Source organism: Camellia sinensis, chromosome 3 (genome assembly GCF_055761805.1).
Source record: "Camellia sinensis isolate YWXY chromosome 3, ASM5576180v1, whole genome shotgun sequence".
In the NCBI taxonomy this organism is placed as follows: domain Eukaryota; kingdom Viridiplantae; phylum Streptophyta; class Magnoliopsida; order Ericales; family Theaceae; genus Camellia; species Camellia sinensis.
The window spans coordinates 19,823,697-19,895,785 of record NC_138963.1 but is presented as its reverse complement, the minus strand read 5'-3'; the positions used below and the strand labels follow the sequence as shown (position 1 = coordinate 19,895,785).

The window sequence follows — 72,089 nt, the reverse complement described above, 5'->3', positions numbered from 1 at the left end:
TCTGCGTCTCTTGGGAGCTGGTGGGCACTCAGTATTCACAGGAATTTTATGATCCAACGATGTCGGAGTCTTAAACCCATCATCACCATCATCAACAACAGCAGCCTCGGATTTGAGTTTCTGATCAAAAGAAGCAGTTACCTCAGATTTCTCTTCTTCTTTGCCATTTTCATGATCTGGGTTGTCAAGATTTGAGTCTGTAGATTGAGAGCCATCTGGGAATTCTGAAGTGGGTGGTGATGAAACTTTGGATTCGGTCTGTTTTTGATCATTTTTGAGGTTGAGTGTGTCTGGATTTGAATTCGATGTCGATGTCATTCCCACATAGGAAATGTGGTTGAAGTCTGTGAACATGAAGCTAAAACAGAGAAACAGAGACACAGGGAGAGAGAGAGAAGAGTGAGAAGAGATTCAGGGAAGAGAGAGAGAGGATTATAACAATCAAATCAACATCTTTTTCGATGCGTTTCGTTTGTGTTTGGATTTCTGGCTTCTTTACACACTTTAGAAGAGAGAGGGAGAGAGAGACGGGAACGGTTTTAACTCAGCTCATAAAGAGAGAGAGGGAGACAGAGAATGATGCGAGAGAGTGTGTGTTTATATGCATTGGATCCTTCGCCAAGGGCTAACTGATTTCTCTCTACTTATATTAGACATATTAATAAGCAAAAATTTATCTGAAAATTTATTTAAATTGCACTTGGATCATAAATTTAAAAAATAATTTATAAAAAAAAAAAGATAATTCAATTATGAATAAAATATAACTATTTTTACTTACGTTTTACCCATGTTTTTTTCTTTTTCTTTTTAAATTTCTACTTAAATTCATAATTCAAATACAGTCTTAAAATTGAAATTTAGGCCTCGTTTTGGAACTGACTATTTTAGTAATTTTTTAACTTTTTAGTTAAAATATGAGATAAAAAAAACTAGTATATTTGGAATGATTTTTTAATTTTTTACGAAAAGATGTGTAAAAAGTAGAGAAAAAAATGAATCTTTGACTTTTTTGTATAGACTATAAGCTTTTTGATTTTTTTAATAATTTTTTGACTTTTAAACTGAAACAAGCACTTGCCAAACGAGACCTTATGAACCAGAAAGTTTGTAGGCCCACAAAAAAATGTATAATTGAGATTTATTTTTTATATAGTGGGGTCCACACATAAAATTGAGGAGAAAAATAATAATTTTACTTTTTAGATTAAGTGATGTATTAAGAAAATGATTTATTGATAATTAGATAATATTTAATTATTAACCAATCATCTTCTTCATACATTACTGGGTCTAAAAAGTGGGTGTAACTTTTGGGCCTGAATAGCAATGTTCAATATAGGGAAAATTGTATTTCGGTGTAAGTTTCTAAAAAAATTATAAATCAGTGGAAAACTTTATCAATTTTAATAATTAAAGTTATGATTTTTTTATGAATTTATAAATATTTTATAGAAATATGACTGATTTTTAATTTTTCTAAAAATTAATCTTTCCATTGGATGTGTTTTTTGGACATTTATCTAAAATATTTTCACTGAGACTGTAGAATTGCTCTTTGCAAAGAAAATTCATTCTGATTATCATTCTCATTACATTATAGATTTCACGTTGGGGGATAGTTTTTCATTTTCTCAGGGATTTCAAATTATAATATAGATTTCACAATCCGAATAATTTTCATTTCCTCTTAGTATAACTATCATTCAAATTACACTATAGATTTCACACTGGAAATAGTTTTCATTCCCCTCAAGATTACTATCATTTAAATTGCAGTATAAATTTCATGACCAAGCTAATTTTTAGTTTTTTTTTTTTTTTTTTTTGGGTTGTATAATTTCTATCAAAATCTCATTTAACTTTTAACTACAATCATTAAACTTTTCTCTACATTCCATATAGAAATGCTTTACATATTTACAATTCCAAAAAAACTTTCTATTCTTCTTCTACATATTTAATTACAAAGCGAGTTCTTTAATTTGGATGGAGAACTATTTTCTCAACCATACTATTTATATTTTCTCTCCATGTTTAATTTTTTTATTTGAAAGGTGAAAATGTTTATCATTATTCGATATTATTATAAAAAGTGAAATATTGTGTTTGGGTATTAAATTTTTTTTTTTTTTTTTTTTTTTTTTTTGATGATCTCTACGAACTTTGATACATCTATGCACGTGGTATTGCCACGTGGGGACCATCTCTGGCACATAAACTACAAACCCCTCTCTCTTTAGATGCTTTGTTTTTCATGCAAGCAAAGCAATATTTTATTTTATTTTATTTTTTCTTCCCAATCTTTATTTATTTATTTTTAAAACATTCCCCTACTCTTTGTTCAATGTACATTTTTATCATTCTTTTATTTTTATTTGTTTTGAATGTCAATTTTTTTATAGATGATCTAATCACAAACATGGCCATTTGAAGGGATAAGTTTTAAATAAACTGAGTAGTGTTTTGAGAAATCGGTAAAAAATTGATTTTTTACATTTTTAGCAATAATGTGTATACTGAGTAAATGATATGTATTGAGGGAATTGTGATGTGGAAATAAAATTACCCTAAGTAGATACTTAATTGCATATATATATATATATATATATATTATTTAGATCTAGCTTAGAATACTTCTCTCCATTTAACTCAACATTTAGTCCAATTTTTGGTGTGAAACCACTATATTTCTCACAAAAAAATTATGTTACATATCCAATTAAACTGAAAAGTCCAAAGCAATTACTTTATTGATCCGAAATATCACATTACAGTTAATCAGTTTTTGCCAACTTGGCGCACACGACATAATTAGTTAAAGTCAAGAGTAATTACTTCATTGATCTGAAATATTATATGACAATTAATCGGTTTCAATTAGAAGTAGTTACTACATTGATCAAAAATATCACATGACAGTTAAATCGGTTTAGCCAACTATGTGAGCACACGACATAATCAGTTATTTCATTGATGTATAATATTACATGACAATTTGTTAGACCAATGAAAGGACTATGTTAAATAACGGATATAGATCTACTTGATCGGTTACTGCCAATAAAGTGGACATGCGACATAATTCTATTGTATGGATATATTGTCACGTGATATTCCAAACGCAACGTCATTACATCATTACATGGTATCTTGTCTTAACAAAAAATGCTGTTTAAAATTGCATCATTTGGATTTATGTGAGGAATAATTTGTATTTAATGTCTGTGGAGAATAACTATATCACATGGATTTGGAATTTGGATGGATTCATAAAAAAGATAAGGAAGAACTAATATGAATCATACAATTAGGAATTCTTTAGGAAACGAGTGTATATATATGTACGGGGAAGAAATAATTCTCCTCGTATAATCCTGTTGACTAAGTCCATGCTTCATCCAAGTTATTTACAATTCTTCTCAATAACTTAGTCTGTCAAATTATCTATCTTTTTTACGAAAATTAATAAAATGGTTAAAAAAATTAAATTAATAAAAAACATTTTAAAATTAATGAAAAGTGTCGTGTTCTTTACTATTTTTCTCTTTTTTCTCTCTCTTTTTTTCTTTTTTTTTTGGGGGGGTGTCTCATAGGCATTTGTTAGCAAGACCTCATTTATATATCATGAAAAAAGTCTTATTGGTTTTTCATAACAATAATAAGAGAATTTTTTTGAAAAAAAAATGTCCTAATAAATTAAATTGTATTTTTTTAATATAGTGTAAAACAATTGCATGTCATTTAAACCCCCCAAAAATATCATTAATTGCAAAATTAAATATAATATATACAAAAAGGATAAATTAAATTAAATTAAATGGGAAGTAACTTTCAAAAGTTGTACTTTTCCCTTTGCTTAAAAAGAATAAAGTATGACTTATTCGTCATTGTAAAAAATAAAAATAATACCAAATATTTTTAGCTACACAACAGTGATTATTGTGCATACCGCACAATAGTCACCCCATATTCATAAGGAAATAATTTGTTTAATTATTTAAAATTTTATTTTACTGTCATTACATCTTATTATTTTTTTCAAATTATCCTCAAAGTAAACCCAAATAATAAATAATAAACAAACTAAAAAAATTAAATTATTTCAAAAAATTTCAATACAAAAAAAAAACAAAAACAAAAAAAAAAACAAAACAAACAAACAAACTTATAAGCATATAAGTATTATAAATACAGAAAAAATTAAACTTTTACATAAGCATTATAAAACTTTTTAATACAAAAAAAAAAAACTTTTACATTATAAATTATTCACAAGAATACTCTTGAAAAAGTAAAAACCAAACTTATAAGTACATAAGCATCCGACACTAACAAGAAAGAATAGTTCTCAAATAATGCACCATTTAAATGATAAAATAAGAACAATTCCAATAATATATTATTGTTAATTTAATTACTGGGTCCTTTAATTTTTGTCATAAAAACAATATATAAAATAATTGATGGTGCTTTACAAAAATTGTGAAACCCCTTTATATGAATACTTACTTTCTTTTTGATGTGTTGTTTCAAAAAACTATTTTAATTATTATTCCCATCCATTATTTGATTTTATTCAAACTTTCTTCTAAGGTTTAAGGTTTTAAAATAATAAAAAATAATGATGTTGATGATGATGGTGAGTTTTGGTAGGATGGATTGGAGTTTTGGAGGGATGATGATGATGAAGAAATAACTTGGATCTCTTAGGAAATAAGATATAGAGATTTGAATAAGAAAATGAATAACTGATTAGGGTGTACCATGAAAAAAATATATATTTATTTTAAAATTTAATATGTGTTGTCTTTATTAATAAATATATATTAAAATATATTAGAAATTAAAATTTATAAATTTCTAAGATATATTTTAGGTACAAATAGAATCTCCCTTGGCTCGTCCCCGTATTCCATGAGTTATTTCGTGGGCACAATCTTAGACCCAGAACAATTATTAGAACAGTTGATTTTATAGGTTCAACAATAGAGATGAATTATGTAAAAAATTAGTTTTTATTAGACATTAGTAAACACATAAATAAATTACATTTTATGTTTTTAAATGGAGGATAACAATGAGTTTAAACTTAAACTGTTAAATTTATAAGATGAAATGTGATTTATTTATCTATTTATTGATATCCAATTATATTGATTTTTTTACACAAAAGCCACGTTTGATAGTCTCATCTCCCCATCTATAAAGCCAAACAAACATCACCAAAATGTCATCACTAGATGAACAACTCAACCATCATTGTGGGCCTAGAGTAGGGACCACAAAATGAAGTATAAATAAATATAAAAAATAGTGGCATAAAGTTAAGTCATTCCCCACCCCACTATACATATACATTAGTAATGAGCCTATTTTACCAATATTATGCTAGTAACTGTAGCATTTATTGTTCCCTAATTCATAAGTGTTTTATTTTATTTTAATTTTTTTGTTCAAGAGGCTAATTCATAAGGTTTTTTTGCTTGGCATGCAACATGCACCAAATAGATATTGGTTTTGTTTTATTTATTTTATTTTTTTAGTGTGTGTGTGTTTTGAATAGATAATGTGTTGGTTATATTTATAACCACACAAACCAGCTACCCCTCATCACAAATTCACCTGTTGTGTTGATTGGTTTATTTTCCCTGTTGTCATGATAAGGTATAATTAATAAATGAATACTAATAATTTTATTAAAAGTATATACGTCATCATATTATTAGATGTTTAAGTATTATTACTTTTTAACAATTAATCATATTTAGCCTATTATATTTTTAGTAAGATTTTTAATAAAATTGTTCCTATACGTAGAATTATTCTTAATAGATTGTGTGGATGATTCCTTACTTGTGTGTTCCTAACTGGAACTTTTATCAGCTGCATTTAATAAAGTTAAAAAAAAAAAAAATTATCTAGCAAAAATTGTTAGAGACCCTTGTTATATCACGTCTTACTGTTTGTTGTTTACTAGCAGTGTACACGCATAGTTTAAACAAATTTCAATTTGTTTGACGTGTATAGCAAAAATAATTTAGAATCAATTAAATTTTAATTATTTTTATTTGAGGTTTTTATTTATTTATTATGGCATTAATTGTATGTTCTAAGTTTTTAGTAAAAAAAATAAATGTCATAGTTTAATTGGTAGAAATGAAAAAAAAAAAGAAGAAGAATAAACTACAAAAATTACATTTATGATAAAATAAAAATACATTATGTTCTATAAGTTTTTCAATTTTAGTTTATCATACACAAAGATTAATTATTTACTCCCTATTAAATAATTTTTATTTAGTAAAATGGAAAATTTTATAGAAATTGATAATTCATTCTTAATAAGAGTAATTGCATTTTAATAACATAGTGAAAGATTTGCTCCTCGTAAAAATGAAAATATTTTTCCACCGTCTCATTTATTTGAGATTTAATATGTGATTGATACATTTAAGAACATAATACTTTTTTTATGATTAATTCTCATTTTGAAAAAAGAAAAATAGATTCAAACCTTTCTATTTCCTAAACTTGTCATGTTTGGTTTTAATTTTAGAATCAACTTTCAATTTTTTTATTTTTTATTTTTGGAAAAAAATAAAAGGTAGTTTGACAAAATAAATACTAAAATGAATCTTTTGAATTTTTTTTATTATTTTCACTTTAAAAAATATAAAACTATATGAAAATAATATATGTTTTTGACCTTTATTTTTAAAATTAAATTTTCATTTAAAACAAAAAAAAACAAACAAATCAAACAAAAATTCTCCCTAAAAATAAAGATTGAGTAATGTTAGAAATTTCAAAAATAGTAATGTCAGAAATTCTAAAAATTTTATTAATTTTTTTATCAAATGTTTTATATGAATGTGAGATCTATATAAGATTCACATGTCATATTCATACAATACGTTTGATAAAATATTTAGGCCAAGTTTGGCATGACCTAAATAATACAAAAAGTCAAAAAGTCAAAAAGTTACTATCCTATTTAAGTCACATCAACATATTTAAATCACATCACCTCTCTAACACATCACATCAAACCCAACCCAAATCCAATCCATATAAGCCAATAAGTCAAAAAGTGCACTTTTTTAGAACATCCCAAACCCACCCTTAATAAAATTTACGATTATGGATAAAGATTAGTTGACACTGAAACACATAACACACTCTCACGTAGGCATCATTGCAAGTCATGCACATTGCTTTCATGATTTTGCACCCCCATCGCCAACTATCATGTCCTCATGTCTCACACAATCATATTTATCCATATATTAGTTTGGAAACATTTATTTCTAAGGCCAAGTTTGGCTATAAAGAAAAAAGTGCACTTATTTCATCTTTTTATCTTTTTTGGGTCACATCAATCAACATTTCCTTTCTACTTTTTCTACACATAATACAAAAAAAGTCAAAAAGTGCACTTATTTAGTCTTTCCAAATTAGGCCTAAGTTTCGTTTGGTTTTAAGGTCAAGTTTGGCTATCCTAAATAAGTATACATTATTTATTTTTTTATCTTTTTTTCATTATATTATCTCTCTACTTTTCTTCACATCTTTTCGTAAAAAGATAAAAAGTGTACTTATTTAAATCATCCCAAACAACCCTTAAATTTTTTTTAAAAAAAGTATAAAAATATAAAATTAATTACATAAGTTAATAAAACAAAAGTTTATTTTGAAAAGTGAATTAAAAGTCACTTTCTAACTTTTAACTCACTTCCTCTCTCAAAAAAAAAAACCAAAAAACTAGAAAAAAAAAAAAAAAGTCAAAAAACCAACTTTTAACCATATTTCCAAAACACCGAAAAATGTCACATCCAAATGAAGCCCAATGCCAAGACTTGATAACTTTTTAATTTTTATAAAAAGATGTGTAAAAAAATAAAAAGAATAATGTGACAATTTATAATAACTTTTTGATTTTTTTAACAAAAATATATAGTTAACAAACTAGGCCTTAATTAGTTAAAACATGATAGACCCATGGGGGAACCATACCGGGTGTTAGATGTGGGTGTGACATTATAAGAAATTAAAATTTTTAGAAATAAAAATTTAGAGATAAAATTTGCATTAATATTTTTGTAGTTAAAAGTGTTATTATTTTATTTTTAACGGTAAAATTAGACATTTAGTGATTAACTACTAACTATTTTGGACCAAAAATTTTGTCTAAGGAAATAAATCTTTTTGGAATCAAGTTATTTTGTTTCTAAAAGCACATTTATTAACAACATTTTCAAAATTTTGTCCTTAAAAACTCAATTTTTTGACTTTGTTGGACGATTTTTTAGGGACTGTTCTAGCGACAACTGAAATTAGTCCCTAAATATTTTTTGCAATAAAATTTATACTTTTAGAGATAAAAACAAAATTGATATCTAAAACTCTTACATATTGTAGTGCGAGTTTACGATTTACCGCTACATGATTAGGTGATTCTACTGGATAGTACCATCTAAATGATCTCTGAAATCTCGACTCCTTAAAATATACCTTAGAGATCACCCTTTTATGATTAGGCTTTTCTTAAGACAAAAGCTATTTTTAAAAATAAAAATGCACAAGAATTCAAGAGAAGTTAATGGAGAATAATGAAATTTCAAAGGCATTTCTTTTGTATCAACAATTTTTCCAAATTATTTTTAACGTAATTTCAATCTTATAATATGATGAGAATTTTAAAACATAATGAGCAAACATGGTTGTGCTATTAAGATTGCATTGAAACAAGATGATACAAAATTTGAGAATAATGAATTCCGTGCATACTTTATATACATTAGAAGGATGGCATGTACTTTTCAAATAAAATGACAAAATGACTAATTATTCAGTGGAGAGTTTTAATATTGTGTAAGAGTGGATAAGAAATTATAGTTCTTCTATTTGCAGTGAAAACAATCATAGCAGTAAATACAATCCTCTTATATGGATATAAAATTTATAAAAATAGAGGATCTATCTCATGTACGAAGATTACGTTTAATTTTATGATTAATTTCTGTATTTTTAATTTATTTTTTTAAGAATTTAAGAAATCAGAAACCATCATTTTATAATTAAATTACAACTTCAACATCGGATAAATTTCAACAAAAGTTTTAAGACAATGTATATTGAATTTTATTGAAAAATTCGACAAAGAGAAAAATATAGACAACTTCAATTTTAAGGGAACTATTATAAATTATTATTATTATTATTATTATCTATACTATACATTAAGCAAAATGGAACTTTTAACCCCAAGCCTTGTAGGAGTTTCAATCTCCAAATCTAAATTTCTTGATTTTTTGATTTAAAAAAAAAAAAAACCTCAGCATTTATTAACTTCTCCAAACTCTCAAGTCTTACCCTCATAATAACACTTTAATACATTAAGAACAAGTATAAAAAAAATTCTTTAAAATCCAACAGATATGAATTCTTTGAAAAGTCTCAACACATATGATTATTATCTCTCATAATAACATTTTAATGCATTAAGAACAAACATAAAAAAAATTTCTTGAAAAGTCTAACACATATGATTATTATCAAAATATTAAACTTTAATATAATATAATAATAAAAAAAAACATTTACTTCCTTGAAAAGCCTAACACATATGATTATTATCAAAATATTAAACTTTAATATAATATAAAAAAAAAAAAAAAGGCATTTAAAATATTAAAAAAAAAACATTTAAAAATCGCAATTCACATATATAGATAATTGTAAATATAATCCGTGCATAACACGGGTGATATGCTAGTTATTATAGATACATATCCATATATTTTATGTATAGGTGTATTGGAATAGTGGTCCTCATACACTATGGTCATAGGATGAATGATTCCACTATTTTTTGTTGGGAGAAAAGGATGTGAAGAAGCTATCAACCTTTCTTAGAGTACAAGGTCATCTTCTCCACTATAATGTGTCTCTCTTGTTGTGACTTGGTATGCCAGTCACCCAACAATTTTTGTTACTCATCTTATCTCAAAAGTTTAAAATTTCTTCCAAGATTTGAAGGACCACCACGCCTTGTTTTGTTTTGATTGATTTTTTAAAAATTAAATTTTTATTTTTTGTGTTTTTAGTGATTTTTTTAATATTTTAAGTAATTTTTTTATTTTTAAATGCACATAATTTAGATATACTTAAAAATATATATTTGAAAAAAAAATTCAATAAATATACAAGAATAAGAAAATATAATGAATTTTTGTATTTTATGAATTTGTTAAAGATTTTTCCATAAATATTATACTTTTTAAGCATATATCTAAGTTAGTGCATTTAAAAAATAAAAATTAAAAATTATTAAAATATTAAAAAATTTGATTAAAAACAAAAATGTACGATTTTTTTTTTCTCTTCATATTTCTAAAACAGACTCAATTTTTTGAAACTAAACAAGATGAATAATCCCTTACTTTGAAGTTAGTATGAGATACACACAACTCAGTCATAGATTTGTCTCAATAAAATTAGAGTTGTAGTACTCTAACTTAAAAGTTAAATATATTTTTTAAATTCAGTGATGTAATAGTCTATTATTAAATTTTAAAATAAATTTTTTTTTTCATATATTCTCTAATTATCAATTAATCATCTTTTTTACGTATCATTAAGTCTAAAAAATGAATTTATATATTATTTTACATAAAATTATTATGTCGTTCTTATTCATTTTATATATTGACTTATATAATAATTTGTAAATATTTTTCTATGCACATATTTTTATTATCAAAAATGATTTGGACCCCACGAAAGGCACCCCCAAGACCCCCTCTAGCCGTTATTGGCCAATTTTCTTTTTTTCTTTTTTTGTCTATTTTCTTCTCTTCCAATCACTAGCCCCCACGTGTGTATGGGGGTGGGGGTGGGGTGGTGATTGGAGGGGTCTCAATCACTTCTCTTTTACTATTTATGGTAGGGCATGCATATATGGTTCAAGTGGCCCAGATGAAACATCTGTCAACCCGACCCAATTATGAATTAAGATTTAAGCCCAGTGCAATCATGATACTCTTAACCCTATCCCAACTCAGCAAAAAAATGACTCAATAATATGTAGTACAAATAGGGTGCGGGATTCGGACAGTTTAAAAGTAAAATTATAAATTGATTGGTGGATTAGTAGATTGACAAATTGATAAATTGTGGTTTGAACGGTTTTGGACGGATTGGCGTATTGAAGAATATTCTAACCAATTATCATTTTTTTGCATAACATATAACAATAACTTTAAAAAATGCCTAATTAGTACACAATGTGTTTGAGAGGGGAAAGATTGAGTACACATTTAACTTTTGACATAATACACAAAGTGGTAGTCCCAAGACTTGAACCCATAACCTCATGGTTATTAGGCCAAATCTTAACCATTGAACCAATTTCATATATATAACACAAACTAATTTTACATAATTTTTTTCATATATATAACTACTAATTTGTAATAAATTTCACATATTAAATTTCTCTCACACTCATTTTTACTTTGATATTTCATTATAAATTAAAAAATATATATCTATTAATTATAGCGGAGCAAAACGGTTTCGAAGATGAATTATAAATTTTAAAGTTTAAACCGCGATTTAGCAGATAGAGCCATGTAGGTTGATTCAGTACAATTTTAGTGAATTAAATGGTATTTTGCACAGCCCTAAGGACAAATGTATGACATAAATTAGTATCTTTTCCTTGGCAATCACTTTGGGATTTTATGGAGTTTATGGCCACATTTATTTGCCAGATTAGGTTGGATGAGATTATTATCGAGGAGATGGTTAGTGAAAAAATTATTAATGTGAGGATGGTTAGTGAGACGATTAAGTAAAAATGTGTTTGCTTTAATGATAGTGGGAGAGATGATTAATAATGAGATTATTTTTATATAATACAAAATAAAATTTTCTATATTAAAAAAAATTATAAAACAAATATAATTTTTTTTTTACAAATAATTAAAAAAAGAAAAAAAGAAAAGAAAAAAAAATGCATTATAATTCCTTCACTATTTTTTCAATCCCAGTCCATATGAGGACAACTTAATCATATTGGGGCGTCGGAGTAATACTCCACCTAGAGTAGCAATCTCCCTCCACAAGGAAGCCACCAAACAAGTTATAGTGGAACCCACCTCCTTACTACTCCAATCCCACCCCCTAATATGCAAAACAAACATGACCTATATGTTAATATTTAAACACTAATTTTCCCGATCTAAAATAAAATATTAATTTGGAGACAATAATTTAATGCAATTTTCAAAAACTAAAGGAATTTTTTTTAAGGTTCTTGATATTAAGATTTTATAAGATAAAGAACATACAATATTTTCATTGTAGTTAAGGTTCTTCAACTTTTTTCAGAGAAAATTCGACTCAGATAAATTTTGCCCGACTCAGATAAATTTTATCCCGACTTAGAGAAATTTCCTTGATTTCACAGAGAAATTTCGAAATTTCTCTATGATCATACTAAAGAAATTTGAGTTGGGCAAAATTTCTCTAAAATTTCTCTAAGTCAGACAAAATTTCTCTGAGTTGAATTTTCTTTGTGAAATTGTTGAGGGATCTTAGCTAATAAAAAAAAACTTGGATCTCTCTTATTACAAAAAGTTGAAGAGGAATGTTTCGCTAATTTTTTAAAAATAGAATATGTGAATTAAATTTATTTTAAATATGATCTATATCATAACAAATTTAAATTTACACTGTATGAATATATTAGAGACTAAGGAATTAGCTTGGTCTATAGAATACTTTCTTACACCACATGATGTTTGCCTTCAAAGTCTCACTATTTTTTTAATGCAACTTTCAATTTTTATAATATAAAATTCTATGATAAAATATGCATTTTTCCTAAAATTGAGGGGACAAACAAATTTTCATTTTCCTAATAACTTAATAGAAAGAAAAGTTTTTTATTTTCTTTTCCTATTTTCCCTCTCAATTAAGCAATTTGGTGTAGCTTTTTGCACAATGAAAAAAAAAAAAAAAAAAGAAGAAGAAGTAGCAGTAGCAGTAGCTAATAACGCCTATTTTTTACTTATCCAAAAAAAAAATAACGCCCATTTTCTCACTTGAGTCATGCTAGGGAGCTCGAAAGCCCCCCCGGCGGAATCCCTCGAATTCGAAAAAAGAAGAAGAAGAAGAGAAGGAAGAAGAAGATGAAGAAGGACTGGACTAGACTAGAGGGGCCAACATCAACCGGGCTGGGCAGGGGGCGGAGGCAGAGGCAGAGGCGGAGGCGGGGCGGGGACGATCGGCCGCCGATCGGACTGGACTGGAGTACTGCGACGATCGGCCTCTCTTCTCTCCCTCTCTCTTTCCCTCTTTCTCTTTCTCTCCCTCTCCCTCTCCCTCTCCCTTTCCCTTTCCCTTTCCCTCTGTCTTAAACCTACACCTGCATGAAAAAGAAGAAGAAGAAGAAGAAAAAAAAAAAAAAAAAAAGAATGCCCAAAACGACGTTGTTTTGGGCATTCAAGGGATTAGGGGGGACAAAATTCGGGAAAAAAATCATTTTCCTTTCGCACTTTTCATTAAATATTTTTTTTCCAACTTATATAAACTTTGCTAAATTTTACCAAAAAACATACATTTTGTAAGTATAAATTATATCAAACACTCTAATATAATATTTAAAATTAAAAAAAAATTATAACATAAGCTGCACCAAATAAAATCATATTCCCATAGAGAAACTTTTTTTTTTCATAATTTTTTATATTTTTCATTCTTCTTCGTGATAAATTTAAGAAAATTTTGTTAGAAAAATATGAGAAAATTACCATTAAAGTGGTAGTTTTAAAATTTTATTACAAATTCATGAAAATTTTTATGATTTTAATATGAATATTTACAAAGTTTTATCACTTACTCTCCATTTATTTGGACAAAAAATATTTTTATAAAAAAATTTTCAAAAAATATTTTTCAAAAAAACATTTTTTTTTTAAATGTTCAGTGGTGGAGGTGGTAGGGCAGGAGTGGTGATGGTGGTGTGGTGGTGGAGGTGAGAGTGACACTGATAGTGTGATGACATTGGTTACACTCGAGTCCGAAAAATAGTTTTCGCACTTCAAAAAAAAAAAAATTGTCCAAATAAGCTTATTTTCCATTGACTATAGAAAAAAAATTAATTGACATTTATTTTTTATTATACCAAATACTAAAAAAAGCAAAAAAAATATCCTCCATCCAAACAAATAAAACGCTATGTTTAATTATTTTTCAAAATTAATTTTTGCTAAAAATATTGAAGAATTTACCAAAATTGAAAATACGTGTAATTTTGGGTTCCATATGTATGGAAAAGGCAATTATTAATTAACTTAATAATAGGAAAACAAATAAGTAGTACATAAAAAAAACAAATAAAAGCAGAGGGAGAGAGACAAAACAGGTGTGATCCGCGACGCGAGAGACTCTGCCTCTGATTAGCTCAAACACACTCTCTCTCTTATTTCTATCTCTCTGTCTGTCTCGGAGGAATCGGGACTCGGTCAATTCACCCCCTTATTTCACGCCCTTTTCTCTTTTAAGTCCTCGTTTCATTTCCAGCCTCACTTTCTCAATTTGCTTCGCATCTTTTCAATTCCCACTTCTCTCTCTCTCTCTCTCATCTCTCGCAAGATCACCAAAACATAGGTGAATTCTCACTAATCTTCGTTCGATTTTCTGTAGATTTGTTCGACAATGTGTTCGCTTTGTTTTCCGATTGAAGTTTTTCACTGATTTCGATACATGTAGATATAGTTATGTATGTATATATCGTAATCTTTGTTCAATTTTCTGTAGATTTCTTCGACATTGTCTTGCTTTATTTACCGATTGAAGTTTTTGACCGATTTCGATTCATATAGTTATGTATCTATCGTATTTAAGTTTTGATTTTGACCGATCCATCCACAAAATTGTATTATATATGTGAGTGTGTGTGCAAATTGTTTGATAATCAGTTTTTGGATTGGTTATTGGCTTGCACTACGATTTTGGTGATCAGTTCCTGGATTGATTATTGGTTTGCTGTATGATTTTGACGGATCCATTGACAAAATTGTATTTTCTCCCTCTCTCTCTATATATATGTATATATACATGTGTACGTATGTACATGAATGTGAGTGTGTAAATTGTTTGGTAATTGGTTTTTGGATTGATCATTCGATTTTGATTGATCCATTGACGAAATTGTATAGATTTGTATGTATTTACGCATGTATATGTGAGTGTTTGTGTGTGTAAATTGTTTGATGATAAGTTTGTGGATTGATTATTGGCTCGGATTGTGATTTAGAAGGATCTATCGATATAATTGTTTTGATATACGCATGTAAACATATCAATGCATGGATGTAGAAACATTGAAGAAATTTTGTTGAACCAAAGATAGAACCTAAATATATTCCGAGGTGATGCATCCTGAAAAAGAAAATTGTGATTTATCTCTTTTTTCTCCATTGACATTCTTATCGTTAATCTGTATGTTCTCTGGCAGGCAGTAGAAGATGGCAGACACCGAGGATATTCAGCCTCTCGTTTGTGATAATGGAACAGGGATGGTTAAGGTATCAATTGAAAAATCCCCTCTTTTTAGATTATTCTATTTTGGGAATTAGTAAGGTCATCTCTGATCCTTTCTTTCATCAGGTTTGAGTGAAATTTTGGTTAAAAGTTTGATCTAATTAGGAGTACTCCAAAGAGATTAAACAATTCCCAGCATATGTCAAAATCTTCTTTTAACCTTTTTTTGAACAAAAGAAAATCTTCTCCTATCCTTACTCTTTTAATGATTATTGATTTCATCGGATTTGATTAAAAATATGGAATTTGAAAATTTGATGAAGGATTTGGTTCTCACCTTGATTTGATACAAGTTTGATTAAAGGATTGGTGCTCATTTTTAGTTTTTTTTTGTATGAAGTTTTAATTTGATGAAGGATTGAAATGCCCGTGTAATTGATATCTGGTGTTGGATCTGAATATTTTGAATCGTGGTAGGTTTTCTCCTTAGAAATCACTTGTTACTTAATGTTGATTGCTAAACTTGTTCTCTAATAGGCTGGGTTTGCTGGAGACGATGCTCCAAGGGCTGTGTTCCCTAGTATAGTTGGCCGCCCACGTCACACTGGCGTGATGGTTGGCATGGGGCAGAAAGATGCATATGTTGGGGATGAGGCTCAGTCTAAGAGAGGTATTTTGACTTTGAAGTACCCAATTGAGCATGGTATTGTGAGTAATTGGGATGACATGGAGAAGATCTGGCATCACACCTTCTACAATGAACTTCGTGTAGCCCCCGAAGAGCACCCCGTTCTCCTCACTGAAGCACCTCTCAACCCAAAAGCCAATCGTGAGAAGATGACCCAAATTATGTTTGAAACCTTCAATGCACCTGCTATGTATGTCGCCATACAGGCTGTTCTTTCTCTCTATGCCAGTGGTCGTACAACTGGTAAGCTCATGTTTTGTGTCTTGTTTGATAGGTTGATTTAATATATAAGATTGGATTTCTTAGCAAAATTCTTCTAGTCAATGCCAGCTACAAGATTGGTCTTATTGTTGTTGAAGCTAGTAATTGAATCTTTGGTGAATCATGCCCCTCTTGATTATTGTAATCAGTGATTATTTGTTGTTTTTTGTATTTGGATATTAATGCATACTTCTGAATAACCAAATACTTATTCCATAAATTACCATGAACTATGACTTGAATTGTGATGTTGGTGTGGTGATGATAGAATGACAATGGCTATAAACAAGTTATTTACTAAACTCAAGTTGTTTGAAAACTTATTTCTCAAACACAAATTGTTTTAACTTGGTGGTTTGTTGAAGTTGTGAACACAAATTTAGGCCTAGTGTCGTGTTACCTGGATTGGAAAATATTTTGAAAACCCCTATGAATTGAGAAATAAGATGCCAAACCACTCGGGTATAAGCCATGTCTCATTGGGTATGTACTTCTTGTGCAGGTATTGTTCTGGATTCTGGAGATGGTGTCAGCCATACAGTTCCCATCTACGAAGGTTATGCACTTCCACATGCTATCCTGCGTCTTGACCTTGCAGGCCGTGATCTCACAGATGCCCTGATGAAAATTTTGACTGAGCGTGGCTATTCATTCACCACTACTGCTGAGCGTGAAATTGTGAGGGACGTGAAGGAGAAATTGGCATACATTGCCCTTGATTATGAACAGGAACTAGAAACTGCCAAGACAAGCTCGTCTGTTGAAAAGAGCTATGAATTACCAGATGGGCAGGTGATTACCATTGGGGCTGAGCGTTTCCGATGTCCTGAAGTCCTGTTCCAGCCATCTATGATCGGTATGGAAGCTGCTGGTATTCATGAGACAACTTACAACTCTATAATGAAATGTGACGTCGATATCAGGAAGGATCTCTATGGAAACATTGTACTTAGTGGTGGGTCTACCATGTTCCCTGGTATTGCTGACAGAATGAGCAAGGAAATCACAGCGTTAGCACCTAGCAGCATGAAAATTAAGGTGGTCGCTCCTCCAGAAAGGAAATACAGTGTCTGGATTGGAGGTTCCATCTTGGCATCTCTCAGCACTTTCCAGCAGGTGGGTTTTCTTTCTTTTACACGTATTTCCTCTTCACTATCCATTTCCAAATTTACTGTTTCCAGTGTTCTTAATGTGAGGATTGGTTTTGATTTCAAATACAGATGTGGATAGCAAAGGCAGAATATGATGAGTCTGGCCCTTCAATTGTACACAGAAAATGCTTTTAAGCGAGAAAAGGATATCTGGACTGAGTACTACTCTATCGTGGAAAGAAAAAGTTGCTTGTTTTCTTGTTCTTTGGTTAATTTTCTTTTCTTTTCTTTCTTTATTCTCTCGTTATTCTAATATCTAAACAATGACCTAAACGGGATGTTTGATTCCCAGAATTTTTCCAATTCTTTGATTTTTGTTTTTTTTCTTAGCAGTTGAGAAATATTTGTCCTGAACGCTGTCAGCATCGTGTTAATCCTATCGTTGTTTTCATAATTGTGTACCTTTGTTTGGGATTGTTTGATGAATGATGAATAATTGAAATCAATAGGTGCTTCTCTTCAATGCGAAGTGATCTCTAAGTGGTTTGTTGGTAATTCTGCGTCATAAAATCATGTTAATGCTTGTTTTTGTATGAATGATTCTTGTTTCAAATACCTACTAAATTGAATCTGAACCTCTCATATTTTCTGTCATCATCCTCCATTGTTGGTTCAAAATACTACTTTCCCTTTATTTCTGTTATTTTCTTAGCTGAGAAAATGAGGGATGACCAAAATATTTTTCTTTTGCTTAGTAAGTTGACAGATACTTTCAGATAGGAAATGTAATTCATGTGATTCATAGTTTGTTTTGTGGTCGGGATTAATGAGTGAGGGAGAGAAATGATTTTTTTGTTGTGGGTTATATATCTAAATGTTATTGAGGGTTAAATTTGGAAATTTGGAAATTTGGAAATTTTTTATGGTTGACATCAGAGGACAATCCTTTTTATTTGGTAATACATCAGGACAATCCTTTAGTTGAAAGAGTAAATTATCATTTGTAAATTTTTTATGGTTGACATCAGGACAACCTTTTTTTTTTTTTTTTTTTAATACACTCGTGGAAATTTGTTTAAAATACGAATTGCTATTTATAATTTGAAAAATTACAAATATTTCCCTGTCATAACTTTTTATTTAACAGAATTAATTGAAAAAGTGAAATTTCTAACTGTTCTCCTATACAATAATAAAATTATCTAAATTTTTAATTAAAATAAAATTTTAATATCATTAAAATCTATTAATTAACTTGATAATTTATGAATAAAACATGTCTATTTGTTATGAAATTGAAAACGTTAGGGGGCATAATGTAATTTTCAGAATCATAAGGTGTAATTCCTAATTTAAGTAAACCTCAAGGGGTATGTTTTTAATTTACCCAAAGTTATTTTATTTGATTTGACCGGATATATTTTTTAAAACTTTTTTTTTATTTGTATTTTTTAAAATTTAAGGGAGTCAAATGTATTTGTTTTAAATACTTTTTTTTAGATAGGATAAAATCAAAACATTACGAATTAAACAAAACATGCATCTAACTAGACATAGGCCCTGTTTGCTTATAGCTTATAACTTTCAGTTTAAGCTGATTTTCAGTTTATTCTTAAAGCATCTCCTGCCCCACTTAAAGAATAAGCTGTTTTCTGACTTCCACAAAGCTATAAGCTATAAGCTATAAGCTAAACCAAACACATCAAAATAGCTTAAATTAAGCTGAAAGCTGAAATAAGCTGAAATTAAACTGTACCAAACAGGGCCATAACGAGACATTGAGAGCGGAACTTCTTCCATCAAAACACACAAACCAATCGTGAATGTGATCAGCCTTGCTAGATAGTGAGCAACCTCATTCTCAACTCAACAAACATTAGTAACATGTAAGAAGTAAACGTGTTAAGAACTTATCGAATCTCCATGATTATAGGTCCAAAACTTGCCAATTCAGAATCAGCCCCCAAGATAACATTGATCACTATTAGAAATCCCCTCCAAATGAATTGCATCTATGCCGAGATCCCGAGCAAACCGAACCGTCTTAAGAGCACAACAGCCTCTAAAAATTCAACATTTTTAATCAACTCAATTTGTTCGGATGATGAAGCTATAACACACCCCAAGCTATCTCCAACAACCAGCCCAAGACCGGAAACATGTTGAGTAGCACCCATAGCCCCCATAGAAATTCGTCGAGAGATTTGAGAATAAATTTGAAAAGAGAAATAGAAAAAGTATATAAAATTAAGTAAAAATGTAAGTATATTTGGTTCAAATTTTACTTACTTTTTTAATTTTCTTTTTCAAATTCTTCTTAAATCTCACAACTAAATATAACGTTAAGGAGGTGTATTTGCAATTTAAAACAAAAATGTTTAGGTGCCGTTTGGTAATACTTACGTTTTTAGTTTTCTGTTTATATTTACAAAAAATTTAAAAATTCAAATAAAAACTTGTTTGGTAAAATTTTTGATTTATAAATCAGTGGTCTCAGTTTATAAATTTGGCCAAAAAATGAAAATACAAAAAATGTGTTTCCGTTTTGAGTTTTGAGTTTTTTTTTTTTTTTTAACCACCCAACGCTAGTCACCACCCGCCACCATTTTCCACCACCGCCTTCTGCCACCACCACCCACCCACCCCCCCACCACCACCTGTCACCACCACCCACCTGTCACCACCACCCGCCGCCACCACCCACCCCTCGCCACCACCACCACCCACCCGCCATCCACCCGCCACCACCCGCCACTACCATCCACCGCCCACCGCCACCACCTGCCACCTACTTGCCACCACCACTTACCACCCACCTGCCACCACCATCCACCACCTGTCACCCATCCACCCGCCACCACCACCCACCACCACCACCCACTCGCTACCACCTACCATCTGCCACCGTCACCCACCCCCCCACCCACCACCACCACCACCACCACCACCACCACTTGCCACCACCCACCATCCGCTATCCACCTACCACCACCACCTACCACCCGCTACCACTACCACTACTACTACCACTACCACCCACTCGCTACCACCCACCGCCCGCCACCATCACCCACCCACCCACCGTCTCCCACCGTCACCACCCGTCTGCCACCACCACCCGCCATCCGCCACCCACCTGCCACCACCACCCACTCACTACCACCCACCACCCGCCACCTACCCGTCACTACCACCCACCCACCACTACCCACCACCACCCGCCACCTACCCGTCACTACCACCCACCCGCCACTACCCGCCACCACCCGCCATCCGCCACCCACCTGCCACCACCACCTGCCACCGCCGCTACCACCACCCACCTGCCACCACCACCCGCCACCACCACCACCGCCGCCACCACCACCCATTCGCTACCACCCACCACCCACCCATCACCGCCACCACCACCCATCCACCACCACCCACCACCACCACCAGCTTCCCACCATCCATCGTCACCACTTTCTACCACCGTCTTCTGCCACCACTTGTCATTTCTCACACTTTTTTATATTTTTAAATATTTTGTCAATTACCAAACACGTTTGTAGTTTATGTTTTTCTAAAAATAAACAAAAAATAAACAAAAACCAGTGTGTGTTTGGTAACGTTTACGTTTTCAGTTTATATTTACAAAAATTTTATAAACTGATTTTTGTTTATTTTTTGAAAAACATGAACTACAAGCGCGTTTGGTAATTGACAAAATGTTTAAAAAATTTTAAAAATATAAAAAAGAGTGAAAAGTGGCAAGTGGCGGCGGAAGACGGTGGTGGAAAGTGGTGACGGTAGGTGGTGGGTAACTGGTGGTGGTGGGTGGTGGCGGGTGGTTGGGTGACTGTGGCGGTTGGTGGGTGGTAGCGAGTGGGTGGTGGTAGTGGTGGCGGTGGCGGTAGTGGTGGCGGTGGCGGTGGCGGATGGCGAGTGGTGGTGGTGGCAAGTAGGTGGCGGGTGGTGGTAGTAGGTGGGCCGGTGACGGTGACAGGTGGTGGTGGTGGCGGGTGGTGGGTGGTGGTGGCAGGTGGGTGGTGGATGGCGGGTGGTGGCAGGTGGGTGATAGGTGGTGATGGTGGTTGGGTGGGTGACGGTGGCGGGTGGTGGGTGGTAGCGAGTGGGTAGTGGTAGTGGTGATGGCAAGTGGGTGGCGGGTGGTGGTGGGTGGTGGCGGGTGGTGGTAGTGGTGGGTGGGTGACGGTGGCGGGTGGTAGGTGGTAGCGAGTGGGTGGTGGTGGGCAATGGTAGCAGGTAGGTGGCGAGTGGGTGGTGGGTGATGGTGGTGGTGGTAGTGGTGGTGGGTGACGGGTGATGGTAGCGGGTGGGTGGGTGACAGCTGGTTGGTGATGGTGGGTGGCTAGTGCTAGCAGGTGGTGGATGGTGGTGGCAGGTGGGTGGTGGTGGGTGGTGGTGGCGGGTGGTGGTGGCAAGTGGGTGGTGAGTGGTGGTGGTAGGGGTGGGTGGTGGTGGGGGGGGTAGTGGTGGCGGAAGACGGTGGTGGAAAATGGTGGCGGGTGGTGGCTAGTGTTGGGTGGTAAAAAAAAAAACTGGAAATTCAAAATGGAAACATATTTTTTGTGTTTCAATTTTTGGCCAAATTTATAAACTGAGACTATTGATTTATAAATAAAAAATTTTACTAAATAAGTTTTTATTTAAATTTTTAAAATTTTTATATATATAAATAGAAAATTGAAAATGTAAGAGTTACCAACCGGAAGTGTTTTCAACATTGAGTGGCGTCTATTTTCTTGCAACTTGTGTACGTCCATTCTCAAGCAAATGACCAAAACACCACAGTTAATAATTTATTACCAACTTGTTAACGACTTCAATCTAAATAATAATAATAATAATTTGTTAATGATCCGTTCAAAATGGAGTGACTATCAAACAATTATGGAAAATTTACCCATAAGTCTTAATTTCTGAAAAGTTGAATTATTTAATCTTAAAAGTTTTCTTATGCTCCATTTAGTCCCATTTGCACAGCAATCTAATGTTCGAAACATTAATCTGATGTTCGAAATCTAATGTTCGAAATATTAATCTGATGTGTTGAAATATTGTAATAGGACCTTTCAGTCTATAAGAAAACTTTTAGGACTAAACAGTGTATAAGTTATTAATTTGAAATTTATTAGTGCATCCTCCAACAATTATTGTTTGCTTAAAATATCAAAACTTTCCTTTTAAATATTTATTTTTTAAATAATAAAATTTTTGTACGTGTTTATCAAGATCTATTAAACAAAATTTATATTAAAATTCTCAACTTTTTTTTTTTTTTTGATTGATAGAAATTTCCATTAAGATAGGAAAGCCAAATGACGCTTGCAAAGAAATCCAATCCAATAAAAAAAAAATTACACCAAAAAAAAAAAAAAATTCAAAGAAAGCACAAAGTAGAATTTATGAATATATCAAGATGCGAAGCTCGTATTGCGACGCAGAAGTTGATCATAAGAGTTTAACAATAGAGCAAGTCTGAAATAAATACACATGTTACATCCACAGAAAGGATAGCCTACAAACAAAGCACTAATGGAAACTATGAAATTTCTCAAAATTGTGAGAGTCACAGTTTCTAATCGATGAATTTCTCAAAAAGTTATGAATATTCCCATTTTAAAAACTATGAACACCATATATACCAATAAATATTCAAGTATAACTCAATTATGAGAAATTTCTTGGTCAGTTTCAAGTATTTGGGATCAATATTTTGAGTTTTTGAAATTGAGAAATCAACAACTTGAAGAAAAAAATAAATAAATAAATAGGGAGAAATTTTACAGTTTGTGAAACTGACAATTTTTTTAAAATTTTTAACATAATTTCATATATAATATGGGTCTTATTTAATAGATCTCAATAAATAAATTTAAAAAAGATTAATGCATAAAGTAAAAATTACTGTAATTGAAAATTTTTAACACAAAAATAATTATATGGCATGTTTACCAACAACATTCATGGACAAAATCCTCAAAAAAATAAGTTAGACAATTAAAAATACTTTCAAGTTCACAAACATTCACAAAATGTTTTTTTTTTTTTTTTAAGAATATTTATCTTAAAAATTACCTCAAAACTAAACTGGATGATGAGATCCCTGCAAATACTTTTGGTAAATTTTCTAAATATGTTATAATAAAATTATGATGGAATTCTTGTAAGTTTTTTTTTTTTTTTTTTTTTTTAAATTAAAAAAAAAAAAAAAAAAAAACCTTGCTTGAAAAAGCCCTAGCGAACAATAGTAAAGCAAAAATCTGTAAAATTGATGGATCGAACATTTGTAGTTAGCTTCAGGGGAACCAAAGAATTCATGAATGGAGTCCAAGTAAAACCCTTTCGACTCCATGATTGCTAGCCCGTAGAAGCTTCCTCAATCTAATACACACACACACACACAGATGGGTAGAATAGGAGTTGCAGTGATTGTGAGCTTGTGGATTATCCCTATCTCCTTCCTCGTCAATCGCATTGTTCCTCACCCTTACATGGTATTCTTCTACTTCATCGTTATATATGCGTGTGTATGCGTGTATGAATGTTTATATGTTCTGATATATTATAAATTGTGATGTGCAGGATGAGATTTTCCATGTGCCTCAAGCACAACAATACTGCAAGGGGAATTTCACAAGTTGGGATCCCATGATCACCACTCCTCCTGGATTGTGAGTTCTGAATTCTTTTCATGATTTGTTGTTTTTTGATGGTGTGTTTCATGAATTGGTGTTGTGTTTGTAGATTGTTATTAGGGTTGAAGCTTAGTTTAGTAGAGAACAATGAGTTTGGATTGAATGTAATTAGTTAAAGGTGGGTTGTTGTGAGAAAAATTGAAATCAAAAGTGGTAAGCTTGTATTTTCATTACATTGATTCAGGAAAACAGAAGATTTCACTCAATTGGGCAGAATTTAACTTGTTTACTGGGTTTAGACGGGTTTTTTATTTTCTTCTGCAAATAAATTTAACTGAAAACGCATCAGCAGCCAAAGGAAAAAGTAGAGCGATTTAAGATATAATGCCACAGCGTGCTTTGTAAAATTGTTTTATACATGTCTCTTAACTAATGCAAATTGAAAGCTTAGAAGAAGTCGTTTAATACCTTCCATCTGATGAAAAAATTCATAATTTTCATTCCTATGCTTATAGTTTTATGTAATGAGAATCTGTTATGAGAATAGTACCATTCATCCATGTAGAGGTGAGCTCCTTTTTTGAATAAAAATCTGATCAAAAAGCATATCTGATCGGTCCTATTCGACATGCATTTTATTTGCATTGGGTTTATTGATATGGAATTTGTGCTGATGAAATATAAGGGGTGTGTGTGTGTAGAAACTGTCTGTTCTTTTACTTTCCCCTTTCCTTTTGGGTTTTGAGGGGGGAGGGTTTTTTGGCTTTCTGAGTACACAGCTCTGAATCTTTCTATAGCCTCTTTTTTTTTTTGGCCATCGATAGGAGATTATTTATTTACAATGTGGAGAGAATTATATCCGGATAATCATAGTCCAACAACTAGCCCAATACCAACCAACATAATAATAGCCCAACAAAACCAACTCACCTAAGAAAGAGCTCCATAATGGGAAAGAAATAAACACTACAGCAAAGAGCCCTATAGTGAGGAAGAAATTATTAATCCTTGCATTTAGCAAAGATTGACCCCGTGACCTCCCAAATAGAAGTGTATAAGCGTGGCTAACTGAGCTAGCCAAGTTGGTTGATTCTTTTTGTAGTTGAACAGTGTAAGTTTTGCTGAACCTCAGTAAGTTTACTTGAACCTAGGTACCGACTACTGAGATTAATTTTTTCTTCTGAGGTTTGTTGAACCTTAGTATTTGAAATAACACATATTTTTTTTTACAAAAATAAACCAAAATGATAGTATGAATTATATAAAAATAACAACAATAACAGAATTTTTTAAAAAAAAAACATAAAGAGCTAGTAGTGCATCTGATAGAGATAAATATAAATATGATATATTAATGTTTCTCATAAAATGAAAAAGATGAAGGAAATATTGTCAAAGTGTTCAAATCAGACATTAACAATAGAACTTGATACATGCAATTTAAAACTTTTGCAGGTATTGTCTTTCACTAGCCCATGTTGCTTCTTTGTTTCCAGGCATGTTATGTATGCAAGTGGCTCCGTCATTTTCTGATGCTTGCTCCACTGCTATTCTTCGCTCCACCAATGCTATCTTGGCAGTAATTTGCAGTGTTCTGGTTTACGAGATAATCACTCAGTTGAGACCAGCTCTTGATGAAAGGAAAGCTACTCTTTATGCAGTTGTTCTAGCACTGTACCCCCTCCATTGGTTCTTCACATTTCTTTATTATACAGATGTTGCATCACTTACTGCAGTGCTTGCCATGTATCTTGCGTGTCTAAAGAAGAATTACATCTTCAGCGCATTGGTAATAGAACCAACTTGAGCTAATTTCATATGTTGTTAATACATGATAAATTTCCCAAATCATCTACATATCATACAAGGTTTTGCAATGTCCCTATTTAAGTAGTTCTATTCTTCTCAAATCTCAATGTTTTTCAAGTTTATCGTACACGGTCAAGTCTTGGCAAATTCTAGAGCCAGGATTTCAAAAAATGATTTCCAAACACTAGTGGTGATACTTTTGAAATCCTTATTTATTTATTTATTTTATCAAAAATGATTTGGACCCCCACAGGGGAGGCACCCCCACGACCCCCCCTGGCTGTGATTGGCCTTTTTTTTTTTTTTCCGTTCTCCTCCTCCAATTACCAGCCCCCACGTGTGTGTAGGGGGTGGTGATTGGAGGGGGTCTCAATCACTTCTCTTATTTTATAATCATGAACTTGGACATTCTTGGGCCTTCCAAGGACACCAAAGAAAATTTATTTATTTATTTATGTAGTTTTGTTGTGTGAAATATCTCTAGTTCAAGGTCTCTCCTGTTTGATGCCTTAGGCTAGTTTAAGAACTTCAAATTTATTTTTTTTTTGGATTAGTACTTCAAGAGCTTAGATTAGGACCCTGAATTGAGAAAACTACGTATATCACAGTTTTTTTTGGAACATAATGCTTCTATAGAAAGATAAAGAGATCTTTAGTATACATTCTCTTATATTAACTCAAAATAATTCCATGGGCTTAGTTTTTTGATGCATGAGGAAACTTATAATCACTCACTCACCTGCAGCTTGGGTCTTTTTCTGTATTCATACGGCAAACAAATATTATATGGGTGCTCTTTGTTGCATGTGTTGGGGTTATAGATTGCACTCTGGCTTCTAGAAAAGCAAATGTGCAATTAGATGACTCTGATCTATCAATCAGGAAAGACAATCAGTTAACTTCCAATAAAGGTGTCACAAGAGGCTCCAACTTGCGAAAGAGAAATCCTGGCAAAGCTGTGGATATTGTCAACCATTCTATACAAAGAAGTGCCCCTTCAACAACCTATTCATCAGGTTCTATGTCTCAAATTTCACATGAACTTACTATTGATTTGTACCTAGTCAGTATTGATAAGTTTGGAGTATCTATGTTCTTCATTAATCTTGAAGAGAACACACTTTCTAATAGTTGGGGGCATGTCTTTCTTAAAATTAGAGCTTGATGTAGTGATGGGCTTTCTGTTCTTTGCGATACTAGAATACCATTTAAAAATGTTATAGCATGTACCGAGTCAAACCAATTTCAAAATATTATTGAAATGTATAATAGTTACAGATGAAGTGATATCATTGCAGTTAATTCCTATGTCATAATGTGTCAAACATAGGCATATCATATGCTTTGAAGTGTTCATGTGGCATACTCAGGATTCTGTTATTTAATGAACACATTTGTTGCCAAAACCTTCATATAACGTCTTTGAATATTAACTTGAGGATATCTACAATCTTTTTCTGTAACATATGCAGCAAAAAGTATCGTGTTGTGACTCACAGATTGATGGGTTTCATTTAGAAGGTTTCTTGGAAGAAAATTAGACCCAAGTAAATAGTAAATTCCCTTTTTTATGTTACTTTAGATTTAGATTTTCAAACTTATTCTGATAGCATAAATTGCATGTTTAGGTTATTCACCAGCCATAGGGGGAGAAAAAGAAAGACACAAAGAAAATAAAGGATACATGTCAAGTAGATTGAAAGATACCTTGAAGTGGACCCTTCGTAATTGTTCCATCAAAGTTAAGGAGTTTCTGTATTTGACCTTTTTTTTGGCTGTTCTTAACAGTTTTGCATTATATGGTGGGATAATTGGTAGAAATGTAGAATGGACATATTAATGTGCAACTCTGGGACTGTCTCGTGGTTTGACCTGCCCCGTGGGTGCCATTTGGTTTTGGTTGCAATGCTAACAACATATCTATTTGGCATTATGTTCTTTTCAGGTTTTTTTGATGAGATTCAAGACATCTTTCTGATGGCGTGGCATCATAAGTGGAAGCTTTTGGTTTCCTTTAGTCCCTTCTTTATAGTTCTGGTGTCTTTCGTTGCTTTTGTCAGGTGGAATGGGAGTGTTGTTCTGGGTAACAACCATCTTCAATTCTATTGTTTTTATTTATTTATTTACTAATTTGTTAGCTTCTCTTTCTTATTTTTTTTAGAACTAACTTTAATTTTTTTGCTGCCTCCTGACACCACAGGTGCAAAAGATGCTCATGCCGTTTCTTCCCATTTTGCACAAATAATGTATTTTAGTCTGGTTTCTGCTCTGTTCGTGGCCCCTTTCCACACCACTTTTCGTCACACCGCAATTCTGTTCCAGTCATTCCGGAAGAACGGACTACTTAGTTTCTTTCAATGGTTTGTGGCCCTTATTGTTGGCTTCCTTTCAGTGCACTATTCCAGGTCAGATCATCTAACCTTTTAAACATCAACCAAACAGTAATAGGTTTTTTTTGTCCCTAAAAATCTTTGACTTGCATTGAATTGATTTGAGTTCCATCTCATGCATGTGATGCATGTGTGAGGTGGCTGATGCCGTTCAGTGTGCTCCACCAATGACATCTATATTTCATAATCAGCTTTCCATTTATTTTTGCAATCATATTCCTAACTTGCACCTGTTGAACTTGTTTTTACTTTCTACTTCTGTTGAATATTTCACAGTTATTTTCTATCTCTTCAATGGTGAAGCTTAGCTTTACAAGATTTCCTGCTCAATATGATGCAAGCTCTAAGATTACTAGAAATTTGACGCTTCATTACATTTCATACTGATTATTGCAGCATAGCTCACCCTTATCTTCTTGCTGATAATCGACACTATCCCTTCTATCTTTGGCGGAAAATCATCAATGCTCATTGGTCAATGAAGTACCTTCTGGTCCCACTTTATGTTTACTCATGGTTTTCCATCTTCATTATCTTGGGTTCGTACAAATTTTAATTTGCTACTCTGTTTCTTGTTTGTCTGTTTTGACCGCTCTGAACACTTGTTTATTTGTTCATTGGCAGCAAAAACTCGCACAAAGATCTGGGTATTGTCTTATTTCTTGGCTTGTGCTGCAGTTCTTATTCCCGCTCCACTAATAGAGTTTCGATACTACACTATACCGTTCTTTTTCTTAATTCTTCATTCCAATGTCAATGATTACAAAAGTTGGCTTCTCACGGGAATCCTTTATATTGCCATCAACATCTTCACCATGTTTATGTTCTTATTTCGGCCATTCTACTGGAACCACGAGCCTGGGATCCAGAGGTTTATTTGGTAAATCATATGCTTTGACGGATCAGATTAGATTGGTTTTCGGGGGAGGTAAAAGTACTGTCATCCGAATTTCTAAAATTTCAACAGAAACAGTGCTATATGTGATTTGCACCGGACAACAGAGCACGAAGTTTTGGCTTATGGTTCGGTATGTACTCTGATACTCTTTGTTGAAGAAAATATTTTTATGCCTAGTCTAATTAAAGAAACAAATTTTTGTAGCTCTTGTTTGATAATGTTTCAGTAAACATGATTTGTGCCTGTAATCTTTCATTTAATAGAGGACTTTTGGAATTTCCTCGGTTTTATGAGATTCCCTGGTTGAAGGTCTTCTTTCTTTTTCTTCTCCATATTCTCTCTCACCTTGCTTTTCATTTTTCACCTTGCTTTTGAATACTATTGTTTGTTTCGATTAGCTTGGGAAATGAAAACATTTTAGGGAAATGGCATAAAAAAAAAAGAAGAAAAAAATGTATGGCCATGTGGTGTTCTGAACTCACTAGATAACTTCTCGCGTTTACGTACACAAAACACAACAAAATGAGTTGAAATTTGTAACATGAATGATCATGACTACGTGATTGTAAATCTTAGGTAAGCATGACATCATAAGGACGCATCTACTTCTCTACTCCCACACATTAACATTTGAATTTGAATATTAAAGATTCATATTATGATATTATGCCATTTTGAGAGTCAAAATTCAAACCCCTTCCAGAAACATGGGAACTAGTACCAAAGACTTAAAACACCTTCCCAATCCCATAGAGAATATGTTGAAATTTCTCATAACCATCCAATGTTTTGATTTATTATTGGTTTTTTGGGTTGGAGGATCATCACCATCACCATCACCAATTTATTGGTTCCAACAAATAAGAAAATTATTCAATGGTTAGGAACTACAACATCGACTTTTGGGTTTGAGTAATGGGATGGGATTCAATATCTTACCTCGATTGGGTTTTGACGAGTTGAAATATTGAGTCTCATGTGTTTTTATACAACCAACCATAAGTGATATCGGACCAAAACTAATGAACGTGTAGTTGGCATTTGAGAAAGTGGGGTTCAACAAATTGAAACCTCAGGTCTAACTTTTTCTATGTAGCCAAACAATAATAATATGGGACCAAAATTAACCTAGTGGTTGAATAATTACTCAACGTATAGTAGGGCTTTGGAAATGTTGGTTTTGACAGTAGAAGCCTTGGGTCTTTTATAAATATATAGCAAATCATAAGTAATATGGGATCAAAACTAACTCAATATATACTATGCCTTTGATGATGACAGTTCAAATGTCAAAAAACATGTAGTTGACCTCCATCTTCATGTGCAGCAGCATGTGTCACTCTTTAACTTTGAACCCTAATGATTTCATATAGTATAATAATGATTGCTAACCTAACACACAGTTTGTTTACATCATAGTCCATCAAATTCATGGAAACAACTCTCTTGAAACTAAACTATGTCACTGTTTCTGACTTTTCTGAGTTTGATTATTCAGAGCAGAGTAGAGAAGTTGATCACCTCTTTTAGTTAATTTCTACTTAAACCATTTTTGGGTTTTGAAAAATTAGCACGTCACGTTGCCCTAATTTTTTTTTAAAAAATTTCTTTCAATTTGCTCCGAAAATCTGAGCTTTTATTTGCTTCAAATGCTTTGGTTGTGGTTTCAATTGGCAATCTCTACTTTTTTGAGGGTTCATTTGAGAAGAACTTTTTAAAGCTGATTTTTAAATTTTTTGGCTAATTTAGCCTATCTAAATTAACTCCATTTGAGAAGAATTTTTTGGCTCTTTTGTGAGAGAAAATGTAAAATGATTATAGTTTGAACGTGACATTTTGTCTTATTGGCTTATTTAACTTTTTTTTTTTTTTTTTTGTGTTTTTTCAGTCCTAACAAACTTTCCGCGGGGGGGGGGGGGGTTGAGTTTGACTACCTTTATTTTAGGGTTAATTACACTTTTCACCCATATAATTTGACTATCTTTATTTTAAGTTCAATTTCAATTTGGTCCTTCAATCCAAATTTTTGTTAATTTTTTCTACGTGTCACCGTAGAAAATTGACAAGTGTCTCAAAATTGGTAATTTTAATAGCGAATTTGGATGAAAGAATTAAATTGAAACTAGATTCGAAATATAAGGATCAAATTGTTCAATTTAACAATATAAAAATTAAATCAAACTAAAAGTGTAATTAATCCTCTATTTTAATAGCTTCAAATGCATATTTTCTGCATCCAATGTGGGATGCCAACAATATCTACCATTGACTAGTGGCAGAGCCATTTTAATTTTTACACTCACATACCCCAACTTGAAAGATCCTTCAAACTAACCTAACAGAAATTGCTAACAGTTCTTGGCATTTCAGATGGCGACTTCTATAGCCAACTCAAGGGAGGCTTAACATCAACCTGTTGCTAGATTGATCAGAAAATGAATGTTTTAATTTTTATTTTATTTTTTTTGATACTTTTCTCCTTTGGCAGTTAAAAGTTAGTCTAATCAAACTATAAATTCAAAGGTAAATTACACTTTTAATTCATATAATTTAATTCAAATTTCACTTTGATCTCTACTTTTTTGAATTGAACAATGTGATCTCTGTATTTTAACTCTAGTTTCAATGGTCCTTTCGTTCATGCTGGAGGTTAAAATTAATAATTTTGGAGCACTTATCAGTCTTTTAATGTATACATATAGAAAAAAGTAGCTGAAGCTTGGGCATAAGGGCCAAATTGTTCAATTTAAAACAATAAGGATTAAAGTGAAATTTAGATACAAACTATAAAAAAGGGTCTAGCTTTTCTCCATTTGAAGGAGAGAACTGGGCCCATGCAATTTGATTCGATGGGTTCATTGGACCCACTTCAATAATTTGAACCGCTCATTAGAACCTTATCTGTAAATCATTCATAAAAAAAATATAGATTGATCTACTAATCGTAGTCGTATGACTCAAACAGAACAAATGTATGTGCAAATAACAACAGTGTACTGTAAAGGCTAAAAAATTACTGGAAAAAAAAGTAACAAATGAAAAGGGGAAATAGAAAGGCAGTCTCTGTAACACATTGAAAAATAACCCTAAACTATACATTGTGAAGAAAACTAAAAATGGAGAGAGAATAGAAAAGAGGGAAATTATAACTTTTTTTAAAAAAAAATAATCTCTCATTTGCGTAAAAATTGACGGCGGGTCTTAGGGCAGCAATAAGGTTGCTTCATTCTAACTTAGGCATCGTTAGTTCGAAACACAGAAAGAATTGAACATCTGAGCTTGCAATGACAAGAGTCTTGGGTACTGAATTGTCCTTCTGTTTGTGTATAAACTAGTCTATATAAACTAATATTTACACAAACGAATGCCATATTTTTCTCTAAAAAAAAATGATGATTATTAACACATCATCATGGCACCATTGCCAGCCTCCTTGTGGGTAGGGGTGTAAATTTAGCTCGTCGGCCCGCGGCCCACTTACAACCCACGTGCAGCCTAATGCGACCCAACTCCGCTAGGCTCGTCCAAGCCCAGGCCTGAGCTCAAGCCCAGCCCGTGAACCTAGGCTTGGGTAGTTTGTTTCAAAGCACGACCTAGCCTATGAGCCTAGCCTACTAGGCCCGGCCTAAAGCCCAACCCATCGGTCTGTTCAAGGCCTGACTCAAGGCCCAGTGTCATTTTGGTGGAAAAAAAATAAAATTTTGGCAAAAAAAATGGTCAGGCTTGACCTAGGCCGGAGCCTGCGCGGCAAATAATAGGCCGAGTCAAGTAACTCATGGAAGTTCATACCTGCAAATTTCCCAAGTTCAATATAATTAGTTCATTCAATTGCTAACTCACTTATTTTCAATCCAAATTAAAGCTCGAATTAAATGTCTTACCAACTTTTTTCGCAGCTCGAAATGAAACTTCTTTAATTCAATGCTAAGTTGGATCTCCTTCAGGGAATGAAGAAGTGAAAATCTCAACTTCAGAGATAGCTTCTTCATTGGTGAAGGAAAATGATCCCCACATTTTAAATCTAATTTCAATGGTCCTATTGTTCAATTTGGAGGTTAAAATTATTAATTTTGAGACATGTATGCACGTAAAAAAAATTAATTAAAATTTGAGTAGGACTAAATTATTCAATTTGAAACAATAAGGATTGAAGTGAAATTTGAGTAAATTACATAGGTGAAAAGTGTAATTGAAGGGTCTAGATTTTCTCCATTTTGAGGAGAGAACTGGGCCATGCAATTTGATTCGCTGGGTTCATCGAGCTCACTTCAATAACTTGAACCGTTCATTAAAATTGTGTAGATTGATCTACTAAAGTAGTTATATGATTCAAACAAAACAAATGTATCTACAAAAAACAACAGTGTATTACAAAGGCTAAAAAATTACTGGGAAAAAAATAAACCCGTAAATAACAAATGAATGAAATCAGATCAATTGGCCAATCTTAGCGAAAGGGGAAACAGAAAAGGCAGTCTGTCTGTAACTCATTAAAAATTAATCCTAAACTGTACATTGTAAGAAAAGAAAAAAAAAATGGAGAGAACAGAAAAAGAGAGAAATTAACTCTTTTTTTTAATAAATATTTTCTTATCTCCCATTTGAGTATAAATTGGCGGCTGGTCTTGGCGTAACAGTAAGGTTGCTTCATTTTGACGTAGGCATCGTTAGTTGGAAAAACAGAAACAACCATACATTTGAGCTTAGAATGACGAGAGTCTTGTGTACTAAATTGTCTTTCTGTCTGTGTATAAATTAGTATTTACACGGACGAACGCCATATTTTTCCCTCAAAAGAAATAATGATTATTGACACGTCATCGTGGTACCGACGCCGGTCTCCTTGTGGAATATCAAGCAACTCATGGAAATCCATACCTGCAAATTTCCCATCCACATTGAATACAATTAGTTCATACAATTACTAACTCATTTCTTTTCAATCCAAATTTAAGCTTGGATTAAATGCCTTACCGGCTTTTTTTGCAGCTCGAAACAAAACTTCTTCAACAAGATGCTGAGCTGGATCTCCTTCAGGGAATGAAGAAGTGAAAACCTCAACTTCAGAGATAGCTTCTTCATTGGTGAAGTACTGATAGAGCCCATCAGAGGACAATATCAAAAACCGGTCTCTCGGGCCAAGTCTGTGGTGGTAGAGTGATGGGGAACAAGTGATATATGGGGAGCTTCCAACATAGTCAATTCTGAACATCTCTAGAAGTGCGTTGTTCCATTTTGGCTGCAAAATGATCATAGAGATTCATAGGCATCAACTAGTTGTTACAAGTTCTCAACTTTAAACAGTGAAATTTCACAAAAAAACCAAGTGAACCACAAAGTATTTATGCAGAACAAAAACAAGGAAATCAAAGCATCCATTGTCTGGTCTCTGCAACAAACAGGATTACATGGTTCCAAAATCAAGAGCATTCAATGTTGGTGGCTTTTTATTTTTTATTTTTTTAGTGTCATAAATATGCAAAATTCAATATTGAAATATAGTTAAATTTCACATTTTGGAATCCATGGATGAATAATAAGCTTACCTGCTTGAGAAATCCGGCCCCAAAAGCTCGAGTGACCTTCAATGAACCTTTCACTCTATCATTTGATATCGCAGAAGAATCACTGTGATGTTCCTTCTTAATTCTCTTCACTTCCTGAAATTCAAGACGCAACAAATCATATAAGCATTGCTTTAACTCATTGAAACCAGGTACAAAAACACGAATTAATCCACTCTCCAAACAATGAAAGAATGTAAAATTTCACCTCTTCCACTGAAGTGCTATGATCCATTGTGAGCTGAAGAGAAATCAAGTTTGGTAAACAATCAAATGCTTCAAAATCATTCAAATTCTCCTCATTGATACTTGCCAAGTCGGGTTCAGATTTCCGAGCTAGAACAGCCCTACTATCCCCCACATTCATCAAATAAACATCTTCCCCTTTCATCAACATCACCAAAACACAAGAACCCATCAAAGACAACTCTGGATTCTCTGGCAACATCGTATCAGCAATCTCCAAAAACGACTCCTCCGTCTTCCTCAATGCCACGGAAAGAGCTTTCAAGATATCAGAATGATTGATTCCAACATTTTCCAAGTTACTCAAATTTCCAAGCTCCAATCTTTCCTCCCATTTTTGCTTGGATTTCTTTCGCCTCTTTGTCCTCGAATCGCAATATAATTCCAAATCCCCATACCCACATGGATGATCCTCTGTTTCAGAACATTGTAAACATTTATCAAACATGTGGTCTGCCATCAGATATGGATCATCATTCTTGGACTTGTTATTACATAGCAATCCATTGAGCTCTTGATGAACATTGGAGTAGAGATTATTGAGCAAATAATCAGTAGCATCAGGACCATTGAATCCATCATAAATTCCAACAAATACCCATCCCTGTTCCTCTGGTATCACGATATGAACTCGATCCTCACCGGCTTTTCCTTGTGCCCAATGAACATTCATACTCTTAAAAGACTCATCACAATCATCAACTAAGCTCACTTGTCTATTAAAATTTTTGCCACTATTCACTGTACCATTCTCATTGTTCTTGTCCAACCCATTAGTCCAATCCGAAACTTTCCCCGAAGCAACCCTTGCGATCGTTTTTTTGAGATTTCTGATCATATCCCATTTCTTGTAGTTAGGCTTATATCTCTGGAGATGATCGTATTGGTTTTCTAATGGACCCGAAATGAAGTTCCGCTCGATCGGACCAGAGAGGAATCCTCGTTCGATCGGTCCGGAGCTAGGAATAGCTCCGGAGGTTGGGGGAATTGGGCTGGAACGAACAGAGGGAATTGAATTCCGAGGAATGGGTTGGAGAGGAATTGAAGCGAAGGAGTCGGAGCTCTGGAATGAAGAGGCTTTGTCGAGAGAGGCGGTGTTGTAGAGAGAGAGATCGATGAGCGATGTAGAGAGAGGAGTGGTAGTGTTGGCGGAGAGAGAGGCGCCGGAGATGGATTTGAAGGTGGTGGTGGAGGAGGAGGAGGAGAGGAGAGAGGAGTCTTGGGGGAAGTAGCAGAAGGAGTGGCCTAAACCGTCGTCGAGAGGGTCGGAGAGGTAGACGGAGATGTGGTGTCGCCGGCGTGAGATTTCGCCGGCGTCTCCGGCGAAGCAGAGGTTGAGCTTGCCTACACCATTACCCATTTCAAGAATTTTAGGGGAGAGGGAGAGAGAGACAGAGAGAGAGAGAGAGGTCTATAGCTGATTGTTCATGGTAGAAGCTCTGGTTCAGTTGAGAGAGAATAGGAGGGAGGTGAGAAAAGCAGATAAGAAGAAAATGCAGGGGAGGGCGAGAGAGAGAGAGAGAGAGAGAGAGAGAGAGGAGTTGACTTTTAGCGAAGATATGATGGATGTGTTTGGTATTGCTTTTTGTTGATTTTATTTGTTTTTATTTGAGATGATTCTTTTTGGTGGGCTATTGGGGAGTTGACTTTGTTCATTTGTTTGTTTGTTCTCTCTCTCATGTAAAAGGAATGGGCGCGGGGTTGAGTAATACGAATACTGCGATAAAAAATATATATGGGTAAATTACACGATTTTGTTTAATATAGGTTTTTTTTTTATGATTAAATTTTTTTTAGACGTGTAATCTCATTATAAATTGTTCTTTGAATTATTGATATCATATTCTAAAATTTTTTAAATAATTATTTTTTTTATTTATTTTTACTATTTCTTCTTCATATCATCGTTACATTATTACATGCTATAACTTTTCATCATTAAATTTTACCTAAATATATTCTTATTAAGTAGTGATATACAAACATTAATTTTATCAAAAATGCTAGAGGCCCCAAAAATTCTACCAAAAGTTTTACCAAATGTCTCACATGGGTGTGGGACCCACATAGGACCCACATTGTGTGGGTCCCACACCCATGTGAGACATTTGGTAAAATTTTTGGTAGAATATTTGGGGTCTCTAGCATTACTCTAATTTTATATAAAATTTTCAAACACAATGATATAGTTTAAGGGTAAAGCACCAATAAATCTCAAAATGTGATCTTGTGAACTATTTAGTCCTCTATTTTTTTCTTATGAATCCAAATGTCCTATTAAAGTGGAAATTACATAAAATGGTAGTCACTTTCATGTTTGAATTTAATTTTTTAGGAATAAAAATGGGTTTCTCAAAATGTAAAATTATACATTTGGACAATTTGCACTATAGAAGTTTTGGATATTCCCTCATTCTGGAACAAATCTCACGTTATGAACAAAAACCTAACACTCCATTGTAACACTCCAATAACATAACATTTTAATGTAACATACTAAAAAATTCTTTGGTGTACTTTTTCCAAATGTAACACAAAAAAAATAAAAAATAAAAAATCTAAGTGAACTTTTCCCAAATGCAACATTCTAATTAGTGTAATCACAAATGAAACACTCTAATGTAACATACAAAAATACTAAAAAAAAACTTTTTAGTGTACTTTTTTTCAAACGAAACAGTCATAATTTAAAATTATACATTTGCCAAAAACTTACTAAGAAATATTTGTATTCTTTTGGAATTGTTTGAAAAATCTCACATTTTTTTTTTTAGTTTTACATTGGAGTATTCAGTTTAGAAAAAATACACTAAGATTTTTTTTTTTTTTGTATTACATTGAAGCATTACATTTGGAAAAAGTACACCAATTATTTTTTTTTGTGTATTACATTAAAGTGTTAAGCAAAGGAATTATTTTAGAGTGTTATATTGAAATGTTACGTTTGAAAAAAATACGCTAAGGAGTTTTTTTGTGTGTTACATTAGAATGTTACACTGAGAAATTTTTATGTGTTATATTAGAGTGTTATACTGAGGAGTTTTTTTAAAGTATTATATTAGAGTGTTGCATTTGGGAAAAGAACACTAAGAAATTTTTTGGTGTTAAATTAGAGTGTTACACTAAGAAGTTTTTGTATGTGTTATATTAGAGTGTTACACTAAGAAGTTTTTTTGGAGTGTCATATTAGAGTGTAACGTTTGGAAAAAATACACTAAGGAGTTTTTTTGTGTATTACATTAGAGTGTTATAAAAAGAAATTTTTTTTGTGTGTTACATTAAAACATGAAAAATGCTTGGGAGCACTAATTAGTGCTCCCACTAATTAGGTGGCAGTGGGTCCCGTCATTAATGATGTGATGTTTTGGTCTTGGAGTTGTATTTTTTTTTATTTTTTTTTACTTTTTTAATGCATTAGTGCTATTAGTGGTGATGTTTTTAGTGGGATGAATCATTGTTGTTAAAACATTATACTAAGGATTTTTTTTAAACTGTTATATTGGAGTGTTACGTTTGGAAAAAGTACAATAAAGAGTTTTTTTATGTGTTACATTAGACTATTACACTAAGATTTTTTTATTATTATTATTATAGTGTTACATTGAAGTGTTACGTTTGAATGTTATATTAGAGTATTACAGTTTGAAATTATACATTTGGTCAAAACTTAACAAGTAATTTTTGTACTTCTTTTGAAATATTTGAAAAATTCCACATCTTTTTAAAATGTTTAAATAATCCCATATTTTAAGTCATTTTTGTATTCATTTTAAAATATTTTCCAAATAAAAAAAGATTTTTTTATAAAAATTCATCCCAAATTTGATTCCCATATATTGTGTACCTACCTTTAAAAAAAAAAAAAAAAAAAAAAAACATAACAGAAATTAGGGTATTATCGTAAATCTAATTTTTAAATATTATATTAAATCTATCTTTCCAAAATAAATGGAACTAATTGGTCTATAAAAAAATCCTTAGGACAAAATGAATCACCATTCCTCAAGATGGGACTTATAGGTAAATTTTCCATAGTTTAATGGTAACATTTTACTTTAAAAAAAAACACCCATAAATATGATTTATATTTACAACATCACTATCACAATACTTTTATGATATTTTTTGTACAAATTTTTATATAAAAATATAATCTTTCATTTTTATTTCCACCATCATTTTTCCTTCTCGTCTATTCACCTACATTTATTACAGTATTATCAAATATCGTCATTTACATTCATTACAGTATTACTGATTTTTTTTTTTATATTTGATGAATTTAAAAAAAAACCAAATATTATGTTTTTTAAGTATATCTAAATTAGATGTATTTAAAAACTAAAAATAAAAATTGATTAAAATATTTAAAAAATTCAGTAAAAAAAATAAAAAAGTTCAATTTTTTGTGTGAATTAAACCAAAGAAAATGATTGTTATTTTTCTTAAAATGACGTGAACAAAATATCATTATTATTTTATTATTTTATATGTGTAAAGGTTAAGAGACAAATATGTCATTTTAATCTGATAGAGGGGTAAGTGTAATTTTTCAAACGTAAATGAGAGATCTGTATTAAATAGAAATCTTAGGAGTATCAATGTAATTTACCCAATGTATATTAAAAAATATTAAAAATTTAAAATATTTGAATTCGATTAAAAATATATATATATATATATATATAATTATTCAGTAGTTTTACAACATATCAAATTATATTGCTTGAATTGTGTTTTAAGTCAACTACCTGATAAAAAAAAAAAAAAGAAGAAGAGGAAATCACATATTAGTGATTGCTAGAAAAAAAATAGAAAATTGGTGATGAAGACATGCTGAAAAAGGCAGTTAGAAAATTCGCCAATGCTGAAAAAGGCAGCTGAAAATTGAGCGGAAAAGTTGGTGGCAGCCAGCAATAACAGGCGGCGATGGTGAGCTAAAAAAATGTATAATATTCAACAAATAGGGTGTATAATGAGTGACATATATTACATTTCAACAAATAGTTAGTATGATGAATATCAGCAAATAGATAGATATATTGATTTCAGTAGATAGACAAATAAATTGATTTCAACAAATCCTTTTGGACAAATTGTGTCCTTTTAGCCAAAAAAATAATTTAAGCCAACATATTCAAAAATGGCCTTATGACTGAAACTCCTTCAGAAAATATATTGTAAATATTAATAAATAAAATTATAAATTTTTTTAGTAATGTGTTATAAGTTTTAAAAACTCCCCTCAATAGTAATTTTCCCTACAAAAATTAATTGATGGGACATGTTAATTTACCTTTATTAAAAATATAGAGTATTCTAAAAATATTTTTTCAAATATAATTTGAATATAATGCGTGATAAATTAAATTTAAATTTTAGATTTTTTTTAATGCATAATATTTTTTAGTAGTAGATTAAAGAGAAAGAAGAAAAAAACCAAAATTCATAAGGCAAAAGTATGTGACATGTGAACTTTACATATAAATGATGACATTTTCAATTGGAAAAAAAATTATTTATAACTTATGTAACTTAAAATTTAAAATTTCATATTCTTAGACTTTTAGCTTAACTTAAAAGCTAACAAAAAATAAGTCAAGGCTAAAAATAATAATAATTGGCACACCAATGATTTTTTGTTAGAAAAGTTGGATTTGTTGTGAGAAAGTGAGATTTTATAATTGTTTTTTTAGTTAGAAGGTGAAGTCTTTTGACTTTTTGACACAAAATTAAGTTGTCAAAAATAAATAAATAAAAATAATGTAAGAAGATTAATTTAAGTTAGGCATTATTTGGCATCCCCTATAAAAGTGTATTTTTTTTTTTTATCTTTTTATTTTTTTAGAATCATATCATCTTTCTACTTTTTTTGCATATCTTTTTATAAAAAATCAAAACATATACTTAACCCAAACGTTGTTTTAGATGGATCAATCTTATGCTAAGTTAATTAATTGAGGCTAGCTTAGTTAACCATATATTATACATTTTTAACTGAGAGATCAATATATCAATTACAATTATTAGGGGTGTAAATCTAGCTCGACCTGGTCGTGTTCAGGCCTCGCGGACTCCTGCCAAAATTCGAGCCTGGTCGGGTTGGCCCATGGGCCAAAATATTAGGCCCAAGCCCAGGGATATTCAAGTCGGTGGGCCTGGCCTCAGGCTCGGGCCGGACTTGGACGGGCTTGACCATTTTTTTATTTTTTTCAATTTTTCTATCAAAATTTTATTATTTTCTACTAAAAAATACACTAGGCCTTGAGTAGGCCTTAAACGGGCCGATGGGCCAGGGCGAGGCGAGTTTCAAAATGATGGCCCAGGTTGAGCGAGACTCAGGCCCGAACCTAAACGGATCTAACCTGGCCGGACCCATCCTGGACCGCCCACATGCCACGGACTATTTTACACTCCTAACAATTATTATTAAAGACAAAATTTACTTGTTTTGTTTATGCATTTTTTCTTTTATTGATATTGTGGTTGTTGGTGTAGGACTTGTCTATGTGAGACCCTATACTTTTTTGTAAATTGGGTTTACAGATATGAGACTGTGGGCTGTTTTGGGAGTAGGTTAATAGTCATTTTTTAATTTTTAATTCATTTTAAGTTATATTATTTTTCATATTTTTTATATGTTTTTTTAAAAAAAAGATTAAAAAGTCAAATTTTAATCATTTTTTCAAAATAACTATTTTATAATTGATATTGATATCAATTTTTTTTTTCTTACACGTTTGGATTAGCTGTAAAAGTATTTAAAAAAACAACAGCGCTACCGACCCCTAGTGGGGGTCCGACCCCCAGTGAGCTGTCCAGCTCTCATTCGCTGAAAACATAAAAAAAAAAAAAAAAACTCTTTTTTTTCGTCCAATCACAGAGCGCCACCTCACTGGGGGTCGACCCCCAGTGGGTGTATGAGGCATTTCTGTTAAAAAAATTAGAAGCTAAGGCCCCGTTTGTTTCGTTGGATATAAAATGGAGGATATAATATGATGTGGGATTTAGTCAGGATATATAATGAATAGGATATAAGTATTGGATAGTATATCCCCCAAGTCATGTTTGTTGACTTGATATATAAGATTGGATATATGTTATGCATGTTTGTTTTACAAAATATATTGTGGGATATAACAAGTAATTTCCAAGATTGCCCTCATAATATTATATTATATTAAATTAAATTAAATAATATTATATTATATTAAATTCAAAATTTATATTAAATTAAATTCAATAATATTAAATTAAATTAAATTAAATTAAATAATATTATATTATATTATATTAAATTCAAAATTTGTATTAAATTAAATTATATTATATTATATTATATTATATTAAATTCAATAATATTTATATTAAATTAAATTCAATAATTATATTATATTAAATTCAAAATTTTATATTAAATTATATTATATTAAATTCAATTCAATAATATTATATTAACTTAAATTAAATTAAATTAAATAATATTATATTATATTCAAAATTTGTATTAAATTAAATAATATTATATTAAAGTAAATTAAATTCAATAATATTTATATTAAATTAAATTCAATAATTATATTATATTAAATTAAATAATATTATATTATATTAAATTCAAAATTTTATATTAAATTATATTATATTAAATTAAATTCAATAATATTATATTATATTAAATTCAAAATTTGTATTAAATTATATTATATTAAATTAAATTAAATTAAATAATATTATATTATATTATATTAAATTCAATAATATTTATATTATATTAAATTCAATAATATTAAATTAAATTCAATAATTATATTATATTAAATTCAAAAAAATATATTAAATTATATTATGTTAGATAGAAAAAAGAGTAAATTGGACTTTTTACATCATATCCCCACCAAGGGGATATGATATAATGGGGGGGTGTGGTATTGTATATCCTCCACTTTTAGGGGATATACAATCCCACCGGATATTATATCCCCTTCAAAAAAAAATTACAAACATGAGATATATGGACCCCACCGGATATAATATCTAATCCCAATCTTTATATCCCCAATCAAACATGGCCTAAATTTCTTTGTAGAAAATAACTTATCTGGTCAAACAATAACCTACAACCTAAAGTCAAAGCCTAATAGGAAACCTACATCCAAAGAAGACGTTAGTACAGATAATCAAACAACATCTTTAAAGAATCAGAAATTGGTTAAAAGTTAGTTATTTAATTTTTTTTTGAAAAAAATAAATAAAAAAATAGAAAGGTGATGTGATAAAAAATAAGTTAAAAATTAAAAATTAAAAATTGGTTTTTAACCATATTTCCAAATTGGCCCAAAGTATACTTAAGATTTGGCTTGTTTCTGGTTGAAAATTGAACTAGATCAGACAGTTGAGATCTCTGACCGGTAAACGGAAGACTTTTACCGATAAAAATTTATGAAAATATAACCCAATTGAATTTTTTCAAATACTCTTACCAATAAAAGTATCATTTGATCAGCCAAAATCTCCCGTTTAATGACTTTTACTGGTCAGAGCCGTCCAATTGAAATTTCAAGGAGTGACAAGCCATTCCCTTACACTTACCTCCCTTAAGGAATTAAGAAAATATAAATAGTCCTACAGTTTTGATAGAATTACATCTAATAAGGTTAAAGCATCTGAAACTAACGCAAATAGAAACTGGAGCAGGGTGTTATCCCTTTGTGGGGATATATTTTCTGAATACCAACACGTGGCATGGTGACGCCGACGTGTCAACCGAGGTGCCACGTGTCCTGGTCGTGACGCCGAGATGATCTCGGCGAGGCCGAGGTTAACTCCGAAGATATCGGAATCCGAGATAAACGAATAATGGACAAGAGTCCTAAGACGAAAAGGGGACTTAACCAAGATAAGGATAAAGCTCTTAGGGAGTTTATCTTTATCTCTTAAAGAGTCCAGAGTAAACACTAAATTGGAGTTCATAGAAGTCATACTTCTAGTAGGACTTGGATTGAGTAAATTATAAAAGAGAGGCACCCCCGTGGGTCTAAGGTATGCAATTTATGTTTTGAGTATTAAGTTTTGCACTTGATTATCTTCGAGAGATATACTGACTTGATCGTCGGAGTGCCCCCGGGTGGAAGAACCACCGCCGGAACCTTTTCTTTCTATTACAGGTTACTGAAGCCATCAATTCTGCCTGTGCTCTCCAGCTGGTTACTAAGCAGGCAGTGTGGTCAGATTTTTACCCACACAATTTGGCGTCGTCTGTGGGAACGAAGGAAGAATAGATGGCCAGTAACGGACAGCAGGAAAATATTGGGGATGACGCTCCCGCTAGGAGTGGCAGACCAATTGACCTTGACATTGAAGGAGACAACCACAATACAGAAGCCCGTGACCAGGGTCACAGAGAGAAAGACGTCATCCAAGAGGGTGACACGTCAAAAAGGACAGACCAAGGAAAATACTACAATGAAGATAACCTCCAGGTATGGAGGGACAGATGCCTACGGAGGGATGAGGAAGTAAAAGAATTGGCGAACAAGTTGGCAGACCTTCAGTCAGTCGTCAACTTCATGATGCAGAATAATGTTATGCAGCCACCATACCCGCTGCAAGATATGCCGATGCCAGCAACCAACGCCCAGAAGAGCGGAAGAAAAACAATCCCCGACGTCCCTCAGCATACCAGGAGCGGAAGGCATTCTCACCGGCCTTCCAGGGAAGTCGGACGAGAAGAACCGAGGCAAGAAGAGTCCCGAAGGACGCACCACATGAAAAATCCAGAGCCCAGAGAACATCGGCATGTTCAAAGGCAAGCACTCTGCTTTGACACAACCCATGGAGAAAGATCCAAACGGGCCCACCACGAGGACGAAAGCAGTGTACCAAAAAGACTAAAATTCATAGACAGCCGAGCTCCAAGAAGGAGCAAAGAAGACCTGAAGGACTACCTCAAAAGGAGGCAGCAGAATGTTGAAGCCGAGGTAAACTCCCCAGTAAAGCCGAAGACAGCCTTCTCGGTGGAACTGGACAAATTTGAACCACCAAAAAGATTCAGTATGCCGAGGTTTCAAATTTATGATGGCAAGTCAGATCCAAACTTTCATGTTGGACTATACTTGAATTCAATGGCGTTATATAGCGGGAACGAGCCGTTGCTCTGCAAAGTATTCCCCTCATCCTTTGGCGAAATTACATCTGATTGGTTCCATAAATTACCAAAGGGAAGCATAAAGACATGGGAAGGCCTGGCCGAGATGTTTGTGGCCAGGTTCGTGACCAACAAGCTGCAACCCCTGAGGGTTGATGCTTTGATGGCTCTAAGAATCACCAAGGAAGAAGGCCTTAGGGCCTATGCGAAGAGGTACTACGAGGTGTTCAACCGAATACCCGAATGCAACCAAGAGGTAGCAGTCGTGTCTTTCAAGAACGGCCTGAAAGATGACTGCCCACTACGGAAGTCTTTGGCAAAAACATTGCCAAAAAGCATGGAAGAACTCATAGCAAGAATTGAGAAGTACGCCAGAGCCGAAGAAGATACATCGGGAAACAAAGAGGTAAAGCAAGAAAAGGGCAATAGCTCGCCGAAGCGAGGCCGAGGCAACAATGGGCCGACCAAACAAGAAACAGAGTTGAGAAGTAAACAGGCAGTAACGACGGTATTCCGAATCCCAATCCATAAGTCCTAGATCAAATTCGAAACCAACCTTATTTCAGGGCTCCGGCAAGAGCACCAGGGGAATTCATGGGAAGGAACGTTGGTAGACGTTGTGCCTACCACAATGAAGAAGGACACCCAACTCAAGGTTGCAGAGCCTTGAAAACACACTTGGAGGACTTGGTGAGACAAGGCCTTCTGAGGGACCTGGTCGATGAAGCCAGGACAAGGGAAGAACAGGCAAGGTTGCCTCAAGCACCAGCAGCGCCGCCTCCCCCAGCACAGCCACCACAAGCAGGAGGACCGAGGGTGGTTAATGTGATCCACTCAAGGGTCAACGAAAACGAAGTCAGAGGGGAGACCCAGAAGGTAAGACATTTACAGCATGTCTACTAAGTCGGGGAGAAAAGACATCGGCCAGAAGAATGCCAAGGGCCGATGATAGCCTTTACTGAAGCCGACCTGGAATTGGTCTAACATCCGCATAATGATGCCTTGGTAGTATCCCTCCAGGTTGGGGAGTGCCAAGTGAAACGCATCCTAATAGATCAAGGCAGCTCCTGTGACATCATGTATGTCAGATGTTACAAGGAGCTGGGCCTTCACCCTAATGACTTAGAACAATCCAGCGGCCCGATGGTCGGCTTTAATGGAACGCCGACATGGCCACTAGGCGCAACAAGCTTGAAAGTACAAGCCGGCACTAAGAAGATCCAGACGGAATTTTTGATAATTGACACGCCCTCACCATACAACATCATCTTGGGAAGGCCGTGGTTGCATGCAATGGGGGCAGTTCCCTCAACGTTGCATCAACTACTGCGGTTCCCAACAGAGCATGGGATTGAAGAAGTTAGAGGGGATCAACTGCAAGCAAAAAACTGCTCCATGACAGCAATGAAGTCCACCTGTAGTATACGAGAGCCAAGGAACGCAGAAGTTGAAGATGAGGACATGGAGGTCCTAGAAGACGTCGGGAAAGAACCAGCCGAAAAAAGCGAAGAGGCGCTAAAAAAAATCTTCGTCCAGGAGGACGACGAAGAGCGTTTCTTTCTTCTCGGCTCAGGCTTAGCTAGAAAAGAAGAGAAAGAACTGGAAGATTTTTTGAGGGCAAACATAGAGGCGTTCGCCTGGACACTTTATGAAATGCCAGGCATTGACCCCGAGGTCACTTGCCACAGACTGAATGTCGACAGATCGGCAAAACCTGTGATTCAACGAGCCAGAAGACCGACGTTGATGCACGTCGAAGCAGTAGAAGAAGAGGTAGACAGACTCCTGGAGGCTAGGGCCATCCGAGAAGTTCAGTACCCAACATGGCTGTCCAACACAGTAGTAGTAAAAAAGAAAAATGGCAAATGGAGGGTTTGTGTAGACTTCACCAGCCTCAACAAAGCTTGCCCTAAAGACAGCTTTCCTCTGCCCAAAATCGACCAACTGGTAGACGCCACTTCAGGACATGAAAGGATGAGTTTTTTGGATGCATACAGAGGGTACCACCAGATTGTCATGTACCCTCCAGACGAGGAGAAGACCGCGTTCATCACCCCTAAAGGCCTGTACTGTTACAAGGTAATGCCTTTTGGGTTAAAAAATGAGGAGCAACCTATCAGAGGTTAGTGACAGAGATGTTTAAGCACCTGATTGGCAAAATAGTAGAAGTCTACATCGACGACATGGTCGTGAAGACCAAGGAATCAAAGGGTCATCTTGCCGACCTAAAAGAGGTCTTTGACATACTCAAAAGATATCGGCTCCGACTCAACGCCTCGAAGTGCGCCTTTGGAGTTGGATCAGGTAAATTTTTAGGATATCTGGTAACAAGAAAGGGCATTGAGGCCAGTCCAGACCAAATCAAGGCCATCCTAGACTTACAGAGCCCGACATCGGCAAAGCAAGTTCAAGTGCTTACTGGAAGGGCCGCAGCCCTAAACAGATTCATCAGCAGAAGCTTAGATAAGTGCAGACCCTTCTTCAACCTGGTAAAAAAAGCCACAGACTTCCTATGGACAGAAGAATGTGAAGCCGCCTTAACCGACCTAAAAAAGTACTTGACCACAACTCCGGTTCTTTCCAACCCAGTACCAGGGGAGGAACTGTTTTTGTACTTTGCAGTCTCAGAACACGCAGTCAGTGCAGTGCTAATCCGAGAGGAAAAAGGGGAGCAAAAGGCTGTTTATTATGTAAGTAAAACTTTGGCCGACGCAGAAACAAGATATTTACCACTGGAAAAATTAATGCTAGCCTTAGTAATGGCTTCAAAAAAGTTGAACCATTACTTTCAGGCACACAAGATTGTGGTCCTAACAGAGCACCCACTGAAGTCCTTATTGCAACAAGGAGACTTAACAGGAAGAATAGCAAGGTGGGCAGTAACCCTGGGCCAATTTGACCTGGAGTTAAGGCCGAGAACAGCAATAAAGGGCCAAGTTTTGGCCGACTTTGTTGCAGAACTCACACCTGAAACCATCGTACATCAGGCTCCGTCGAGCCAAGATGAGCATTGTCCCAACAAGTAAAAAGAATCCCAGCCAAAGACAAAAAAGCAAGAAAAGGAGAAGCTCAGACCCTGCAGCATCTACATCGGCGATTCATTCAGACTATTCGTCGATGGAAGTTCAAACCGCCAGGGAGCAGGGGCAGGAGTACTACTGATATCTCCAGATAGAGAAATAGTAGAACAGTCCATCCGTTTGGGGTTCAAAGCCTCAAATAATGAAGCAGAATATGAAGCATTAATTGCAGGGCTAAAGCTGGCAGCAGCAGCAGAAGCAGATGAGGTAATTGTTTTTTGTGATTCACAACTCATTGTTAACCAGTCAACAGGAGAATTTGCAGCCAGGGACGAAAGAATGTCGGCATATGTAAAGGAGGTCATCAGATTGGCAGCCCTATTTCAGAACTGCAGATTACTCCAAGTTAGCCGAGATGACAACACCCACGCCGACGCGTTGGCTAACCTAGCCAGTTCAGTTCAAACCGGAAAAACAAGGACAATTATGATCGACTACATGTCGGCCCCGAGCATAGATAAACAGAGCACCGAACAAGAAGCAATGTGCGTGGACTTGGGACCAAGCTGGATGGATGCAATCATTGCATTCCTAAAAGAGGGGAAGCTGCCAGAAGACCACAAGGAAGCACATAAAATCAGACTGAAGTTGGCCAGATTCAGTCTAACAGCAGAAGGCCATCTCTACAGGAGGTCCTTCACTGGGCCACTTTTAAGGTGCGTACACCCTTTGCAGGTTGAAGATTTTCTTTACGAAATTCATGAAGGAATTTGTGGAAGCCATGCTGGGGGCAGATCACTAGCCCATAGAGCCATTACCCAGGGGTATTGGTGGCCCTACATGCAAAAGGATGCCGAAGCCTATGTGAAGAAGTGTGAACAATGCCAAAGGTTTGCACCTTTGATACATCAGCCAGCTGCTGACCTGAACCCAGTATCCAGCCCTTGGCCGTTTGCCCAATGGGGCATGGATCTGGTTGGACAACTTCCCCAGGCAACTGGGCAGAGAAAATACTTGCTGGTAGCAACAGACTACTTTACAAAATGGATAGAGGCAGAACCTCTTGCCAAAATCCGAGATGTGGACGTCAAGAATTTTATATGGAGAAACATTATCACCAGATTTGGGATTCCAAGAGCAATAGTTGCCGACAACGGAACACAGTTTGACAGCAAACTCACCAAGAACTTTTGTGCAAAATTCAAGATCAAGAATTATTTCTCAACACCAAGTTTTCCTCAAAGCAATGGGCAAGCAGAGGCATCCAACAAAGTAATTCTGGATGGAATAAAGAAAAGGCTGCAGGCAGCAAAAGAAAAATGGGTAGACGAATTGCCCAACGTACTTTGGGCATATCGGACTACGCCGAGAAGATCAACAGGAGAATCCCCCTTTGCCATGGCTTATGGCACAGAAGCAGTCATCCCATTGGAGATCGGCATCCCAGGGATCAGAACCTAGGGAGTAGAGAATGGCACCAATGACGTACTCTTAGTGTCACGACCCAAACCCGGCCCTATGGGTTTAGCACCGTAACCGGCCAGTAATCCGAGATTACCGAAGGCCTGCTTAACAGTAATATAGTAAAACAGAGTACAGGGCCTGGCGGAAGCCAATACAATAAATGAATAATGTCCATTGAGCTGTGACAGTCTGTATGCCAAAAAGATTTTTCATGCATTCATACACACAAACAGTACAGTCTATACAGAATTTACAGTCACACAGTACAGGGACCTAATCCCTTGATAACAGTACAGTTAACATTCTGTCACGACCCAAACCCGGCCCTATGGGTTTAGCACCGTAACCGGCCAGTAATCCGAGATTACCGAAGGCCTGCTGAACAGTAATACAGTGAAACAGAGTACAGGGCCTGGCGGAAGCCAATACAGTAAATAAATAGTGTCCATTGAGCTGTGACAGTCTGTATGCAAAAAGGCTTTTCATACATTATACTAAAACAGTACAGAACAGTATACACAATATTCACATCCATTTAACTAGGGACTCAACCCCACATAACAGTACAGAAAACATTCCGTATGTACAACACAGTATACAAAATTAACAGTCACACAGTACAGGGACCTAATCCCTGTATAACAGTACAGTAAACAGTCAGTCTATACAAAACAGTGAAACAGTACAAAAAGGGGGAAATTCTAAAACACCCCTAAGCCTTAACAGTAGGCTCGGAACCTCGCAGTGAGGCACAAAGGCTGGCTTGACAAAACTGGAGTAACCCTGACGCGTCTAGCTGCGGTCTGGTGCCTGTACACCTACATATATATATGAGCAGTGAGCTAAAGCCCAGTGAATAACACAATATGTAAAGAGGTTAAGAATGAATGTCCTTACAGTATAAAAACAGTTCATTTCAATCAGTCATTCAGTTGTTCAGTACAGTAAACAGTCATATGTGGTACATCCATTAGCATAACAGTAACAGTAGGTCTTAAAAGACCGAACAGTAATGATGGCCATCAGTCAGTAAACAGTAGTGGTTCCACAAGGAAACCGACAGAGATCTCTGTGACAGTAACAGTAACAGTAAACCGTAGATACTAAGGATGCCACAGTACAGTTCAGAAATAAAGGACATACATTCATTCAGTAAATAATACCAGTTCAGTAAACAGTTCAGTTCAGTATTCAGAAGATAATCAATTGAACATATCTTTACACAATTGTTACTCACAGAGTTCTGGGCTACAGTATGCTAGAGCGTGTCTCCCCAGTTGCCAACCCTACACAGTTCACAGGTTGAACACACACTAAGCTACACAGTTGGGAAATAGCATAACTTAATCCCTAATTTGCCTTGGTGTGTTCTACAACGATATCCTCATCAAGATGTCTTAAACTAGGCCTAAAAATGCCTAGGATGGGATGAGGATGCAAAAAAATGCGATCAGAAAACAGTTACAGAATTTTCAGTAAAACAGAGTCCCGCTCGAGCTCAGGTTTCCCCGCTCGAGCGTACAGGCAAACAAAGGTACACGCTCGAGCGCAAACTTTCCCGCTCGAGCGTACTGTAAAAGTACTGGATGGGTGAAATCTCCGCTCGACGCCCGCTCGAGCTTGAGACATGACTCCGCTCGAGCGCCCAATACTCCGCTCGAGCGGACTGCAAAACAGTGCAGAGATATGCTGGTTGCTCGGATTCCACGCTCGAGCGTAAATTTCCCCGCTCGAGCGGAAGTGCGAAATCTGGAAAACCCAGATTGCACCTCCAAGCTCAAACTCAAGTTTAAATGCATCAAAACCGATCCTCTTGGGCTCATTTTCTGGAAAACTCTTATAAACACATGGAGTAACATGATTCAAAGATCAATTCGAGAAATCAAAGCCCAAGGGTGTTTAATTCAAACCAATTTCAAATCATTTTCCAAGAACATTCTTCAAACATGACATGCATGATCTTAAATCCTTTTCAAAGCTTCAATGCTGTTTCAAAAGAGCTCAAACCTTCAAAAACAAGATGAACTCATGGAGTATGACCAAAAGATGGACATGCATGTGAGGCATTATGAACTACAACCTCAAAACTTCAATATATGTACATGCATGCAACAATTAAGCTACAATTCGCCATCTAAACCATGTTTGGCTCTACACTCCTTCAATATGACATAAATCATGCAAGATTCAACTTAAAACATGAATAAGAAGACAATGGAGCTACCTTAAGTCTTGTATTTCAAGAAGGGAGCTCAAATATGCAATCACTTCAACAATTTCTCAAGCAATTCCAAGCAATTCAAGATGAAAACCAACTCCTCAAGTCTCTCTCTCTCTAGGGTCGGTTGAGGCTCAAAATGTGAGAAGAAGTGTGGGTTTAATCAATACGTGGAGTGTTTACAAGGCTCATGTGTGTGTGTGTGTGAGTGGCCCACTAGTGGCAAGGTTGTAATTAAATCCAACTCTTTAATTAGCTTATTTAATCTAATTTAATCATACCTAATCAATTTTCAGATAATTGTACAATAAAATCACGTAAATTACGAGGGTCACAGAACACTAATCGGTTTCAGATTCGGCCGCCGATAAGGCCTTCAATTAGCAGTTTAATCATACGAACATGAACAGATAATCATACAATCAAACAGATAGAATGAAATTAACTAACATATACTCAGTCAATTCAGTTCCAGTTTCAGTCAGTCAGTTCAGTACTTTTAATCAGTTCAATTATCGGTCAGTTATCAGTCATTATCAGTTCCGTTTAACAGTAACTGGTGATCAATCAGTCATTAATCAGTAATCAGTATGAGGGTTGTTACAGTCTCCCCTCCTTATAAAGAGTTTAGTCCTCTAAACTCGAGTTACCTTCATTCTGGAAGAAAACAGGATTCAGTGGAAACAGTTCAGGATATCGTTTAGCCATGTCATCTTCCCTTTCCCAAGTGGCATACACGCCACCATGGTTCTGCCAGTCAACTTTCACTAACGGGATCTCTTTGTTCCTCAGTTTCTTGATCCGTCTGTTTACAATCTGTATAGGCCGTTCCTCGTATGTGTAGTCATCACTCAACACTACGTGGGTAGGCTCTATTACATGGAAGGGATCCCGAAGATAGTCTCTTAACATAGAGATGTGGAAGACGTTATGCATATGCTCCATTTCAGGAGGGAGCGCAACTTGATACGCCACCGGATTGATTTTCTCAATGATCTCATATGGTCCGACGTATCTCGGTGCTAACTTGCCTTTGACTCCAAAACGAGTCTGGCCTTCCATTGGTGTCACTTTCACAAAAACGTGATCACCCACTTCATACTCTCTGTCCCGTCTTCTGACATCTGCATAACTTTTCTGTCTACTCTGTGCAGTTTTCAGTCTTTGCTGTATTAGTTTTACTTTTTCAGTTGTTTCATACACAATCTCGGGCCCAAGCAACGGCCCATCTCCAACTTCTGCCCAGCAAATCGGAGATCTACATTTTCTGCCATACAATGCCTCGAAAGGCGCCATGCCAATACTCGAATGGTAGCTGTTGTTATACGCAAATTCAGCTAAGGGCAAATGGCTTTCCCAGTCTCCCTGAAAATCAAGGACACACATTCTCAGTAAATCCTCCAGAGTTTGGATGGTCCTTTCTGATTGGCCATCTGTCTGAGGATGATAGGCACTACTCAATCTCAGTTCAGTACCCAGTGCAGTTTGTAGGCTTTGCCAAAACCTCGATGTAAACTTCGAATCCCTGTCAGAAACAATAGACACAGGCACTCCATGCAGTCTTACAATTTCATCAATATAGATAACAGCCAATTTGTCCGCATTATAGATTGTCTTGACAGGTAAGAAGTGAGCAGATTTGGTTAATCTATCAACAATAACCCAAATTGAATCCATACCTTTTCTGGAGCGAGGTAATCCAACGATAAAATCCATCGTGATATGCTCCCATTTCCACTCTGGTATGGGTAGGGGTTGCAATAGTCCGGCAGGTCGTTGATGTTCAGCTTTGACCTGTTGGCAATGAAGACATTTGGATACAAAATCAGCAATCTCTTTCTTCATTCCCGGCCACCAGAAATTCTGTTTCAGATCTTGGTACATTTTCGTATTCCCCGGATGGATAGACAATTTCGAATTGTGGCCTTCTTGCAGAACTCTTCTTTTCAGTTCAGTATCATTTGGTACACACAGTCTTTCTTGAAATTTCAGTACGTTGTTCTCAAATTTGAATCCCGGTCTCGGTTTAGATTCTCTTTCTTCGATGATCTTCTTCAAGAAGTCATCCAGTTGCTGTTTCTCTTTAATCTCTTCAATCAGCGCCGGTTGGGCAGAAATAGCAGCTAAGGTTCCACCTTGTTCTCTCAAAACAATTTCAATTTTAGATTTTTCAAGGTCACAAAGCAACTCTTTCTGTCCTGTAAGCAGATAGGCTAAGTTTCCAATCGATTTCCGGCTCAATGCATCGGCAACGGTATTGGCTTTTCCCGGATGGTACAATATCTGTAGGTCATAGTCTTTAATCAGTTCCAGCCATCTCCGCTGTCTCATGTTCAGTTCTTTCTGTGTGAAGAAATACTTTAAACTCTTGTGGTCGGTGTATACTTCACATGTCACCCCGTACAGATAGTGACGCCAAATTTTCAGTGCAAATACTACTGCAGCAAGTTCCAGATCATGGGTCGGGTAATTCTTTTCATGTGGTCTCAGTTGTCGGGAAGCATAAGCTATAACCTTCCCATTCTGCATTAAAACACATCCCAAACCTTTATGAGAAGCATCACTAAATACAGTATAACCATCCGTACCTGAGGGTAAAGTCAAAACTGGTGCAGTCACAAGTCGAGTTTTCAACTTCTGGAAAGCAGATTCTCTTTGGTCAGTCCAGTCAAATGATGTCCCCTTCTGAGTTAACTGAGTCAATGGTAGGGCAATTTTGGAGAAATCTTTGACAAATCTTCTGTAATATCCAGCCAATCCCAAAAAGCTTCGGACTTCAGTCACATTTGTTGGTCTAGGCCAGTTCACCACAGCTTCAATTTTCTGCGGATCAACAGAAATTCCATCTTTGCTAACAACATGCCCCAAAAACATAACATGGTCAAGCCAAAATTCACATTTAGACAGTTTAGCATACAGTTTCTGTTCCCTTAAGGTTTGTAGGGCAAGTCTCAGATGATGTTCATGTTGTCCTATACTTTTGGAGTAAATCAATATGTCATCGATAAATACAACAATAAAGTCATCAAGGTATGGTTTAAAAATTCTGTTCATGAGGTCCATAAAAGCAGCTGGTGCATTCGTGACCCCAAAAGGCATAACTAGAAATTCATAATGTCCATACCTTGTTCTAAAAGTAGTTTTATCAATGTCTTCCGGTTTAACCTTCAGTTGATGATACCCCGATCTGAGATCAATCTTAGAAAACACTTGTGCACCCTGTAACTGATCAAATAAATCATCAATGCGTGGCAAAGGGTATTTGTTCTTTACAGTTACCTTATTCAGTTCACGGTAGTCAATGCACAGTCTCAGTGAGCCATCTTTCTTCTTGACAAACAAAACAGGAGCACCCCATGGCGAAGTGCTAGGTCTGATGAACTTTTTATCTAACAGTTCTTGCAATTGCACTTTCAGTTCCTTCAGTTCAGTTGGAGCCATTCTGTAAGGAGTTTTAGAAACTGGTTGTGTTCCGGGAATCACATCAACGGTAAATTCAATCTCCCTATCAGTCAAATCCCCTGGAAGATTATCTGGAAAAACATCTGGAAATTCCCTGACTATAGGAATACAATTCACATCAGTTTTAACACTATCATCAGTAGACACAGTCAGTACAGAACACAGATATCCTTTACACCCCTTTCTAATTAATTTAACAGCTTTCACTGACGAAATCAAATACGGAGGAGGTACTACTCCACTCCCATTAAACACAAATTCAGGCAAACCAGGTGGACGGAAAACAACTTGCTTGGTCACACAGTCAATAGTGGCATGATATTTTTGTAACCAATCCATCCCCAATATTACGTCAAAATGATCAATGTTCAATGGCAGTAAATCAATAAACAGATGCATATCCCCAACAATAATTTCACATGCGGGGTACATATAAGCACATGTCATGGATCCCCCTACGGGTGATGATACGGCTAGCAGATAGTTCATGGGTTCTAAGGGTCTATCCAATTTCCGTGAAAAAGCATATGATACATAAGAATGCGTAGACCCCGAATCAATTAATACATATGCATTTTGTGCACAAATAGAGAGAATACCTGACACAACGGTCTCGGTATTCTGCACATCTCCCGGTACTAGTGCGAACACTCGGCCTTGCCTCACAGGCTCTTTCCCGGTAACTCTGGGGTTAGGCTTTGGTGGAGCATTTGATGCTGCTGCGCTTGGTGCAGCTTTACCACTGACTTGTGGAGCAGAGGGGCAGTCTTTAACCATGTGGCCCACCTTGCCACACCTGTAACAGGCTCCAGATATTCTGTAGCAGACTCCCTTGTGCTTCTTGCCACACTCAGGACAGGGTGGTATGAATCCACTCCCTTGACTGAGGCTAGTTGTTGTCCCCGTATTCTGTTTCTTGTTGGCTGGGTTGTGCTTGCCTTTCTTAAATTTGAAACCCTGCCTTTTACCATGCCATTCAGTTGTTGGTGTCTCAGATTGTTTCACTGCTGCAATGTTTGACTCGGCCATCAATGCCCGGTCGAGAACACCCACAAAAGTTGGTAGTTTCAAAACATTTATCCGGTCAAGTATTGCCACATTAAGGCCACCTTCAAATTTTCTGGCCTTCTTATATTCAGTATCCACCATGTGCGGTGCATAACGGGCAAGTTCAGTAAATTTCGTCTCGTATTCTGCAACGGACATTGTGCCCTGCTTTAGCTGTTCAAATTCAGTCACTTTTCTATCCCTGACACACTGAGGGAAGTACTTTTCAAAGAAGGACTCCTTGAACTGAGCCCAAGTCATAACAGTGTTTGTTTCGCGGATTAACATCCACCACCTTCTAGCCTCTTCTTGTAGGGTGAAGGTAGCTAACAGTACTTTGTTCGCTTCTGAGCACGGAAACACTTCAAATAATTTCTCTGTTTCCAGAACCCAAGCTTCAGCTTTTAGCGGTTCAAGGCCTCCCTGAAAGGATGGCGGTTTCATTTTGCTGAACTTCTGGGTAAGAGCAATAATATCCCCATCATCCGCATTCGCATTAGGTTCCGGCTGTACCGGAGGAGGAGGAGGTGGGGGCGGTTGGTTCTGTTGTTGTTCAAGTCTAGCAGTTATCAGTTCTATCATTCTTTCCATTCTTTCCATTCTTGCCTCGGTAGACGAGGATTCAGGTTCATTTGCATTGTCCATTTCACTATAAGCAGTTATAACAGTTTTAAACATAAGCAGTCATTTGCTTACCAGTTTAACACATTAGCAGATATTCAGTCATAACGTAATCACACACTTAACATGCTCATGAGATGCCCTAATCACTTTCTAGGACACCCTATAGCTCATTTGGACACGTGTGTGCGGTATAACTCGTGGTTAAGTATCGCTCTGATACCACTCTGTCACGACCCAAACCCGGCCCTATGGGTTTAGCACCGTAACCGGCCAGTAATCCGAGATTACCGAAGGCCTGCTGAACAGTAATACAGTGAAACAGAGTACAGGGCCTGGCGGAAGCCAATACAGTAAATAAATAGTGTCCATTGAGCTGTGACAGTCTGTATGCAAAAAGGCTTTTCATACATTATACTAAAACAGTACAGAACAGTATACACAATATTCACATCCATTTAACTAGGGACTCAACCCCACATAACAGTACAGAAAACATTCCGTATGTACAACACAGTATACAAAATTAACAGTCACACAGTACAGGGACCTAATCCCTGTATAACAGTACAGTAAACAGTCAGTCTATACAAAACAGTGAAACAGTACAAAAAGGGGGAAATTCTAAAACACCCCTAAGCCTTAACAGTAGGCTCGGAACCTCGCAGTGAGGCACAAAGGCTGGCTTGACAAAACTGGAGTAACCCTGACGCGTCTAGCTGCGGTCTGGTGCCTGTACACCTACATATATATATGAGCAGTGAGCTAAAGCCCAGTGAATAACACAATATGTAAAGAGGTTAAGAATGAATGTCCTTACAGTATAAAAACAGTTCATTTCAATCAGTCATTCAGTTGTTCAGTACAGTAAACAGTCATATGTGGTACATCCATTAGCATAACAGTAACAGTAGGTCTTAAAAGACCGAACAGTAATGATGGCCATCAGTCAGTAAACAGTAGTGGTTCCACAAGGAAACCGACAGAGATCTCTGTGACAGTAACAGTAACAGTAAACCGTAGATACTAAGGATGCCACAGTACAGTTCAGAAATAAAGGACATACATTCATTCAGTAAATAATACCAGTTCAGTAAACAGTTCAGTTCAGTATTCAGAAGATAATCAGTTGAACATATCTTTACACAATTGTTACTCACAGAGTTCTGGGCTACAGTATGCTAGAGCGTGTCTCCCCAGTTGCCAACCCTACACAGTTCACAGGTTGAACACACACTAAGCTACACAGTTGGGAAATAGCATAACTTAATCCCTAATTTGCCTTGGTGTGTTCTACAACGATATCCTCATCAAGATGTCTTAAACTAGGCCTAAAAATGCCTAGGATGGGATGAGGATGCAAAAAAATGCGATCAGAAAACAGTTACAGAATTTTCAGTAAAACAGAGTCCCGCTCGAGCTCAGGTTTCCCCGCTCGAGCGTACAGGCAAACAAAGGTACACGCTCGAGCGCAAACTTTCCCGCTCGAGCGTACTGTAAAAGTACTGGATGGGTGAAATCTCCGCTCGACGCCCGCTCGAGCTTGAGACATGACTCCGCTCGAGCGCCCAATACTCCGCTCGAGCGGACTGCAAAACAGTGCAGAGATATGCTGGTTGCTCGGATTCCACGCTCGAGCGTAAATTTCCCCGCTCGAGCGGAAGTGCGAAATCTGGAAAACCCAGATTGCACCTCCAAGCTCAAACTCAAGTTTAAATGCATCAAAACCGATCCTCTTGGGCTCATTTTCTGGAAAACTCTTATAAACACATGGAGTAACATGATTCAAAGATCAATTCGAGAAATCAAAGCCCAAGGGTGTTTAATTCAAACCAATTTCAAATCATTTTCCAAGAACATTCTTCAAACATGACATGCATGATCTTAAATCCTTTTCAAAGCTTCAATGCTGTTTCAAAAGAGCTCAAACCTTCAAAAACAAGATGAACTCATGGAGTATGACCAAAAGATGGACATGCATGTGAGGCATTATGAACTACAACCTCAAAACTTCAATATATGTACATGCATGCAACAATTAAGCTACAATTCGCCATCTAAACCATGTTTGGCTCTACACTCCTTCAATATGACATAAATCATGCAAGATTCAACTTAAAACATGAATAAGAAGACAATGGAGCTACCTTAAGTCTTGTATTTCAAGAAGGGAGCTCAAATATGCAATCACTTCAACAATTTCTCAAGCAATTCCAAGCAATTCAAGATGAAAACCAACTCCTCAAGTCTCTCTCTCTCTAGGGTCGGTTGAGGCTCAAAATGTGAGAAGAAGTGTGGGTTTAATCAATACGTGGAGTGTTTACAAGGCTCATGTGTGTGTGTGTGTGAGTGGCCCACTAGTGGCAAGGTTGTAATTAAATCCAACTCTTTAATTAGCTTATTTAATCTAATTTAATCATACCTAATCAATTTTCAGATAATTGTACAATAAAATCACGTAAATTACGAGGGTCACAGAACACTAATCGGTTTCAGATTCGGCCGCCGATAAGGCCTTCAATTAGCAGTTTAATCATACGAACATGAACAGATAATCATACAATCAAACAGATAGAATGAAATTAACTAACATATACTCAGTCAATTCAGTTCCAGTTTCAGTCAGTCAGTTCAGTACTTTTAATCAGTTCAATTATCGGTCAGTTATCAGTCATTATCAGTTCCGTTTAACAGTAACTGGTGATCAATCAGTCATTAATCAGTAATCAGTATGAGGGTTGTTACACATTCAGTCTATACAATCCATTGACAGTACAGAAGGGGAAATTGTAAAACACCCCTAAGCCTTAGCAGATAGGCTCGGAACCTCGCAGTGAGGCACAAAGGCTGACTTGACAAAACTGGAGTCTAACCCACGCTCCTAGCTCCGGTCTGGTGGCTGAGCACCTACATATATATATATATATATATAAACAGTGAGCTAAAGCCTAGTGAATAACATAATGCGTAAAGAGGTTATGAATGAAATGTCCTTACAGTAATGAAATCAGTTCATTAAACAATACTTCAGTCTTTCAGTCAGAACAGTTATTCAGTCATATGTGGTACATCCATTAGCATAGCAGTAAACAGTAGGTCTTAAAGACCGAACAGTAATGATGGCCATCAGTCAGTAAACAGTAGTGGTTCCACGAGGGAACCGACAGAGATCTCTGTAACAGTAACAGTAAACAGTAGGTGCTAAGGATGCCACAATACAGTTCAGAATATAGGACATACATTCATTCAGTAAACAGTATCAGTTCAGTAAACAGTTCAGTTCAGTATTCAGAAGATAATCATTTTGAACATATCTTTACACAATTGTTACTCACAGAGTTTGGGCTACAGTAGGCTAGAGCGTGTCTCCCCAGTCGCCAACCCTACACAGTTCACAGGTTGAACACACACTAAGCTACACAGTTGGGAAAGATAACAACTTAATCCCTAAGACGCCTCGGTGTGTTCTACATCTATATCCTCAATAAGATGTCTTAAACTAGGCCTACGAATGCCTAGAATGGGATGAGGATGCAAAGATGCACATTTAAAAGCATTTTCAGAAAAACAGAGTCCCGCTCGAGCGCAAGTTTCCCCGCTCGAGCGGTCATGCAACAAAGGTACACGCTCGAGCGTAAACTTTCCCGCTCGAGCGTACTGTAAAAGTACTGGATGGGTGAAATCTCCGCTCGACGCCCGCTCGAGCTTGAGACATGACTCAGCTCGAGCGCCCAATCCTCCGCTCGAGCGGACTGTAAAACAGTGCAGAAAGATGCTGGATGCTCGGATTCCACGCTCGAGCGGCATTTCCCCCGCTCGAGTGGAAGTGTAGAATCTGGAAATTCCAGATTGCACCTCCAAGCTCAAAACCAAGTTGTTAACAACTCTAAACCGATCCTCTTGGGCTCATTTTCTGGAAAACTCTTATAAACACATAGAATAACATGTTTCAAAGCTCAATTTTAAGAAATCAAAGCCCAAGGGTGTTTAATTCAAACTCAATTCAAAGCTTCAATTTGATGCTCTAAGGAGCTAATTGTTTCCAAAACATGATGAAATCATGGACCATTACAAAATTATGGACATGCATGTGAGGAAACATGAACTTACAACCTCAAAACTCAAGAATGGCAACATGCATGCAACAATCAAGCTACAATTCAACATCTAACCCATGATTGGCTCTAAACTCCATCAATATGACATGAACCATGCAAGAATCCACTCAAAACATGAACAAGAAGACAATGGAGCTACCTTAAGTCTTGTATTTAGGATAGGGAAGCTCAATTGTACAAAACTCCTTCAATTCTTCAAGATTCTCAAGCTAAATCAACAAGAACAATTCCCTCTCTCTCTAACTCTCTTCTTGGTCGGTTAGAGGCAACACAAAGGCTGATGAAATGTTGGTTTTAATCAAATGCATTAAGTGTAATAAACCTCAAAAGGTTTGAGGTAGTGGCCCACTACAAGGCTAGTTTGGTAAATCAGTCCAATTCATGTGATTAACTCATTTTAATCTAATTTAATCATACCTAATCAGTTTTCAGGTAAATACACCATAAAATCACATTAATTATGAGGATCATAAAACATTAATCAATTCCCAGTTCGGCCGCCGATAAGGCCTTCAATTAGCAGTTTAAACATATAAGCATGAACAGATAATCATACAGTCAAACAGATAGAATGCAATTCAACTAACATATACTCAATCAATTCGGTTTCCAATTTTAGTCAGTCAGTTCAGTACTTTTACCAGTCCAATTATCAGTCACGATCAGTTCAGTTTTAACGGTAATCAATGTTTATCGGTAATCAATCAGTCATTAATCAGTAAATAGTATGAGGGTTGTTACACTTAGCCCGAGATCTGGATTTATTGGAAGAACGAAGAGAGAAAGCTGCAATTCAGTTTGCAGTATACCAGCAACAGCTTTCCAGAGCTTACAACAAGAAGGTCAATCTAAGAGATTTTCAAGTCGGCGACCTAGTCCTGAGAAAAGTCGTCGGGAACAAGAAGGATCCCAGGGAAGGCAAGCTTGGCCCAAACTGGGAAGGACTCTACAGAATTACTTCAGTATTAGGCAATGGAGCTTATCGGCTTGAGGACAATGAGGGCAAAGCATTGCCCAGACCTTGGAATACTTGTAATTTGAAATTTTTCTATCATTAGATGTACATCATATTTTGGCCGATATCATCAATAAAGTCTTTTCAGAATTCTTTTAACACATATGATTGAGAAAGTTATGCATTGATGTTTATTGAAGACATAATTAATGTGAACCCAAGTCAAACTCAGGTTCACATTGGGGGCAAAGAAAAGGCAGAGATTATTCCTTATCTTCACTTGTTGAAATTTGTAGCAATTTACAAGTTGAAGTTAAGCCGAGATTATTCCTTAATTCACTTGTTGAAATTTGTAGCAATTTACAAGTTGAAATTAAGCTGATTTCTTATCTTCACTTGTTGAAATTTGTAGCAATTTACAAGTTGAAGTTAAGCCGAGATTATTCCTTAATTCACTTGTTGAAATTTGTAGCAATTTACAAGTTGGAATTAAGCTGATTCCTTATCTTCACTTGTTGAAATTTGTAGCAATTTACAAGTTGAAGTTAAGCCGAGATTATTCCTTAATTCACTTGTTGAAATTTGTAGCAATTTACAAGTTGAAATTAAGCCGATTCCTTATCTTCACTTGTTGAAATTTGTAGCAATTTACAAGTTGAAGTTAAGCCGAGATTATTCCTTAATTCGCTTGTTGAAATTTGTAGCAATTTACAAGTTGGAATTAAGCTGATTCCTTATTTTCACTTGTTGAAATTTGTAGCAATTTACAAGTTGAAGTTAAGCCGAGATTATTCCTTAATTCACTTATTGAAATTTTTAGCAATTTACAAGTTGGAATTAAGCCGATTCCTTATCTTCACTTGTTGAAATTTGTAGCAATTTACAAGTTGAAGTTAAGCCGAGGTTATTGCTTAAGTTCTCATAGCAATATATGGGTTGCTTAAACCTAAGGAAGATGCTTAACACTTGTTGAAATTTGTAGCAATTTACAAGTTTATGTTAAGCCGACATATGATCACCTGCTGAGGTATACAGAAATTTACAGGTTGAAGTAAAGGCTAAGTATATTGTTTACTACTTGTTGAAATTTGTAGCAATTTACAAGTATGATAGACCGAGATCACTGTTTAATACTTATTGAAACTTGAGAAGAAACTTGCAAAGTTTACATTAAGTAGTATATGTTTATACTTGTTAAAATTTATGAAAAGTTTGCAGGTCAGTATCTTGCCGAAGTAAAAGTTTTATTGTTATACCCGAGGTATATAACCACGAGAAGATTACACAAAGGAAGCAAAATGAAAAAGCATGCAAAAATTTCTAAGTATAGAGCTTTGCAGAAGCAATCAACAGAACATCAGAAGATTAAAAACATTCATAGAAGGAACAGTTGCAGTTACATAGAGAAAAGGCTACGTCGGCCATAAGAAGAAGTTTTTTCATTGTCCAGAAATTAAAAGAGAGTACAAATTGCAAAGTGCAGAAAAAGAAGAGAAAAGTACAAAAGACATTTTTTCAAGATTCTTCAGTGTTAGCCGCTGCAGGGACTGGGACCTCGGACGATTCTGGTGGAACCTCCTCGGCAACCTTTTCTGCTTCAATCTCAGCATCAATCTCAGCCAACGTATTGTCTAGATTTCTTTCAGCCAAAAGAAGGTCGGATGATAGTTGCCCGATGGCAATTTCCTTGGGTGCCCCCCAACCTCATCACCCTCCTCCTCCAAGGTTAAATCCATCACTTGCTCAGCAGGAGGAGGGGACTTAGCCTCAGCAGCATCCTTGGGTTTTCTCACCAAGGCCTCATCATCATTTTTTCCTTCATCCTCATCTTCGGCATCAGCCTCAGTCTCTGATTCAACCTGACTTGGAGGAGGAAATGGTAAAGGAATGGCATCGGCCTTACGAAAGGACGAGTCAACAGGAAGATCAAGTTTTTTTATCAGGGACATCCAACCAAGGGAAAATCCCCTGTTGCATGCCTGCCTGACTTGAAGTTTATAATCCTCTGCGACGTCGGCCATACCCTGGGCATAGGCCTTTTCATCGGCCTCTTTGACTTCGGCCTCTTTGGTGGCCAGAGCTTGCTGGAGCTCTCTCTCCGCTTGGGCCTTCTTAGCCTCGGCCTCTATTTTCTCAGCCTCTGCAACTTTTTTAACGGCCTCAGCGGATTCGGCCTTCTCAAGAGCTAAAGTTTGGGCCTTAGTAGCCGCCTCGCCCTGATCTTCCAATTTTTTCATCCTTGATTCAAGAGATTTGATCTCCTTATTCATGGAAGATGCCTCCCTCTTCATATCAACCAATCTTTGCCGGTTTTCAAAAGATTGCATTGAAAATGAATAGGCGTGTTGAATGGCCTAAGAAAATATTCTCAGTAAGAAACAGAAAGAAAAATCGCAAGTGCAAACAGGAACACTTACTTGAACGGAGTGTTGGAGCATGAGAGCGTAATTCTCATACTCGCTGAGATCAGCATTTCGTTCCAAATCCTTTGGAAGGAGAAGAGCAGTGCTGAGGGCAACACCAACGTTAATATCGTCGGCACTTTCACTAGCCATAATAGGCCTATCCTCCAGGGTTAGATCAGGGGTCCATGGAACGTCGGGCTTCTTGGACGCCGAGGTCGTCGCAGACGATGACCTTGGCCTCTTTGATTGTGTGGACCCCGAGGGTTGGGTTCCAGCAGACCTCTTGGTCGAAGCAGAGGTTGATTTTTTGCTTTCTGCCAGCTGGGAGATAGGCAAAGCATCCTCAACCTCGGCGTCAGTAGCCTTGGGCTTGGGCTGAGCCTTTTTTACTCTCTTTGGCTTTGGTGGGGGCATCGCATGCGATGGTTCAGCATCAGCGTCGGTTGGAAGGTCGGCAAGAAGATCTTGAACGACAGGCCTTGGACGAACCATCTCGGCAGTCTTTACAAGTCTTCGTTGACGTTTACGTTCTGGAATTGGTATTAAGTAGGGGGCCGAAGTGGATGGAAGATCGGCTGGGTCAGAGGTGGATCCTTGATCTGTTCGGGATGAAGACGCAGTTACAGTTGTGGCAGTAGGAGGAGAAAGACTCTTTTTCTTCCTTTTCGGGACGTCGGGTAAAGTGGATTTATATGTCGGAATGAAGTTCAGCAACAGGGGAGCCTTACGCTTATGGATTGGAAGACCAAGAAGCTTCTTTAATCTTGACCAGGGAAGAAGGATTGACGGAAGTTCTTTGGTGGTTGATGAAGATCTGCAGGACAAGCAAGCAGACATTAGAAACAGACAAATTTTAAAGACTTAAATAAAAACAACTAAGCATTGGCACTGGGCTCTTACCCTTGCCCTTTGTAATTGTTCGAGGAAGAGGGTAGAGGTGGACATCTTCATCTGGGCCAAATTCCCAATTTCCCGAAGCAATAAGAAAATCATCCCCAGCCCCCTTGTTGGAGTCTGGGAGGTCGGCTACAATTTTAAACTCAGTAGACCTCGGCTTAAGATAATAAACAAAGCCCCTATCTTTCAGGTTAAGGGGGCACATTGTATAACAGTACTGAAGGTCGGCCAGGGTGATCCTAAGATTCTCCTGCCTAGCTAAAGCTATAATACCGTTAATCACCCTGTAGGAGTTGATAGTAAGTTGCATGGGGTTCAGCCTGTAGAAATGAAGAACTTCGCGAAACAAGGGATCAAGTGGAAGCCGAAGTCCACATTCGGTGAAAGCTACTATAGGAAAGGGCATCGTATGGTCTGTGGGCATAATGGTATCATTATCCCCAGCTAGCTTAAGATGAACATCGGCTGGGATAGAGAATTCCTGCCTAAAGTATTCGAGTTTTGTTGGGGTATTTACCCTATGCCTCCACATACCCATTACGTCGGCCTAAACAGAAAGGAGTGTGTTTCAGAAGATGGGCGTTTTAGAAGGATTGCAAAAACCTCGCCAAAGGCCTAGGAAAGGACTGATAAGGCTTGTTTCAGTTTTTCCTAAAACCTAATGGTTCTACACACAAATCCCAAGCCTAAGAACTATAAAGATCAAGATCGAAGGCACAGATCTGGGACAGATACGAAAAACAGAAAACAGAGACATAGTTTCAGATTCAAGAACAGAGGTATAGTTCTTAGAAACAAAAGAAGTACAGAAAAAAAAATCAAAAAATCATCAAGAACAGTGGCAAGAAAAGTGGTGAAATAGTGCAAGTGTTCAAGATGTAGCCACAATTCAAGATACAAATAAATCCAAGGCTTTGGACAAAAGCGATAATAGCAACAGGCAAACGAAAGTACATAAAGAGAGCTAAGAGTGAAAGGAGCAGAATCTTACCAGAACAAATGAAGCCGGGGCAATATTCGCCGAGATCAGAAATCGGTTGTGACAGCAAAGAAAGCTTCGCAAGAATGGAAGATTAAAGACAGTTTCAGAAGATTAAAGCAATGGCAGATTCGAAGAAAAAAAAAAGAGCTTTCGAAGAGAGAGAGAGAGAGCAAGAAATCAGAATGAAGAAAGTGAAGAAAGAAAGAGGCAAGGAAAAGTTTTGTCAAAAACGTGAAACGGCAGCAAAAATAGGGCATTTATTACGCCTAGAGCAACGCACGTGTCAGACGGCGCAGACAAATGACAGACGGCTTTCAGGCGCGTCACAGACACGCCCCAATGAAGACAATACACGTGAAAAGAACGGATAGATATGCATGACAGCTCATGCACGTGGGAGAGTACGTTCGAAACCTTGTTCTCCGAAATACATCGGCTCGAAGTGGATTATCTCGGCTAAACGGTTTTTTTTTAGCCATTACTCAGAAAAGGAATATCGAAATATCGGTATAGGTTCCATCACCTCAGAATGCCGAGGTAATAGAACCTAGGGGGCAGTTGTGGAGATATATTTTCTGAATACCAACACGTGGCATGGTGACGCCGACGTGTCAGCCGAGGTGCCACGTGTCCTGGTCGTGACGCCGAGATGATCTCGGCGAGGCCGAGGTTAACTCCGAACTTATCGGAATCCGAGATAAACGAATAATGGACAAGAGTCCTAAGACGAAGAGGGGACTTAACCAAGATAAGGATAAAGCTCTTAGGGAGTTTATCTTTATCTCTTAAAGAGTCCAGAGTAAACACTAAATTGGAGTTTATAGAAGTCATACTTCTAGTAGGACTTGGATTGAGTATATTATAAAAGAGAGGCACCCCCGTGGGTCTAAGGTATGCAATTTATGTTTTGAGTATTAAGTTTTGCACTTGATTATCTTCGAGAGATATACTGACTTGATCGTCGGAGTGCCCCCGGGTGAAAGAACCACCGCCAGAGCCTTTTCTTTCTGTTACAGGTTACTGAAGCCATCAATTCTGCCTGTGCTCTCCAGCTGGTTACTAAGCAGGCAGTGTGGTTAGATTTTCACCCACACACCCTTATAGGCACAATACTGTGCTATGAGTTCGTAGGAGTGTTTTCAGAATATATTTCGATAATTCGAACCGTTCATATTGTAGAGTTCGTCGAGTAGATCATCTATATAAAAAAAATTAACTCACTTAGACATATGTAGCCATAACAAGATCACATTTATGTTTAAATAAATAAATAGTTAGCATAATTTTGATATTTTTTTTAAAATAATTATGGTCCTACCATGGAGTTATGCATGTTCAGTTAATCTCATTTTTATATAAACGATATACTCGACAAATTTTATAATATGAATGATTCGAATCATCTCAATAATCGAGATAAAACTCAACTTGGGCATTACAGCAAGGTACTGTGACAATATTCTCCCCTTATATTGCAAATAGTGTGAAATCACAATGATAAATAAGAAAAATATACATATATATATATATATATATATATATATTTAAGTATAAAAAATATGACATTATTATTTTTTCATATGAATAGCGAATTATTATAAAAAAATGAGTTAAGTGTTATGTGAATTAAAATTTTAAGAAAATTTAATATAATTATGATAAAATTGTAAGACTTGCTCTATTTTTTTTTCAAATCTAAAAAAAAAACAAATGTAGTTTACCTTCGATTTAAAAACAAGTAAATTTTGAATACTTAGATGAGAAAGATTAATAATATTCGGCCATCACAAAACTGAATTAACAAAATTATTTTTTTACAAGATAGTGACACTGTGTTGATTAGTTAGTGGTGACCTTAACCATTAATACAAGTAAATAAATAAATGAGACATTTACACATAAGTCTTAATTTATAAACTTATACACATTAAATTCTAACTAATAGGTTGTTTGGGATGATCTAAATAAGTGCACTTTTTGACTTTTTATGAAATATGGGTTGGATTTGAGTTGAGTTTGAAGTGATGTGTTAGAGAGGTGATGCGATTTAAATAAGATGATGTGACTTAAATAGGATAGTGACTTTTTGATTTTTTTTCAAACATACCAAACCAGTCCCAAGTTTTTTTAGACCTTCAAGTCTCATTGAATTCTTAATAGTCGGAATTGTCTTTCAAATAATAATTGTTCATCATTTATGATTATCTATAAAGGAACATGATGATTTGATATTTATTTTGATTTTTAAAATTTTAAAATATCAACTTTCAAATTAAAAAAATGAAAAAAAATTATGTGCAAAGAAAAAAAAACTATGTTTTTTGAAAAATTTGAAAAAACTGAATTATTTTTTATGCAAAACTGAAAATTTTGTGTATTTGATGATGGAACATTGATGTGCAAAGTTGAAAAAAAAAACTTTAAAACTAATAAAACTGATGCATGTTCTCGATTTATTGAATAGTTTAATCAAACCAGTAAGTAGAAAGATAAAAACGTTTAGGGGTATTTTGGAAAGATGGTTAAAAGTTATTTTTTGAATTTTTTGTGAGAGACTTTTAACCCACTTCCTAAAATGGGCCTTAATCTTATTCTTTATTTTTTTTCTCCCTTAGTGAAATAATTATCTAGAATATTATTATGCAAAATTGATAACATTCTTAATTTTAAAAATGAGAAAAACTGATAATATTCTTAGTTTTACTAAATAGAATTTATTGATTCAAAAAATCTTAGACAATATCGAAATTCTCGTAACATATATAAATAGGACTTTTATGTAATTAATTCTAAATAAAATTTTAATTTGTTAACTTAAAATAATTGTACGTGTTTTCTTATAACAAGTCGCATGCATGTTACGTTGTATTTGATGAAAATAAATAAATAAATAATTCGGTTGTTATGTGGCTTTGGTAACAATGACATCATTTAGACAGTATAACCACCTCAAAAAAAAACATTAAAAGTTTAGTTAACATGACGTTGTTGTGTTTGGCTTAAATAAATACAAGAGTATACGTCATAGCACATTTGTAACCAAATTATTAAAAAAAAAAAATTCAAGTGAAGATCAAACCAACACAAAAAGAAATTCAAGTGAAGATCAAGTCATAGTAGGTAGTAGTACGTGTCAATAGTGATATGGTATTACTGTAATACTAAATTTTTACTATGTTTGGTAAATAATTTTTGAAAATAGTTTTTGAGTTTTTTTATTTTTTGTTTTGTTTGCATTTGTTGAATTTTTAAAGTATTTTAAGCAGATTTTGTTTTACTTTTTAGATTCATTTAGTCTAGAGACACTTAAAAAAATATATATTTTATTAAAGAAAAAATTTACAAATATTTTATTTTTTTATTGCATCTAAAAAATGACTAGCTTATAAAAATAAATCCACTACAGACAACAAAAAAATAAAAAATAAAAACTTAAAATCTATTTTTAAAAATTCAAAACAAACACAATAAATATTGCTTAGTTTAAAGTAAAAAAATAAAAAATTATTTTTAAAATTTCTAAAACTTAAGCTTATAAAAAAGGGAATTGTGTGCATTATGGATTTATTTTTATAATCTGAACCGTTCATATTGTAAGGTTTGTTGATTACTTCATGTCTATCAAAAATCATATTAATCGGATACCAATAACTATATGATTGATAACCAAAAAAATAAACAAGAAGTTTTTCTTTTGAAAAATATTATAAAAATATGCAATTTGATCATATAGTTATTGATATCCGATTAATATGATTTTTGGTAGGCTTGAAGTACTTAACAAATTTTACAAAATAAACGGTTCAGATCATAAAAATAAACTCATAATGTATTTCAAAATAAGGCACAATAATCACTGCCGGGCCTTTGACCCCAAATCCATAAAAAAGACCCATCTACAAAAATTTATGGAATCACCACTCAACATTTAATAGGGTCCCGTGACTTATCTAGCCAAATGTTGATGTTGTTCGACTTCAAGCTAGTCATGGCATATTCGTGCACTTATTATCACACTTTTTCAGAATATATGCAATATTGCAGTTACAAATCTTGAATCCTCAATCAAGATTTTTATACAAAAAGTTTTTATTGACGTCATCATGTAAGAGGTTAATTGTCATCTAATAGTCTGATTCAACACCTCGCTCAGATTTTTTATTTTTATTTATATCTTTTTCAAGAACAATGGTTAGCTCTTTATAGATAGCCCAAACTACAGCTTCCAAAGTTTGAACTGTTGCCTAGATTTCTGTGATGTTCCTCCACCCAACTTCTAGCTTCATTCCTAAGCACTCCACCAAACGCATGTTTGTCCATTAGTCTTTTTTAATGTTGTGTTTATATCATAAATTTTAAAAAAATAATAATAATAATTTATATTTTATTTATATTATCCTCACTTAAAATGTCTATTATCACTCGTATCGTTTGTCAAAAGTCTTTTTTATGTAATCACCCAATTAAGGGAGTGTTTGAAATGAGAATTGGATTAAAATAGTTCATTAAAAGATAAAATAGTCTAAAATAATTAATAAGGTAAAATGTCATATTTAACTCATAATTATGTTACTTTTTCTCTCACAATCATCAACTTAATTATAAAAAAATAAAAAAAAAATCAATCAGCTTTCTAAACACAACTATTTTAGCCAGGTTAAAATAATCCAAAAAAAATCAAATAACCAACTAATATAGCAAACTTTCCAAACAATGCCTAATTTTTTTGAGCTTTTAGGAACTTTGATATTTCACATAGGGTCTGGCTTTGGTCCAGTCCATCATCGGACTGGACCCTGCTGTTGGGCCCGTGGTGTCTACCACGGGTCCCGTTTTAAAAATCTGAACTGTTGAATATGTAGAACTCTTCGATTATTATATGCCTATAAAAAATCACATTGATCGCATATCGATAGCTATATGATCAAATCAGTTTTGTATAAAAAAAAAATAGACGGTAAATAATTTAACAGTTGACAAAAAACTGATTTGATCACATAGCTATCGACATCCGATCAACGTGATTTTTTACAAGTATATAGTACTCGAAGAATTCTACACATTGAACGGTTCAGATTTTCAAAACAGGACCCGTAGTGAGCCACCACGGGCCCAACAGTACGATCCAGTCCGATGGTGGACTGGACCAAAGCCAGACCCTTTCAAATAATAATGTCACTTTATTTTAATTCCTATTATTTCTTTTCTCACAATAAGCTAGAGTTGACTAACCAAGCAAAACATATGCATATTAATTTGGAAAAATTATGCAAATAGTCTTTAGAGTTTACACGATGTATCAATTTGGTCTATATAGTTTTAATTTGCTCAATTTTACCCATTAATTTAGCGAATTGTGTCATTTTAATCCAATAAATAACGGTTGTTAAGTTAATTTAACGAAAAGTCAAATAATGTGTCAATTCGGTTTCTGTATTTTTCACAATGTGTCAATTTAGTCCCTGTTAAAATCGAGAAAATTGAAACAACATGGACCAAATTGACACATCGTGTAAAGTATAAGGACCAAATTGACACATCGTGTAAAGTATAAGGACCAAATTGACACATTGTTTGATCTTTCGTTAAATTAACTTAACAACCGTT

The 72,089-nt window shown here is 35.0% G+C and overlaps 4 protein-coding genes across 8 annotated transcripts in view; 2 read left to right on the top strand and 2 right to left on the bottom strand.

The window, feature by feature from the left end:
* The window catches only part of LOC114297076 (cyclin-dependent kinase inhibitor SMR3-like protein), a 1,071-nt gene extending 464 nt beyond the window's left edge, over positions 1-607 (bottom strand). Inside the window, exon 1 of the mRNA XM_028241440.2 lies at positions 1-607. This exon is cut by the window's left edge and continues 464 nt beyond it. Coding sequence (XP_028097241.2) covers positions 1-354 — 354 coding nt within the window. The 5' untranslated portion in view covers positions 355-607.
* Positions 608-14,413: 13,806 nt separating this feature from the next.
* Positions 14,414-18,118, top strand: LOC114297071 (actin). 4 transcript variants are annotated; one of them, XM_082917390.1, is made up of 6 exons: positions 14,437-14,679; positions 15,391-15,443; positions 15,530-15,599; positions 16,093-16,486; positions 17,007-17,620; positions 17,725-18,118. In XM_082917390.1, the coding sequence occupies exons 3-6, from the start codon at positions 15,540-15,542 to the stop codon at positions 17,788-17,790; spliced, it is 1,134 nt and encodes a 377-aa protein (XP_082773516.1). In that variant the 5' UTR covers positions 14,437-14,679; positions 15,391-15,443; positions 15,530-15,539; the 3' UTR covers positions 17,791-18,118. The 4 variants fall into 4 exon arrangements, with proteins under 4 accessions (XP_028097231.1, XP_028097229.2, XP_082773516.1 ...); XM_082917389.1 differs by having other exon boundaries at positions 15,329-15,443; XM_028241430.2 differs by lacking the exon at positions 15,391-15,443 and having other exon boundaries at positions 14,414-14,679.
* Positions 18,119-23,838: 5,720 nt separating this feature from the next.
* Positions 23,839-29,655, top strand: ALG10 (DIE2/ALG10 family). Of its 2 annotated transcripts, XM_082917388.1 has the most exons (9): positions 23,854-24,098; positions 24,187-24,275; positions 25,695-26,028; positions 26,794-27,064; positions 27,677-27,790; positions 27,994-28,131; positions 28,249-28,453; positions 28,835-28,977; positions 29,063-29,655. In XM_082917388.1, exons 1-9 carry the CDS (start codon positions 24,009-24,011, stop codon positions 29,320-29,322), a joined length of 1,644 nt encoding a protein of 547 aa, XP_082773514.1. In that variant the 5' UTR covers positions 23,854-24,008; the 3' UTR covers positions 29,323-29,655. The 2 variants fall into 2 exon arrangements, with proteins under 2 accessions (XP_028097232.2, XP_082773514.1); XM_028241431.2 differs by lacking the exon at positions 27,677-27,790 and having other exon boundaries at positions 23,839-24,098.
* Positions 29,656-33,748: 4,093 nt separating this feature from the next.
* On the bottom strand, positions 33,749-36,726 carry LOC114297082 (putative protein phosphatase 2C 23). Its single transcript, XM_028241446.2, has 4 exons — positions 35,109-36,726; positions 34,883-34,996; positions 34,311-34,575; positions 33,749-34,214 (listed from the first exon to the last, which is right to left on the bottom strand). The coding sequence occupies exons 1-4, from the start codon at positions 36,504-36,506 to the stop codon at positions 34,099-34,101; spliced, it is 1,893 nt and encodes a 630-aa protein (XP_028097247.2). The 5' UTR covers positions 36,507-36,726; the 3' UTR covers positions 33,749-34,098.
* Positions 36,727-72,089: the final 35,363 nt, after the last annotated feature.

Coding starts and splice junctions, on each gene's coding strand:
- ALG10 (XM_082917388.1), top strand. CDS start 24,009: ATGGGTAGAATAGGAGTTGCAGTGATTGTGAGCTTGTGGATTATCCCT. Junction 24,099..24,186: donor TTGTTCCTCACCCTTACATG/GTATTCTTCTAC, acceptor TGTGATGTGCAG/GATGAGATTTTCCATGTGCC. Junction 28,454..28,834: donor CTTTCAGTGCACTATTCCAG/GTCAGATCATCT, acceptor TGATTATTGCAG/CATAGCTCACCCTTATCTTC.
- LOC114297082 (XM_028241446.2), bottom strand. CDS start 36,506: ATGGGTAATGGTGTAGGCAAGCTCAACCTCTGCTTCGCCGGAGACGCC. Junction 34,997..35,108: donor ATAGCACTTCAGTGGAAGAG/GTGAAATTTTAC, acceptor CTTGAATTTCAG/GAAGTGAAGAGAATTAAGAA. Junction 34,576..34,882: donor GGGCCGGATTTCTCAAGCAG/GTAAGCTTATTA, acceptor ATCATTTTGCAG/CCAAAATGGAACAACGCACT.
- LOC114297071 (XM_028241430.2), top strand. CDS start 15,540: ATGGCAGACACCGAGGATATTCAGCCTCTCGTTTGTGATAATGGAACA. Junction 15,600..16,092: donor ATGGAACAGGGATGGTTAAG/GTATCAATTGAA, acceptor GTTCTCTAATAG/GCTGGGTTTGCTGGAGACGA. Junction 16,487..17,006: donor TGCCAGTGGTCGTACAACTG/GTAAGCTCATGT, acceptor CTTCTTGTGCAG/GTATTGTTCTGGATTCTGGA.